This window comes from Ambystoma mexicanum, chromosome 14 (assembly GCF_040938575.1).
Source record: "Ambystoma mexicanum isolate Mex_15411 chromosome 14, UKY_AmexF1_1, whole genome shotgun sequence".
Lineage (NCBI taxonomy): Eukaryota > Metazoa > Chordata > Amphibia > Caudata > Ambystomatidae > Ambystoma > Ambystoma mexicanum.
Window position 1 is genome coordinate 558,030,440 of NC_090940.1, and position 72,089 is coordinate 558,102,528.

Consider the following 72,089-nt stretch of genomic DNA (forward strand, 5'->3'; position numbering starts at 1 on the left):
TTGCGTCCATGCGCAGCAATTTTCTGTACTCGCGTCTTTTTTCGATGAGTTCTTTGTAATATGCGTGTTTTGTATCCTTTTTTGTTGTTTGACCCCTTCTTGTTTGGACGCATGTGTGGGATTAGCAAGGGTTGGTAATCAATGGTATCAACTGTTAACGTCGGTGAAACTTCTTCGTATTTTGCTGTTACTTTGATAATGTCCTTTGCACTTATTTTTATTCGCGTTCTTTGTGCATTGGGCTCAACTCTCAAGTTTTGAGTGATGTTGTTAGTTTCTACGAGCCATGATGTTTCCAGCAGGTTGTGATCACTCATTGCAGTGGGACGCACCTTAAACTCTTGGATGTTATGTAGTAATGACTGAGAAACGAAGATGTAATCGATCGTGGATGCTGATGGGAGTCGCTCCCATGTTGGTATTCTGTTTGCAGCCGGAAGGGCCTCGTCTAAGTTGTGCAGTCCACGCGTGGTGCAAAACTTGAGCTATTCTTTGCCCTGTTGTTCTGTGGCTTTCTGTGCTATGGTCGTACCTGCTTTTTTTGTTGTTTTGCAAATTGCGTTTACGTCTCCACACACGAGTATTGTTGTTGCTTGATGCTCAATCATGGCTATCTCAATTGCGTCCTTGCACGTTGCAATAAATTTTTTTGCACTTATTATTGCCGGATTCCAATATGTGTTAATTATGATGACTTTTTTATTTCCCACTTTTTGTTTGCTTTCATCTTGCCAGATGAGTAGTACGCCAAGATGGATTGATTGGCGGTTAGTGTTTTGCCAATTGATGCTCCACATCCGTTTCGGCATGCTGTCATCAGTATCGATGTTGGATGTCCTTTGCATCCCCTGGCCGCTAGTGCTAACATAGCCTTCCATCGTTGGTGTTTGTTGCAGCCATGTCTCTTGGAGACATATGATGTCAAATTCTCCAGGATTGGGTTCCCCTGATGTGGTCAGATGTAAATGCCCTTGTGTGTTCCATGAGCATAGCTTTACTGTTTTGGCCCACTCGTCATGCTGGTCGCTTGTCGCCGTTTTGGCTTGCCAGGATTGCTATTTGTTACGTTGCAACGACAGTGCCTTTGGTAGCCAAGCCCATAGCCCCGTTTTAGTGTTCTGTGGCACTTCTTTTTTCTGTATGATCGTGCTGCTGTCTACTCTTTGCGTCACTGTTCTTATTATCCCCTTCTCATTTGGGTGACTCTTTTGTTCATTTGTCGTTTGCTTTTTCTCTCCTGTTCTGTCTTGCATTGGACTTTGTTTATTTGTATCACACTCTCTGATCTGGGTTCTTTCATCTACCCTATGTCGATTCTGTGTCACTGCGTGGGCTTGTTTTCTCACATGTTCTTTTTGTGAGTTGACCTTTTTCTGTTTGTTTACTGGCGTCTTGTTGTATAACTTGATTTTCCTTTCATCAAGTTGGATTTCAGATTTTCTTTCAAGCGTTTCTATGTTTAGTTGATGTTTGCTTTCTGTCATTTCTTCTGTGTGATATCCATAGTTGTAGATGTCCTCTTGATGTTTTTGAATCACTTTGTACGCCGTGCTGGAATTAAGGTGTAGCAATGCTACTGCCCCTGTTCGGTGTGCCAGGGTTCCACAATTTGTATGTCTTCTGATTTTAGCCTTTGCAAATTGGTCGTTTGATGTAATATGGCCAAGATGGTTCTTCTGTTTAAGATGACGTGTTCTTTATTGCTGCTCCTTTGTGTCATTTTGATTGTCCACCTGAACTCCTTCTTACTGTTTGCTTTGACTTTCTCAGCACTCTTGTGTGTTCTTCTCACGTAGCTTGTGTTACGATAACTTCTTTTTTGTGCTGTTGATATTCATTGGTACTTGCCTCTCGGGTGGATCTCTTTGTTGCCGTTCTTTATTGTCGTTGAACTGTCGCTGGGGTTTGTCTTGTAGTTGCTTAGATCTCGACTTTCCTTCTATGCTCATGCTCTTTGTTCGAGTCTGATCAGTATGTTTATGTGCTTCACCATTGCTGCTTTTGTATTGGTTGCGAGATTCTGCTTTTATGTTGACATTTCTCACGGGGCTGTTCTTTCCCATATTCCGTTTTTGCTCCTCACCAGATTGTAGGTGGTAAATTAAACAATTTCGTTTCTCTTCGAGGGTTTCAAAATCTTGATCTTTGACTGTTTTGATGTTGTCCCTTTTCATGTCTGGGGAAGACTCATAAACTGATCGTTGACTCTTCTCTATCGGTTTCTTTGGGTGTATTGGCATCATGGATGGATTGTCGACGTCATCTGTGTACACATTGAGATTCATTAGTGTGTCATCAGGATCTGATGTCTCTGCTTGGTTCGTTATCACCTCTGAACTTTCTACCCCGTTTTTGTACCTTTTCCTGTTTTCTTTATTCTCCATCTGCCTTTGGGGATTGCTTTGCACTCCCTTGTCATTTGTTACTGCCGTTGCTGCCTGTAGAGTGCTCATCCTCGCAGCTATGTCCACCAGCTGACTGTCGTGCTTGTTGGTTGGTAAATTTCTATTAGCGGCTGCTGCAGTTCTTTCTGCAATTCTTACACTACCAGTATTGACTTTGTCTTTGGGGTATGTTGTCTCAAAAATGTTGCATGTTGAATCTGCAACATCGTTATTTCATTCGTCGTTCAAAGGTGGTGGTCAGAGGCTATGGCCACATTTAACAATGTAGAGAAAACCACACAAATATATGGAAAAGGCCTTGTTTTCTCTACATTGTTAAATGTGGCCATAGCCTCTGACCACCATCCGGGTGACCCTCTTCAGCCGACTTGAGGTTCAGACAGCTTGGCAACATGAAGTTAATACTGACTGAATTTTCAGTCTGGTTTTATATTGGCACTTTGTTTCACTATGCACTTTATTCTACAACAATATGCTGCTATTTAGAGATGAGCTCGTAACAAAATTTAAAATTTAATATGTATGTTTTAAACAAATGAAATTTAAATAAAATATTCATGTTTTTCAATTATTGTTTGGTTTATATGGCCTGATCTGTGATTCCGAATTTCGGGGGCCCCCTCTCTCCCCAACCCATTGCCGGTCACCACTTTAACTTGAATTTTGTTTCCGCTGACACACTCTCTGTTCACTACATTTGTTATTTCCTCTTTGTCAGCGAAGTAGAGGTTTACCCATCTTTTGTTTTGCTTGCATGGTGTCACTTACAGCCGCAAGCATTTCTGCGTCGGAAAGTTCACTGAATCTTTTGGATTTGGTTAGCAGCTGAATTTCGAAGAAGTCTGTCAGCATTCTTATTGAGCTTAATTTTCTTGCTGCTGGAGTGCATATGTTTTTGTTTGAGCCGTCTTTATTGCTTTGTTGAATGTTCTTGTGGTTTGCAATTGTTTTTGTTCGTAAATGTCCCTTTTTTTTAAATGTGCTGTTTTGTGTTATTTTGAGAGGTTGATTTCCACGTTGTTTTTTCCTTTAGCTCCCAGGGTCTCTTTTTATGATTTTCTTCTGTTGATAAGTGATTCTCCATGGGTTCCTCCCCAGTTGTGGTGTTGTCTATGTTTGTGGATCTTGCTGTATTTTGTGCCTCCACATTGTTGCTGTCTACATGTACCTGTGCCCTGATACTCAGGGCACCTGGTGCTACTGTTGCACACCTTGACTGTGTGTCGACTTGATTTTCCTTGTGCGCGCATGCCTCATAGCCCATGATGGCTTCCGGAGTATCCTGCTTGCGTCCGCGAGCCTGGCCCACCTCCTCTGGGCTTCCTACTCCTGTTCGGTGGACTGCAGCCGGCGTCTTCATCTGCCTTGCTTTGCAGCCACCCTCGGTATCTTAAGCACACGCCGTTGCGCTTTCCTCGTTAGCATCCGCGCTGACACGCCCCGCCTCCCCTCCGGGAGACGGCGGCGAGAGCAGCGTAGCAGTGCTGTATGGGGAAGCGTTTTGCGTCTGGGCTCTTTTGTTAGATCCTTTCGTCGTTGGCACCTGCACTTTCAGTGCCACCACTTCTGTGACATCTGGTGAGTTAAGTACGCTGGGAGTTTTACGTATTTTAGCATTAGGTCCATCGCAATTATGACTGTTGTCAGCTCGCTTGTTGAACATGTTGAAAGTTTGCATATGATGTGCACGTCCCTTTGTTGTTTCTGATGTTTCATGCACGGCAACCCCACCTCCCTTCTTTGAACTGCGCAGACAGCAGCTGTCTTCTCCTTCCATGTGATGACAAATCTGGGGGGTATGGGGTGCGGCAAGGGGTGTGGATAAGGTGGTAAGTTGTTACGACCGAAAAGGCACCGCTGGTGTGTTTGTTTGGTTGTTTTGGTGAAGTTGAGTGTCGTATGCAGATTAGAATCTTACCGTACCTTGTTGCCTTGTTGCCGATTGCTACGAATGGGTCCTGCGGTTTTCCTTGTTCCTTGGCCCGCTGCCAGACCACGCCAGACCACTTCTGCTCCACTTCACTCCGCATTTGCATCACTCCACCACTCACTCACTAGCCATCTCTTTATCACTCTTCCTTCTCTGTCACTAACCCTCACCAACATTTTTAAAAGTGGCATACATTAGTCATGCAAGCATCATGATGACCTCTGGGCACACGCAGCATAAAAATGATTTACAATGGCGTATACTGTTGAGACAAGACTCGTGACAGTCTTGGGGTACACAGTAGCATGCCAATGTTTTACAATGACGTATTGTTGAGACAAAACCAATGATGGTTTTGGACACAAACTGCATGAAAATGTTTTACAGTTGCAGAGCTGGCATATATTATTTGAGCAGACCTAACTAAAGAGAGAGCCTGCGCTGGCATACGGCCCTAGGATGGTCTTTTTTTTGTACAGGCAATATGAAAATGATTACAGTGGCAATTCCTGCATGTTTGATTTGGACAGGGCGTAGAATTTTCTTTCGGTACACCTTACTTAAAAGGGGCAGTGTTATTGTATATTGGTAAGGAAACTTCCACGCCTGGGCAGCTTTCTAGAGCAATGAGACTACTAAAGGATACACAGGTTGTTCTAACATCCAGAAATAAAACACACTGTAAATAAAGAGATTGAGGAACTGCTAGTAGATCCATTCTCTTACAATATTGACTAAATCTGTTTTGAAAATGTTACAAAATGTAATGTTTAAAAACAGTGTCTTAAGCCCCGCCTCCATGGGTTGGATGCCACACACCCAATTTCATGACTCCAGCCTCCTCAATATTGCACCTTTCAAAACTGTTGAGAGCCGCCAGGGTGTGGTAGCTGAGAATCAGCAGACGGACAACGAGGCATGCTCTCTGAATTCTTTAATTCTTTCTTCAACATAAAAGGCCCAACCTTTCCCTGAGCCTAAGACTCTAAACCCTACTCTAAACAAAGATACAAGTAAAAGGGTGCTCGTCAGGATGTCTTACATAAATGAAGTCCTCGTCCAGAATCCTATTCTAACCTAGTTTCTCTCCCTACCGCTAAAAAGGAAAAGAAACACAACCAATACATATTTGGAACATGCCCAGTTAAAGGGATGTCTGATGGATTCTGACCGCCACTCCTTTTGTCGCTTTACTATTGGTCCTTGTCTATGTTCACAGTTCCAGTTTATATAGTTCATGTAGGGCTGGAGTGCCGTCCCAGGACTCCCAGCAGGTCTCTCTATTTCTCCTTCAAATTTATGAGTCGCAAAGTCCTTCTCCATTTGGGGAGACTTTTGGCTTTTGTGTGTCTTTCTTGCCTCACCCCCAGCCTGGAGTTCGCTCAGTCTCTTCCTCGCCACTCTGGGGCTTCCCTTCCTTCTTATTCCCCACTTTGGGGTTCTTTCCTCCTTGCCCTACTCGGGGGCTCTGTCCCTTTTACTGCTCACTCTGGGGCTCCTCTGTTTCATCCTTACTCAGGGGTTCGCCTCTTCCTTGCTCCCTCCTCTGGGGCTTCTCTGTTCTTTCCCTACTTCGGGCCTAGTTTCTTTCTCTCGCCCCACTCTGAGGCTTTTCTGCTCTCTCTCCACTCTGGGGTTTCTTGGTTCTCTCCCCACTCTGGGGTTTGTTGCTGTCTTTCTCCCAGCTCGGGGTTCTTTCGGTCTTGACCCACTCTGGGGTTTCTCTCGCTTTCTTCCCACTCTGGGGTGGCTCTGTTTACTCCCCGATTTGGGGTGCTTTTCTCACTGTCTATTCTTTCCCCACTCTGCGGTTTCTCTCTGCCTTTCCTCCTATTCTGGGACTGCTCTGTTCTCTATCTGCTCCAGGGCTCTTTTGTTTTTTCCCCACTACAGGGTTTCTCTCCTCGCTACCCGCCTCTCATTCCTTTGTAGAAACCTGCTTACATGACTCTTCAATGGGGCTCCGCTTCGGCCAGCGTTGACTCTCCTCTCCCGTTCACTTGGTGCAGGGCTCAGTAAGCAGCTTCTCCTCAGGGCTTTACCTCGGCCTTGCGATGTACTCCGTTTGCATAGCCGCATCGGACTGTGCTTGTTACTCATCCGTAGGGCCTGGTTGCACTCGTGTAGTGCACACCGCTGGCCGGGACGCCGTGTCTGATGTTCACTCTCTGTTACCAGCCACACCCCCTGAATGCACTGCAGCGCCATTGAACTCTGCAGGCTTTGCGGAATCTCGTTCCTAATTGGCTCTTCAAGGGGACACTCCACTTGGAGGCTGGTCTTCTCATCTCTCCGCTGTTTTCCATGAGAACTGGGTAAGGTTTGGGTCAGAAGCTGAGTCAGACTTTGTAAAAAGGGTGATACGGGTCTCATAGGCCTTACCTCCTACCTACCCTATAAAGGTGTTATGTCTGGGAGGAGGGATGGTGACTTAAGTCCCTCTCTGGGGGTTTCCTGTCCACTAATGGGGAGTCACAGCCGAAGGGATACCGCTTACCCTGTCCCCTTAGGGGTATAAACGTAGTAGACTCACCTCTATAACCCCAAAGGGTGTGGCAATCTCCTTGGATTCCTCACAGGTGTTAGTGAAATATCATTGCTTGCAACTGCAGAAGACACAGTCTCTTATGAGTCCGAAAGCATCACTTATGGGCCCGAGCGAAGCAAGGTGCATAAGGACAGCGTCCGGGCTCATAAGAGCCCTTATAGCCCATATAGCCCAGAGCATGGTGCTCAGTGGTCAACACGTGCGAATAAGGGCGGACTGTGGAAAAGTTAAGTCTTGGAAATTGGGTGAGCACGGAGCAGCAGGGTGAATGTTGGAATCCTGACAGTATCCATGGCTACACTGGTGAATACTACCCGGAAGCCCTCGATCCTGACTGCTTGTCAGGATTCCAACATTCCACCCCAGGTGCTAATTTTTAATAGCACTCTGATGAGTGTTGTTTAGTCACGTGTAGTAGAATGTGCGCTGTATTTAATGGTGCAACCGGTGTTAAACATACTTGCCAACATTCTGTGACCAAAAAGATGTAGGATTTTTCAAGTTTCAAAAATAATACGCATAACATTGATATCACAGGAAATTACAAAACATACACTGTTGGCACTATTGAAGCGTTCTAAAATACACAACCCATCAAACGGCACAACATGTGCAACACATATGTATTCCTGCAGTGCAAGTTGAACACCGAATGACATGGAGACTGATACCCCCCTCAGTCTGATAGGCAGATGCTGTGTGATGGTATTACACTCTGCCACTTGCCTTCACTGGTGGTTCTCCTAAGGGTTGTCCCAGCAAGAGTGCAGGACAGAGTCACGTAGCTGACAAGCAAGTGGATTGGTCTGAGCCCAATCTAAGTAATCCCCTACCAGCCCACTGTACAGAGAGACTAATTAATGTGTTGCATGCTTTGTCCTGCAGCCTGCCTTAGAGTCACATAAATTACATGCCACCGTAAAAAGCAGTAGGATCGGTCACCCAAATCTGTAGGCGGTAGGACTGCTTAAAAAGCAGTAGCCTACTGCCTAAATCTGTAGGGTTGGCAAGTATGGTGTTATCGCCCCACTGGTTAAATGAATACTCATGCAGTGCTTTGTCATCAAGCACTCACACCCCGCTAGCCCACATTCAAATAAATATTACCCCTGCGTTTAGCTGTGTAACAAGTCAACCCTCACACTGCTGTCTACTCTCCACTGTCATCCCGTGCTGGTGGCAGGTGAAATAGAAAATAAACTCTTTCAATAGCTCCCGTTTCCATTTTCCTGGTGGCCATTAGGTTTTCAAAAAATGCCGCGTGCAGCCCACACTAAGTTGAACCCCCACAAAAAAAGTGTCCCTTTGCCCCCACACATTACTCTGTGATGGTAACATAATGTAAAGGTGTCTTATATAGCACACTTCTGCCAATAATGTTGGCCCGACTGCACATGACTCTGTAAGAAAGGAGGGTGGGGTGTGTTAGTCGGATAGCAAGAAGGCAGGTGCAGAAACATTTGTGTTAAATGATGCAGGTCAGAAGTACCCGTTACTTGTGTGCAGATATAGAAATCTCTATATTGTATGTATGTGGTTGGTACCGACCGGGCTGGTTAGCTGTATGGGCATCCCCCCGGTTGTGGAGTGCCAAAATTGACAGCATGGTTGTTGATAGATGAGGAATAGGGACTGAATCTGTTAAGTACACACGACCGGGGAGGTCATCTGAAGGAGTGTCGGAGGTGTACAGATCCAAAATATTAGTAGTGAGGAGTTAGTTAATGTATGAGAGGCCGGGGGGGTGAGGGTGTTGTTGCTTCCTGGCTCTTGGTTGTAGATTTCACTGAGATTATGGTGAGGCCAGTGTCACGCAGCAGAGGACTAATTAATCAAAATGATTTCCAACAGATGGTAGTCTTGCGCTGTCTCCTGAAACTCAGGTGGTTCACTTCCAGGCAGAGAGGTTAGGGTTGGGTGTTCCACAGATTTGTGGCAAGAACTGAAAAAGAGGCTCCTCCTTGCCGTTTCTTGTTGAAGTTGGGGACTAGCACTAGTGCAGCATTGGTGCCCCTAAGCGTTCGAGGGAGTATAGGGTTGAAACTTCTGAAGGAGGAAGGGCCCCCTCCATGGTATGAACGATGAGTGATGCACAAGTTGGAAATTACCCCCTATTTTTATGGGTATTTGACGAATCCAGGGTATTCACCCTCTCTGGCCCTGGGGAGGCAGCCTCTACCTGATCCTGACCCTGGGGTGGCACTATGAGGGCAGATTAATTTGGGAGAAGAAGGCTGTCAGGGAGAAGTGGTGACTCCCTTGAGAGGGACGCTGTATTCCTCCTTTTGTGAGGATGAGGATACTATAACCCCCAAATACCTGATGGCATGCTACCACTAAACAAAAGCTACCCATGATCGAGCCCAAAAGATAATATATGCGAAACTACCTAAACAGAATCAGTTTTCCACTTTGGAAATATATGGGTCACATGTGGTACCCCCTGACTGCAATGGTTCTGTCTTGGGAAAAAAATCCGAAACTTAATGTTACCACACATAATGTTCATATGACATCTTCTGTGTTTCGTCTAACCATCAGTTGAAACAGTACAACTTTGGGAAACCTCAAAATATTATGGACTTCAATGCCCAAGATGCATATGTACTCGGAAGAGGAAGAGGAGCGAAGACTTAATGAGGATCAACAGTGATGTCACGCAGACTGTGCGGTCTAGTTTCTCTTCTAATCAGCTGAGCGGGACATTTAAACCGAACATTTTGGAAACAATGCCACCTTGTGCGTCTCCTTATTCTGATCTATCACAGTATCCAGTAGAGTATATGTAACGCTGGAGTGATATGGTCACATCACTCCATTTTGAGAAGTAGTCTTGCTGCTGCATTCTGAACTCTTTAAAGTTTCCAAATTAGGTAATCTGGGGATCCGAGATAGAGGCCGTTTGCATAGTCTTGTTTGGATAGTATTAGATCAAGTATACCCATGGCCCTGTGGATGAATTTTAAGTCAAGTAAGTTAAAGCTTTGAGAAACAGCTTCTGATATGGGTTGTGATCTGTACATCAAGAGTCAGCGTGTTGTCCATTGTTGTTCCAAGAATCCTTATTATGGTTGGTGGGTTTGGGCAGGGGCCCATGTCGTTAAGCCAAGGGATTGTGGTGGAGATAGAACCTGTAGGATTATAGAGCATCAGTTCTGTTTTGAGTTGAGTTTTAGTTGGTTTGCTGTGCAAGGCAGTTTGTAATGTCTGGGCATTTAGTGATGCGTGGTTCACAAATGTGTAGTCTATTTGTGAGTAATCCATGTAGCAGGAGATAGCACCTATATTGAGGATGTCTAGTAGATGTGAGAGTGTGGATCCGTGAGGTACTCAGCAGGTAAGTGGGAGAGGCTGGGAACTGTAGGGGTTTCTGTTCTAGTTGTGAGGAAGGAGGTGATCCAGTGTATCTGTGTTTGGTGGAAAGGGCTTTGCTCGCAGGCTATCCTCGTCATCACTAAGCCCATGCTCAAAGTCTTGTCCTCACTTGGGCCTCTTACCGGCTGGGTCAGCACACCGCGGCAGTCATTAAAGGCTCATTACAACAAAGGACTATCGGAGCAGCCAATTAGTCTACTCAAACGCAAGTTAAATCATATGGAAAAGGCCCAGGTTGAAAGAAAATTGTTGGCTGCTTTGTCAAGCTCCTCCACTGTTTTCATATTCTTCACCTCCCAGAATGTCTCCATGTCCCAACCCGCTCTTTACTATATGAACCAAAAAAACAAATTTGAGTTATCTGCTGCCTCCTCCCTTGTTCACACCCATCCGTGCCATGGAAATGGAAAAGGGGTTCTTCAAAGAGCACCAGTTCCTATCTCAATGACGGGCTTTGTGAATGTCTGAGTTTTTCAAAATCTGTGATAAAAAGCCTCACGCGCACCAATAGAAAAAGCCCTTAGTACCATGCCCTGAGATACACTACGGCAACCGGACCATCCACTGCTTAGCAGCAAGCCCAAAGACTCCTTAAACAAGGATTACCCTATCAAGGCTTTCCTTCCTGAGATATTTAAATTTGTTCTTAAACTCATCAAGTAAACAAGTAAGGACACCACTTGTCAAGCAACAAACAGCTGTGACTGAACCTTACTACTAACAGGTGTATTTCACACATACTAACCTAAGAGGATATCTAAACAGTCAAGCAACATATGGAATCCCAATATAACGAAGGACTTGCACCAAGAGTCAACAAGATTTATGATAAATACCAATGAGTTGTTTCATCGTTATAATAATCCTAGCATTGCTGACGCCATACCTCCTGAGGAACCGCTTCCAACTTAGAGCGGGAAACGTGTCGAGGCCACACGAAACAACTACAGAAATTTAACTAACCTGAACTGACATTTACGAACTTTAATTGACTTTGAGGAGAGGAAAAAAAGCACTGACTTCAGAAATTCAGCGCAATTCAACTGGATAGAAGACCATAGATAATCAGTGAATCCCAAATGATTTATCCAAATCAACAATTATAGACCAGTGCATTACAACTGTATTTTGCAACATTTATAATTTCCTTCCTGGATATGAAATAAATATCTTTGAAGAAAAAAATTAAAAATAAAAAATCATTGTATTTTTCATGAAAAGCGCAACTACAGGCTATGTTCTCATGTGTTAAGGCTCAGGCCAGCTTCGGAGCAAGCCCATTTAGCAGCTTTTCTTTGTTATCTTACACTTTGCTTTATTGGAGTGTGCCAAGTCTAACAAAAGCCTGGTAATAATACCCACAGCTCGTCAGACTTTGTGTAGGAAGGGAACTTGTAAGACAATACTCCTGTGTAGTTCTTGAGCTGGTCTCCTCCGGGTGCTTTGGGAGGGACGCTTCCCTCCTGTGCTGCACACCCGCTGCAGCACCGGTGTTGGAGCCGCTGCCCCGACGAAGGATTGATGCGGGGGACGGTGTGGTTGCTGGGAGCACAGTGCGAAAGAGTGGGCACAAGCTCTTTCCCCGAACTTGAAGGTGGGTCAGCACTCGAGAACACGCAGGAGGAGGAGACCAGGGAGCAGGGGCCAGTGACACAATTAGCATACTGAGTGAGGGGGAGTCCGCCAGAGAGCCCAAAATAGTCGCTTGCAGATAGGCAATCGAGGAAGTGGGGGAATGCAGTAGTGAGGAGCTGGGCTGAGAGACTCTCCACATTTCACCCTCTTCTGTCCCTAACCCGCTGTGGAGGATTCTGGTGGATAGGTGGTGTCCGACTGTCTCATGAAGTTTACCCAGGGTCCAGTTGTGAGACAAGAAGGCAGAGGGACATGGCATCCGGTAAGGGGAAGAAGAAAGGCACAGTGGAAGACACTGACTTTTTTGCTCCCAGCGGTGGGCAGCGTAACCTGGAGAAGTCAGCACTGCAGGGCCCTGTTATGGCGGTGCTGAGGCGCATTGAGCAGTCCAGGTCACGTCTGGAGGGAAAATTAGATAAATTGACAGAGAAAGTGGCTCAATTGGAAACAAGGACCTCCACGTTAGATTTGAAGACCTCTGAGTTGGATCTGCAGTGCGCACACACACTCCCTTTGGTCCAGAAGTGTGGGCGTGAAATGGAGTCAATGGTGAAGGGCAGTAAAGTGACAGATAACAGGCTTGAGTTCCTGGAGAATGCAATGTGGGCTTCACAATTGCATGTTATTAGTCCCCCACAGGGGGCAGAGGGTTTAGGACCCCATAGGCCATGTGTCGACCTGGCTCCCTTAACAACTTGACCTCGATGTGGAAGATGACCCAATTTATGTTGACAAATGCGATTGGCTCAGAACATCAGGGTCGAAAGTGGGTCCTACATTGTTGGTGCACCTGAGTGATTCCCGTGATAGAGACAGGATCCTGAAGGCGTAGACGGCCAAGAAAGTAGTGGAATATCAGGTCCACAGGATCCATCTTTTTCTCGACCTCTCTCCTGCCACCGACAGGAAATGAAAGGGCCTTAATTTCACAAAGAAAGCTTTCCTTGCGCGTGGGGTCAAAGCGGGCCGACTCCATCTGGCCAAGCTCAGGGTGACTCTGAAGGGGAAGGATTACCTCTTTTGCTATGCGGAAGGGGTTCGAGAAACTCTTGAACACCATATCCACTCCATCGCCACTAGATAGGGGTATCCGATGAATGGTTTGGGGGCAGCTGATTGTTTTCCTTGTTTTGTTCTTATTCGTCTTTGATCTCTGCCTGAAAAAATAGGGTTGGTCCGACTCTATATCTCTGGGTTGTAAGTGATCCCCACTTATTGGATGATTGGTCTTTCCGGGACTTTTTGACTTTTTAGCCTCGTTCTCTCCATCATGGGGACTAGTACCGCTCTGTACTAGATGCCACTTGTTAATGACATTTGTTGCAAGACTTAAGATAGCTGATTTTTCCCCCCATATTCAATGTGGACTAGCAAGGTTGCTACCTCAGAAGACTTTGCTTTGATTCGTGTTTGCTGTTCTATGATGTTAGTGCTCCCTACTTTTTGCCTTTTGTATTGATTTTTACAGGGTTTAAATCAGGATTGTCCAACACCCGGCCCGAGGGCCAGATCCAAGTCAGGTTTTCAGGATACCCCTCCTTAATAATCATGAGATAACTTTTCATAGAATGATTCTAAATGTATGCCCATAATAATGAGGGATATCCTGAAAACCCGCCAGGATCGCAGCCCTCAAGGCCTGGAGTTGGATGACCCCGGTTTAAATCAATAAATAAAAATGTTACAAATTAATAATAATAAAAATAAACTGCCCCATGTTTTCAAGGATTCCTAGCCTGACGATGGGGAATATTCACAGCATGTGAATCTATGAAAGATCCAATGCTGGAGAACTGGAATTTACTGGAACTTTTGTTCATGTGTGTTGCCTCTGCATAATACTTCAGGTACCGCTGTGTGCCCGAGTTATGTGGACTACAGATTTATATTTACCTGGTGCTTTGTTCCTGGAATTCCCTGGTTTCCCAACCAACCTCTCCGGCAGATCCAAGAGACCTTTGGTGATATCTTTATTCCTTTCGTTTTGCGCCCTTGTGATACCCAGTTCAGGTCTTTAGGAGCTTTTACTAACATTAACCTGGCGATCCATTGCCGCCAGGATGTCGGCAATTCCCTGATCTATGGCCTACTCTTGACTTCAGGTAGGATTGTGTCTATCATAGGTGTACCATTCAACACAATGCTGACCACAGGTAGGATCAGTTTCTGGGTGGTATTGTAGTGTACAACAGTAGGAATCCTTAGACACTGCTTAACCCATTGTGTTTCTTTGTTTTCACAGCCTGGAGAACCCAGGTGGTATGTATCCCACCTTTTCACCCAAACCGATTGTCATCCATGTTAAATCTTCCACCCAGGAACAATGGTTTTGGGACGAAAGTCACCCTCCATTGAGGAGATCCTGTAAAGAATCAATTCCCAAGATCCTGACACAGTCTTTGAGATCGTGACAGATCCCTGAGATTCTCGGTCAGCTTCCGGTGAGATTACCAGCACTTCGTTTCCACTGGTTCCTTCGCACTTATAATGTATACTGGTTGGCACTTGCCCATCACTCTCTTGCGCGTAATTTCCCTCGTGCCCTCTCCCATATACTAAGCGATTTGAATGCTTTCAAGGTCAGTGAAATATCAGCTGTTTGTACTCGCTTCCTTTGGAGGTGCTCCAAAGTGACAGTGACCGCCTTTGGCAGCCATACAGATTATGATATGATATATATGATATGATATGGCATTTATAACGCGCCTATACACAAGTGTTTCAAGGCGCGAGAAGATACCAAAAGATACATACATAAATAAACATAGAAAAAAATGAAACGCAAAATGACTAATTTCTGGGGTTTAAGCTATTTCTACAAATCGGTTTCTGTTCTCTAAGGTGAAACTAGTAATTATGTCAATTTAAAAATAAATAAAAAGACAGATGATGCCAGGGAGGCCCCTCAAAACACACAAGATTCCCTTTTCCTTTTCTCCAATACTTGAGAAACCCCGTGGGCTCAGGAGAAGTGCAGGGCATTTCTGCTCGATGTCAGACAATCCCCTTTTGGGGGAAAAGAGAGCAGATAATTGCCCAGTCAGAACCCTGTGGCACAGACTGTTTATCTGCCAGCTTGGTGTAACGTCTTAATCCCTTCGCATGGTGTTATCAGGAACGCTTCCCACAAAGAAAGGAGCCATGAGGGAAGAGCGTTTCTGCCACGTTGGGAATATCATTGCTTCCATAAAAGAAAGTCCACCCGCCCTGCTGCTGTTTCCATCACCGGCACAAAGGGCGGAAGTCCTGCACGCTGCAGTCCAGCGTCATATTGCCCTATTGACATTGCATCCTGTGCGTCTGCTGGTTGCATTGTTGGACATTAAGTCTCATTTTGCAGCATGGTGCGCACTCTGCATGCTCTCGCGAATGCAGCCGACCACCACATGCTAAAGACCCTGCAGTGCGTTCCAGGGAGGGCCTAACACTCTTCATTTGGAATGTTTCTCTTTTCACTGTGTGACAATAGGGCCTCATTCCGAGATTGGTGGCAGTCATGGCGCTATTTGCGCCATGACTGCCACCAATAACGGGTCCGGCACCGGTGTTACAATTCTCCTCTACATGGAGCAGTCTCGACCACTCCCGTTGCAAATTGTGCAGTAGAAATGAGCTATAACATAACACTGCCTTTCACAATTATGGCATGCCTAAACAACCCCTGCCCACTTCTGGGGCATTACCATTCCTTTCATAACCTGGGCATTTGTCCATCATTGTACCATCACACTTGTTCATTCTTTTTGCCCTTTCCCTCTCCCACCCAGTCAGATGCAGAATGAGACATGTCTTCTTTTTGGCATAAAATGTCAGCGGATTTATTTTCACAACACAATAAATTAAAAACACTGCAAACAACTTGTGAAAATAGTTCCGAAGGTGCGGCGGCTGCTCGTGTCCAAAACCTGCTTCCCCCTTTTCCGAACAAAGTCCACAGTAGGCCCAACTCCCCCAACCCTTCGTGCCTGAGCCCCGCCTGCCCTTGCAGGTGTTCCTGGGCTGGGGGAGTGCCGTTTATTCAGGGGAAGCTGAGCCCTCATTGCTACCACCAGACGCCCCTGCCGCTTACGCTCCCAAGAGGCGCTGGTCCCGAGAAAAGCGAAGACCCTTCCGGCTTTCCCATGGCTCATTCAGAGTCTGTATCTTGCCACTGATCGCCATAACACTGCCACGCCAAAGGTGGGTTACCGCCCACCGCGGCTCCCCCCTTTCCAACTTTACAATTCCAGGCGCTTCGTGCATACATTCCAGTAAAACAGATCCAACCCAGATGCCGACAAATGCACTCCATCCTTCAAATAATTCTGCGGGTATTTCAAATTAATCAAGCCTTGCCTGATCTGGGGGAAACCTATGCCCCTGCAAAATGTTGCTATTGCCCCATTCAATTTTCTTCTTTATTTCTCCACCGCTGACTGGCTCTCATCACCCCTCTATTCCTGCCTTGGGATGACCTCTGACCACAAAATTTCGGTTTTGCGCAGCTGCGAGGACAACTCCTGAAAGCATCATCTCCCTCATTAAAGCCCCCCTCCCCAGGTTTGTAAAGTCGCTGCCTCATAGGTGTACAATCAGGACATCCGGCCTTTGCTGCTTACCCAGCAATTTCTTGATATGCCCATGCAGCTGAGCCCATCTCGTTCCGGCCCCCCCCGTGCCACCAAACCTGGTACTCGCCGGTGGTTAGTTTTGAAAACAAGTCCTCCGCTGCAGCGGGCTTCCTTCTGCTTGCGGCTGGATACTCCTGCAGCAGGATGCCTGCCGGCTTATTTGCGTTTGGCCCGCACCCTTCCTTTGTCGCCCTTCCCAGGCTTTTCCTTGCATTTGACACGCTTGCCACGACCCTCCCCCTTACCCAGGGGTGGAGGCAGGAGTACCCTGCCCATGTTATCCGGGCGCCTCCTCCATTTTTCTCTGTCGACACCTTCATACTCATCTCCACAGCACACTTCAGGTTTCTGACCTCTTTAGGCTCAACAACCCGTAAAGCGTGAGTATAGGGTATGCCCACTGACAGCAAAGTCCTCTCCAGGAGATTTCATCCACATGCTACAATAGACTGGTTATCCAACTCCAGGACTCGAGGGCCGGATCCATGTTGGATTTTCAAGATAACCCTCATAAAAATTAATGAGCTAAATTTGCATACAATGATTGTAAATGTATGCCCATTTTTCCTAATGAATATTAATGAGGGTTATCTTGAAAACCTGTCAGGTTTCAGGAAATCTGGGCCTGGAGTTGGACAACCCTAGCAGATCCTGAAGTGCACTGAACTAGCATTATGTCAAGTGTCCTGTAGTAGAAGCCACTTCAACTGAGTCACACAGATGGCAGGACCCTGCCATCCATCCTTTGGGCCAGCAGCAGCACTTAAGACTAAGATGGCTGGAAACATAGCCCACACCACTATCATGTGCCCAAGGCTCTGATGAGCAGCATTTGCGCCAAGTGAAAGGGCCTGCTGTTCACAGCACTACAAATGCCCCCTGGCAACCACCACGTTTTACATTCTCTCAAGAGCAGGCGATTCTGAATTAAACACATACCTCCTCTTACAGAATGTAAATCCAGAAGTGGCACCCTGATGCCTCGGGGTTCCCAGTGCGGTATAAATAGATAAATAAATAAAGTTATATACTTGAACAAAAGAATTCAAGCGCTTAACATAGACTGCCCCCTCATTCTGGTCAGAGGAATGTAGTCAAACTTGCTTTCCTGAAGTGTAAAACATCTGCCCAAACTGTGTCAAGCGATGTGTTCCAAATTAGACTTTAGTGGTATATACAAGGATTTCGCACTAGTGCAGGCTCTATCACGACTAGAGTCAACCAAAGTTCTGGGAGAGTTCTGATCAGGTTGAACATTTGACTTCTGCGCTTTGTATACAGAGGGAGATTCCCATAAAGGTCTTATGGACCATATTTATGGACCATATTTAGGACTTGCACAGGTAACCAGTGCAGCGTTCCGAGAGTCTGAGCGCATCGGAAACCGCTCCAGCTGGGGACTCTCACATCTGGGCTTACATTTTCTGTGGCAGCTATTGATAAGCATTTGCAGAAGTGCATTTTTGAGCCCAGAATTGCTCTATAATTTGTTTTGCCTTATTCTTCTCTAACAAAGATAAACTGAGTTTAGAAACTCAGTTTTGGCGTTTAGGGGAAGCCTGTAACATTGCATCAATATTAGGTCCTCATTAGAAGTTTGGGGGTCAGGGAATTACAGTCCCGGTAGCAACGCACTGGCACCCTTTCCGGGCCGCCAAACTAAGAGTCTACCGGTAGGTGCACAGAACTCCCGGTAGGCCTGACCTGCCGGGAGTTCAAGCCCCTACCGGCAGAGTTTTCACGAAAGCATTGGCACTGTTAGCAACGGTGCCAGTGCTTCGAATGGGATTGACCGTTCTGCTGCCGTTCATGATATTCCAGTGGCACCGGGATATCAGGCAGTGGAAACGGTGTTACAGGGTCAACGGTAGCCCCCTGCCTACCGGCGGGTTTTACTGCCGACCTCGTAATGAGTCCCAAAGTCTGGATGTAACTCAAGACACTGTGACTGAATATAAAATCCTGGTCCAAGAAGTTGCTTAGTTTAAAGATAACCTAGATGTCTATCTGTGTACATTTAAAAAAGGGCCCCAAGGTACAACCATCGTAGGTGCAGGGGCTACATGTACATTTTACAATGCCAAAGCTGACAAACAAGAGTCCAGTGGAACTCCACAAGTCACCCATGCTGGATGCTAAAGATGGCCTAAAGAGCACAGCAACTCTCGAAGACAGTGGAGGGTTTTTATTAGAAATATTGAAAATGGGCTCACTAAGCGCCACCCCTCTCTCTCTCGTCTAGATCAGGTGGTTCCCTCGCTAGCCCAGCCATCCCTCAACCCAAAGAGGGACTCTAGAGATCTGTAATACCTACTGTCTAAAATTCTGCCTGTCCGGTGATGATGGCCTAAAACCAAACACCCGTTCTAATTATCTCTCTATTGGGTCACATGGTCCCTAACCTACATTCCCAAACGTGTAAGCATAGGAGCCTTTCAGACACTCAGGCCCACATTGGTCCTTCCCCTTCATGGCCTTGTACTCCTCACCCTGGTGTTCTATCCTTCCTTTCCCTCTACTCCCCTCCCCTTCTTCCACTCTTTTGTCTCTGCCTCTCTATCACTCTTCTTCGCTCCCTCCGATGATCGCTCTTTCTATTCTGGGACTTTCTCTGCCACCACTCTCACCTCTGCATATCACTACCACTCACTCCGTCTCCACACTACTACTACTACTCTGCACTGTCCACCCTCACCTTGTGAGGAATTGCCACCTGGCAATGGTGTAGAACTGTTTAGTTTTTTATTTTTTTATTAATTAATGAAATTATGTGGCTGAGCAGATTCCTTTTTCATAAGATCCATGCCAAAAGCATAGTTGGTACCAGTGCCCTCCTGCATCAGTATTCTGATCTAAAGCACCTCCTCTACCAATGGCACAGAGCAGTATCAGAGGTCACAGGTGCCCATTTGACAGCTGCAGGGACAGCCAAGTCTCTGCAGTGTAGAGGCTGCATTTAAAACATGCACCCCTGTACCAAAACCATGTAATTATGAAGGTATTCTTCTGGTGACAGATACATCTTTAAATATAAGCCCTACCTGAGTTATCGTATGGTGGGTGGTATTCTCATAATTATTACAACCACAACAATTGGATATCACACATGTGTCAGACCTGTGAGTCCAGTTCAGCTGTGGAGGGTTTATGTGTATTCTCCCCAGACAAGCTGGACCTTGCCACTACTGGCAGGACAGTAGCCTTGGGGTATTTCCTCTATAAGGAACACCTTTCCCAGACAACAAGCACTCCACAGGCAGCCGGCCTGCCTGGGAATAGGAACCAAAGGGCACACCCATTCAAAAAAGCCTAGCCATCACACTAGGGTGTTGGATATCTAAACACCTTTGAGTAGAAAATAAGAATGGAAACAGTGGATTCAGTGTAGACAGAGGAAGCTCTTTACAGCTGGAGGAAGGTTCCGGACTGCAGTGAGAATGTCATTTTTTTTTCCAAAATAAAAAAAGACCTCTTAGAGCAGTCTTTCGAAATCGAGGTGTCATAACCCTGCTGTGCACAAGCGCAGCTGGCACAGACAAGGGAAGACGAAAAGTCATGGGAGTGAGAGATAAGTGTTTGTCTGTACGTCTGTGAATATGTTGAGGGGGATTGCTTGTAGTGTTAAGGAGAGGGTGCGGAGGAGAAGGTAGTTGTAAGTGTTTGTATGGGCCGAGGAGGAGTGTTTGTTGAATGGAAGGGAGGGGCGGGTAGGCGAGTAAGTGAGTGTTTTTCTATTTGTGTCTATGAGGGAAGGATGGGTTTGTGAATGAGGGAGGGGCAGTGGAGCAAAGGTGGGTTCAAGGGTGAACCCCCCAATTTAAAGGCTGAGGGTGGGTTGGGGATCACTTTCAAGAGTGCTATTTTTGAATACTGAAGGCCTCACAAAATCATCTGAAAGAAATCTGCCCTTTTTGTGTACGACCTTCAATATTCGAACATATTACATAAAACCAAGGTTCCACCACCATGTTTCTCGCTGCCTCTATCTTTTCTTCCTGTCCCCTCCACCTTCTATAGCACAAAACACTCTGGGTGTGATGTCAGAAATCAAAGTTCACTCATTTCAAGAGCGGGGATTGGACCCCCAAAGCAGGCTAGCTTTGGTCTAATCACCTCAGGGCTTTTGCCTTTAAAAGAGGGAGTTTCTTCTTTGATTGATCTCTGGATTGGATTTGACCGCTGTTGGGAGAGTTAATCTTTCCAAAGTCCTCCGTCATTGAGGTGAAGACTAAGTATCCATGGCAGAGGGAAGCTCTGTCCCCTAACCAGCCCCAGGGACCAATGGGGGTGAATCTGCTGCTAGAACAAGACTTGCCCCTCTGCCAGCCACAGTGGTACCCAGGACCCCATTCTGTTGTAGAACCCCTGCAGTTTTGTGTCAGCCTCCCCCGTGTTTGGGAGGCAGAGAACAAGGATCCATCTTGTCTCTGAGTCCCTGGAGTGGGACTCAGAGCAACCTGAGGAGTGAACTGCGTCTCGAGCAAGACCTGCCTTCCTGCCAGTCACAGCGGTACCCAGGACCACACTGTGTTGACGGACCCCTGCACTTGTGTGCCAGCCTCCCCAGTGTGGGGGAGCACACAAAACGGACTCATCTTTTCCCAAAGTCCCTAGATTGGGACGCAAAGCAACCTGGGAGCCAAGACAACCAGGAACCTAGCGTTTTCTGTTTCTGCTGTTGAACTACTTAATGCTGTGTTTCAAAAACATTTAGATGAATTTGAACCACCAGGATCCTCCAGTGCTGTCTTTTGCACTCTCCCGATCTTCAAATTGCTCACACAGCGCAAAGAAGTCTGGTACAGCGCTGCCAGACCACCAAGAACTGAGAAAAGTGCTATTGACTGCTAACTGCCCCTGTGGTCCATGTTGTGGCCACAGAGAGTGGCTAGGTCACTTTCATCCCTTTGCACGCAGGAACATAACCTTTTAAAGAACATTGTGGTTTTACTTGCCTTGCACCCATGGATTCATACTCAGAGTGCTGCATTGCTCTATCTTTGCTTATTATGTGTTCTTTCCTCAAGGGGTGGATTTTGTGTAGTGTTTTTCTAGTTAGTTATTATACTAGATGGTGTACCTAATGAAAGCATATTTTCTTGATTGGACACTTGGACTGTTAAACTTCGCTGCTTGGGTTGCTACTGAACCATTTTCACACCCCTCTTGAGAGTAGAGCCTTCCCTCGGCCCACATAACCACAACATGCAAAGAAGGCGTCTCTCTTAAATGTGCCTGTTTTACCCTTATTATTATGTTGGTTCTTGGTTTGTAAAAGTGCATGGGCTGAGTAGGTACTTTAGCCTCTACTAATCCTTGTACTGCTGCAGGGCAGAAATCAATTAGTCACACACATTCTCCCACAGACACCCTCCTTTCAGTTTGTCACCTTTTCATTCACTCCCAACTCTACTATTCTCACTCTTACTCCTTGCATGCAGTCACATTCAAGTAGTACTTTATCAACACAAACCAATACCTCCTCTTGCAAACTCTTTCAGCAGTCCTTCACCACACCACTGTACCTTCCTTTCTTCGCATAGTCCTCCTCACATGGCCTCACCCGAATTACCCCACCACACCGTCCTGTATCCTGTGCCCCTTTTTAGCCTCTGCTTCTCCCTCAATTGTCTCTCTCCCTCACTTGGTTCCTATGGCCAACCACTGTCTTTCCTTTCCCCAGTGGAGATGTTACAGGTAAGCAAACCCAAAGGGGAGGCTTAAGCCACCCCCCTTCTTGTATGTGGGTCTGCCTGCATTTGAAAATGTCAGCTAGCTACCATAACTGTCAATGTCCTAGTTTGTGTTAAGGCTTGCAAGTGCATCTAAGGCCCCGTTGCAGGTAAGGTATTGGCATTTTTAGCTTTGGCTAAAGACGTTTATTTATATCAGAATAAAGAAAAATAGGTTTGGCAAAGGCATATCTGTCCCTAACTACTATGACGCTTGCCCTGCCTTAACAAAAGAACCTGGTATGGATGTCCGGCAAAAGAAATGTCCACCGTCCTGTGTCTAAGCCTATTTCTGTACCGCACACTTGCAATCTAACTAAACAGAAAAAGAGGGTGTCTTCCTTTCTGGATGCTGACATCCAAAGCGCAGTTCTTCTGCAAAGAAATGTAGATAGTTCAATGTCCACCGTTATGAGTTCAGCCAAACTTAAAAATAACAGAGTTCCCCACTTGCCGGGGAGAACCTCTTCCTGGGTTCTTGGTTCCACTTGTCGATAAAACAAAGTTCCTCAAAATCTTCTGGGAAATTCCTCTTCCCCAGTCCGTAGCACAAAAACGATCCTTTGCAGTCTCTTGTCAGGTCTGGTTTACTGACCTGCCAAACCTCACCGTAAACTTTTCCAATAGTGTAGCAGGTCTAGTTTACTCGCCTGCCAGACTTGATTTCATCAATGCTTGCTTTCAAAGATATTCGTATTTTGGGTCCAGCCCACTGGTTATACTTCTTCTTGAATTAAGGTGGGTCCTCAACCCTTATGCATTCCTCTGGTGGGTTATACCCACTTTTCTCTGGGTTCCAGACCCTGTTCCTTTCGCAGGATCCCTGTCCCTTTGTTACCTGATGGCCACTTGGACAGACCTGGTATACTCCCCTGCAAGGTACTGTCCCTCCTAGGTGCACTTTCAATGTTTGTATCTAATTGTTTGCTTCCTCTCCTTTTCCCTTGTGTCGCTTCAGAGGTGTTTATCTGCTTCACACAGTTTGCATTATTTTGTAGATTCTCTTTCTCACACCCTTGTTCTCTTTGGGATACTGTTAGTGGGTTTATAACGTTTGTATCATTTGTATGCCTCCTTTTTCCACCCCCTTGTAATCTTCGTGGTGTTGTTCTAAAGTTTGCAAAGTTTGCATTATATTGCACATGATCCCTTTGACCGTCTTGGGCTTTTCAGAACATTTTCATGAGCTCCCTCAATACCCCCCTGACCGGTCAAGCCCTTTCCCTACCTTTCGGAACTCTATGGGCAAAGCTTTGCCGCTCCTGCCACTGTCGGCATTCTCCTTCTCGCAGCTCCGCAGCTCCAGCATCTCTCGCTCTCGCCTTCCACTGCCAGCGGCTCTGTTCCTGGTCGCTTTTCACTGGTCTGGCTTCCTGTATCTCTGCCACCGATCACGTCCACCTCACTAAACCTCTCAGTAACCTGTGGCAGTCCGCATCCCAGCCTCCAGCCTTCGGGTTCCTCGGTACGGGACCAGCAACTCCTTCCCTGCTCATCCAGGGCTAGATGTTCGACCTCAGAGTAAGTCCTTCTTCCCTTTTTAACATTAGGTTTGCCTTTGGGCAGCTGTACCGTGTGTGTTGTTTCCACAGTGGGATTTTGCCTCCTTGCTTCATCTTCCTCGTCACAGTGATATTTTGGCTCAGGTTTGGGTGAGTCTCTCTCTTCCTCATCCCAGTCTTTTAAAGGATGTCCTCTACTAAACCCTAACAAACAGAGGTGTGGGAACCAAAGGACTTGAGTCGGGGTGAAGGAATGTGGGGGACACCAAAGAGTAGGATGAATACTGCGTTCTCCCAAGGCCATTGTCACCAATCACAGGAAGGTTTTTCCCTGCCATGAGATCCACCCACTGAGTACCACCCCCAGGGGGACCATCAGATAGCAGCCTCACCTCTATGGCCTCATGGAAAAGGCCCTCACCCATAGAAGATGTGACAATACGCTGAGATTCGTCACAGCAGGTTCCATGACTCTGCAGAGTCTAAACCCAAACTGTATGTAACCTAAGATACGGTTTCATTCAAGAAATGTCTTTAGTTGGACAGTAGCTGTTGTGAGGATCTTGGAGTAAGAGGAGGACACAAGGGTGGCATGTTGATTGGCAACGAATTTTATTATACAGTAAAATGGGGGAGTTGGCAGAAACATAACTAGCCCTATCTATAAGAGGGAATACCCTGCCTCAAATAAAACAAACTAATGAAGTTGTCTGCATCAGAATGTCCAAAGTGAAGTTCACCACCCTGTGTCCAAATCCTGCTCTGTGCCTGACGAGCTACACTAAGTATAATGTGCAGGGGGAAAATGTCTCTTGACTGCCAACCTGCAGCCTGATCTTGTCAGCCAAACACAAAAGTTCCAAAAGGTGTAGAAAATCAAGCAAAAGTTCCACAGCACTCATGGATTGTCTCCCTTTCCCCAGCATATGAAAACAACTAACAGTTCCACAAAGACCAAATGGTTTGGCTCCCTTTCTCCACGGTCTTCCCACTGCATCTGGGCCTGGTGAAATTTCCTTGTGAGGAGGGGACTCCTGTCCCTTCCTTAGCACACCTTCCTTGGTTTACTCTCCTTCCAAGGAGGGTACAAGCTTTTCTCTTTCACCCACTCTTAGAATGGATTTACCCTACCAAAACTTCCGTTCCAAGATGATGTCTTGGCTGAAGACAGCCGCTATCTAAACATACTGAGCCAGGATCCGCCTCTTCCTCTTGTCATTCGGACACACAATTGTTAACTGTATATATGTATATACTGCTTGCTTTCCTTCATTATTACTGTGTATATGCCATGTATATATTTTACTGTCTGCAACTAAGTTTTGCAAATTCTTGTATCTGCTGCGCCGTTACCCTAGGGTATTCCGGCGCATTACAAATAATAAACTAAACTAAACTAAACTTGCTTGCTTTACTTTCATGCCATGGCCTTAGGATGTCCCTTGAATATGCAAGCTTTGTATTTAGGCTTTGCGGTATCCAAGACCCTCTTCACTTGATTATGTTTCCAGTTCTCTTCTTCACAACCTTGGTTCTCTCTTCTGCCAAGGTATGATATACTTTCATGTGCCCACAATGCTTCTGTTCCCTTTTGTAATGCCCAAGGTTTGTTCCCCCAGTAAAGGTCCCAGACCCCCTTCAACTGTATGTTTTCACAGTTCTCTTTCTCTGTCCCCCACAGCCTTGGCTTACTCTCCTACCAAGGTCTGTGGATGTTGGGGCTTAAATAGGCAAATGTCATATTTTCTGTAATTCACTGTTTACTTTTCATAAATGCATCCCAGACCCCCTTCACGTGGTTCTCAGAACCCTTGCCCCTCGGCTTTTGCTCCCTTTCGGTCTCCCCAACCTTGTAATCAGCCACACTGTTACCTGTAGAGTCTGGGCAATCTGTCTCTGGGTACTTGCGGGTCTCCCAGGGCTTCCTGGGCTTTTCGGCATATTCACCGGCCCTCTCAGTGCTTCTTCCACTGCTCTGGCATCCTTCTCCCTGCACTCTCGCGGCTCCGCTCCACAGCAGGCGGCTTGCCTCTGCTTCAGTCTGAATTCCGGTTGGCCAACGATTCTTAGTGGGGCACGCTGTTCTCCTCTCTCTGGCCGACCTTTGTATACCTACAGCCGCTACTGGTCCACACAATACCAAGAACGAAGATGCCATTCTCCCACTGCCTCTCTGCCTTTGAATGAGGCTGTGCCAATCGGGTCTCAGCTAAAGCTAGAACTTGCTGTCACTCATGTTGGTGATCATCATTCCTTGCCTCCTTTTCTTCGTCCCAGTAGTTGTTAACTGGGATGTGTTGCAGTAACACATGGGAGTCTCAGGTAATGTAGTGAAGGATGGGTTTAGAGGGAAGGTGAGAGGAGTAAAAGGGCACTGTGCTTTCCCAAGCTGATCACTACTCTCAATGGGGTTGTCCCTCCCCATGAGATCCTCCCATTGAGCACCACCCCCAGTGGGAGTATCGGGTAGCGGCCTCACCTCCCTGGCCTCATGGGAAAATGCTGCCCCATCTAAAGTAGTGGCAATCTCTTGGGATTTGTCACACTGTGTACACCAGTATTTGCCAAACAAAGTGTATATTAGTAATTGGATGAAAATTGCTGTGGACAGTCAATGTCCTGGAGTATTCATTTTTTTTTTTTATTTATTTGATTTGATCAAAATCTGATCTTACAAATGTTATCACAGATAATATTCATAATTCATTTTACACATTAATAAAATACAAAGTAAGCATTAAAACCAAACAAAAAAAGAATATTGCTTATACATAATACGAATACTGCAAATATATAATTTCACAAAATTACTTAGTAAAACCGAAATCCGAGGATTCCTGAGCATATTAATAGGCATTACACATGTGAGTAATTAAGAAGGGTCACAGAACAGTTCTTAGACTTTATTTTCGATGCCAGTCAGGAGGTCTAGCATTTCAAGCATTCTTATTATTTCGGTTGTTAGGGATACTTCTTGCCCTGAAATCATTCTACATCAAATATCTTCAGGGTCGACATATAAATTTACATTAAAAAAATGGCCCAGATATTTGTTGTGGATCTCCGTCAATTCCATGCATTCAACCAATATATGTCTCAGCATCTGAACAAAGCCCTCAGAACTACAGTAATGACATACACCCAATTTAGGGTCCGCCGTAGCGGCACAAACTCTGAGGACTTCTCTGTCTTTAATAAAGTCAGGTGAAGCCTTAAAAAGTGGTTATGATGTTGAGGGTTAGGAAACATTTCAAGATAGCCTGGTAAGGAATTATGATGTTTATCTATCTGCAAAAAGGTGGAATGTGAGTGATACTTTCTAGTTTAGTCAATAGTATCTATCCAATCCATCTCTTTGACAGACTTCTTAATTTTCGGAGGATTAGTATTGAAGACCTGTATGGTACTGCCGCACCTAGTTAGAATGATTTTGGTGCTTTGTTTCAAGTATTTTATAAGGTTTTGCGGTTCACCCATTAATTCCTGATGCAGGACTGCATAAAGTGTGTCATGGGAAGGATAGACCATTTTCCACACAAAAAGTACCCGCCAATTAAACCATGTTTGAAGAGATTGCAAACCTAATTCAAAGCGTAAGGAGGGCATTGGAGTTTCTAGAAGAAGATTTAGTATTCGCTTCCAGATCCTTCATTCGAGTTTCTCCCAACTCAAATCATAGCACACTGGTATAACTTCACTTACATATAATATTGCTAGAACCACTTTACCAATGTAAAATTTAATAAGCGGTTTTATTGAGAATGTACTATATGATCCCAGAATCTTCCTCATCTGATGGATCATAGAGTCCGCTTTGTCCTCTCGGCCCTCAATGATTCTCTGCTTTCTAGAATTGGCCAGCACAGGAAACCCCAAATACTTTGTTTCCTTCACCAGGTTTATATTGGAATTATCAATTGACCATTTAAATCTGTGTTTCATAGTAGCCTATTTCGTTAGATGAAGGAGATTTGACTTATTCTGATTTATTATCAGGTCATTTTGTATGGCATACACCCCCAATTAGGTGAGTAATCTTTGGAGGCCCACAAGAGTTTGATAGAATAAAATAACATCATCTGCGTAGGCTCTCCAAAATAGCTTTAAATTACCCAATTTGGGACTGACAAATACGGATTTTGCTAGTGCAATGCCTAAATCTGCCATATAAAGATTATAGAGGCATGGCGCCAAAATGCACCCTTGTCTCAGTCCCCTGATGACTCTTATATGTCAAATGTTCTTCCTCATCCAAGGTATACTTGAATACTATTGTCATCGTGGATAAGTTACAATATAGATAATAGGGTAGGTGGAATACCTCATGATCTTAATTTAGCCCATAATCTTAGCACGATTTACAGTATCGAACGCCCTAGAAAAATCAATCATGACTACATATAGCGAATCATTTTTTGTTTTCCAAACCTTGGCTCTTAATGTCATCAAGACAATACCATTTAAAGTAGTGCTCGTGCCTTTTCTAAACCCAATTTGAGCCTGGTCTAATATATGATTTTCCTCTCTATCCATCTCTCCAGTTGTTGCAGGATCAGGGCACAAATGATTATGCTATCTGCATCAAGGTGGGGCGATCAGCGGTAATTTGCAGGGACCGACCGATCTCCCTTCTTGAAGATGGCGATGATTATCGACTGCTTCCATGTCTCTGGCAGTGTCTTATTGATGAGTATGTGTCTGAATAGCATACATAATAACAGGGACCATGTGTCTCTATTTGATTTTAAGATCTTATTTGAAAGACCGTTTGGTCCAGCTGTGCCGGAATTAGATGCTAAGGTAATCGATATCCTCCCTTTCAAAGTTTTTAATACAGGGTTTAACGTTAGCTCCTGGTACTACTGCATTGTTGATAAGTTTCATCGCCTTCCAATGCAGACACCATTTATCTTCAGTAACTGCATTCAACTGTTGTTGAATCTGAGGATGATTAAGGGCATTAATCGTTGACAGACATTTCCCTGATTTTTGGTTATTAGTGTGTTTGAACATTTTTCTCCATCAGCCTGTAAAAGAGAGTACCGATGTGAGTGAGAACAGTTTTTATAGGACCTCATTGGACGATTTGTATTTATTTTATACGTCTCATCATCTGTTTTGTCCAATTGCAAATTGCGGAGATGCTTTCTGTGAAGCCTTTTTTTTAAAAGAACTTCAAGGTCAAATTTATGACAAGTGCCAGATCGAATAGCCCCCATGGGTTAAGGGCTTCTTTGCTCCAAATAAAGTCTTTAAAACATTTACTTGTGCATTACTTTCCAAGGACCTGTGTGTCATTCTCTTGGATCGTTCCAGACGGAGCCCATGTAAGTTGTTCACCGCCTTTTTTAAATGGTCTAATTCAATTTCCTTTGTTGTTTACTGAGAGGTCCGAATGTAAACTTGTTTGCTTAACTATTTGCTTTGAAGAAAATGTGGTTACCATTTTATTATGGTCACTTGCCATAGTTTCCTGAATGTTCATGGTCATACAGTATTGATTGTGAGAGATACATATAGTCTATTGTTGCTAATTTAGAGCCGCATTTCCATGTAGATTTCGGCGCCAGGTCTCCACATACACTATCATTCACCCTCAACAGATCCCACTGTTTTGCCATTTTCTGGACTCAATCCCTTTTTTTTAATTATCAGGAGACAAATCACTGGCAATAATCAGATTAGGGTTGTGGTTGTTTAACCTTTCCTTTAATAGTGTGGTACCTCTGACTGGTGTCTTACAAACAATCTAAATCAAATTTGAAGGGCAAGGGTCACTCACAGATTATATTTAGATTCATGGCTTGGATGGAGGAGCTGACCTCGTGAGCATTCATCATTGCAAGCTCAAAGACCTGGTTGCCAACCACCTATGTATTGACCTAGCACCCAAGGATACCCATAGGAGGCGACTGGGAGAGAGAGCTGCTCCAACAGGTGGTTATACCGTGCAAGGCCATTCAAAAACAGGTGTTGTAATGAACACTGTAAGCAAAGTGACTGAGCTGATCCGGAAAACAGACACAATCATGTATATTGTTTCCATTTCCCTAGTATGGTGACCACACCTGTGGCACCTTGGGAGTCTTAAGAGGGCTTAGAGGCAAATAGGAAGGGCTTGTCAGTGGGAAAAGGTGGAGTCCAAAATAAAGCCACAGTGCTGTGTGAGCAATAAGGTAAACAAGAAGACAGCATGGTTTGAGATGAGACAGAGAACCTGAATGCTCGCCTATTACTGAGACTGAAGCAGTGGGCAGCACCAAAGAGGCAGAGACACCTTCATCCAGTGGATTGAGAGAGAGAGAGAGAGAGAGAGAGAGAGAGAGAGAGAGAGAGAGAGAGAGAGAGAGAGAGAGAGAAAGAGAGAGAGAGAGAGAGAGTACCCTACCTTCTCATCCTTTGAAAGAGGACGGAGGTTGACCAAGGAGGAGGATTGGTGAAGAGTACATAAAGCAACAGGGTAAGAGACAGAGCTGTTATGCATGGAGTAGCAGAACTCATGGGCATGCACCTCGACCCAACCCCCATTGGCCATGGAGGGGTTGGGGGTGAGAGTGATGACTCCCATCAAGTGGGGGAGCGGCAGAAGGGCAGCAATCCTGACAACCAGATCAAGGGGGGGTTCAAGCCTTCAAGTGCCACATTGTTGTATTGTGGACTTTGAAGTCTGCATTATAAATACCTCTGAGGAAGCAGTTGTTTTCAGCTTCAATTGAAGTGCAGTGTGGGAATCAATGCCTCTTTTCCCAAATAACATCTGTGGAAGACACTGTCTGAAGAACTATCGAAGCAGTGAAGCACTGCACTGTGCAATGAAATGTATTTATTCCCAATAGGGGCAGAGAAAGAGAATGGTGTGACAAATCTAGCGATGTTGTCTCTACTTTCCAAGGGGAAATCTCTCCTCATGTGGCTAGGGAAAGGCAGAAGCTACCCAACTCTGGCCCTGGCGATTTGAGGGAGGACCACATGGTCGGAGACAACCCAAAAGGGATTGCGGTAGACTCGCTAGAGGGAAAATGGTATCCCGGTTCTCCCTTATAGCCTCATCGGTCATTCTGGACTCCCCATTCCTCCATGGTATGTTATCAAATCAAACAGGAAAATCCATTCAGGTATCATAGTCACCTGTCATTGCCTTCCCAGCTATGTATGGCATATTGTGATATGGAACTTCCTGCTAAAAACCATAGGCAAACATATACTTGCTCCTATGGGCCTACTGGGATAAGGAAGAGGGCAGAGTAATGAAGATCATGCCCACTGAGAACCACAAAGTGCAGTCATAGTTGTTCTGAACAGCTGACCAATGCCGGGAAGATGGAGTCGCACATACCCAAGGCCGGTTGGGAATCATGGCAGTGTTGGAAGAGGAGGCTTTAAGACCAGAGGTGCGCTGCGCGGATGTAAGGGGCAAGAGACGCTCTACTGGGGGACCCTACACAATGCTGGCCAGAAGACGAAGCTTACCGCTGGACAATGTGCAGAATGCAGAAGCAGTCAGGAGAGACCGGTGAGCCCACACAGGGAGATTGTGGCAACAGAGTGCTTCGAGGTGTACATAGCACGCCAATTGAAAGTAATTGGAAAGCCTGGGAGAATCGGAGCAGGAGAGCTGGGGGAACCTTGCAAGCACATGAAGTCATGAATGAAAGGCAGGCATAGACCCCATACTCGAATGAAAAAGAATATGAACATATGAGAGTGTTACAACATTGGTAAGGTCCTGGCATGAGAGTATACCAGGAACCCTGAGTGTGAGTTTGGGACCCGCACCCAAATAAAGAAAATAAAGAAGTCTGATGAAGTCCTGGCAGGAGAGTACACAAGGCCAATTTTGTTTATGAGTCAGTAGACCCGTCCCTGAACTGTTAGGATACAAACAAGGAAAGAAACAAGTCCTGTGAAGGATTGAAAAAACCAAGCCGGGAAGGAGCAAGTTCATGGTCTCTTTTTCTTTTGTTGTGAACCTGAAGAGAAAGTCACCCTTTCTACCAAAAGAAGAGAATACTCTATCCACAAGGCAAACCATTTCCAATTAGTTCAAAGTAGTTGAAAGAACAAGAGGACGCAAATACTTTCTTGGCGTTTTTGGGTTAAACTTGTAAACAACTGTGCTGAAAGCAAGCCAGAGGAGAAAGTAAAGGAACCTTGTGAATGTGTGAAACCTAGGGGAAGGGAAGGAAGTACCTTGGAAGGAAGAGATTGTAAGAAATTACAATTGTAAGAGATTGGAGAAAAAAGGACAATCTCTTGATACAAAATCTTTACAATATATTTGAAAGTGGAGGAAAGGCTGAGAGGAGGCAAACACCCTCTTGGCGACTGTGAACTGTGAAAGAACTAAGAAACCTACGGGAAGGGAAACCCCTTCCAATGACACTGGAACTTTTGGTTGTTTATTCCTTTGACACCCTTTTGGAACTTTGAATTTAACTTGTGAACTACAGCTGCAAGTGGCAGCTAGAAACATTAAGCCCTTCTGCACTTTATGATAGGTTTAGCATATGCGGGTCAGCCTAGGGTTTCGGACTTAGGACCTAAGACTTTTTTCTTTGGACATCTTGACAGAGACCGTAGTTAGTTTTGTTGAGGCAGGCAAACCCCCCCAGGAGTTAGGGAAAGACAGGTTTTCCCCAACACATTTCTTTTAATAAACGTTTATAGCAATCAACACTATGCCTCTGTGTCAGAGTCTTAGTGACAATACCTCACATTGGATACACGACATTTGCATACAGTAAACTATCATCAATGTTCCTGGGGATCTCTGACACTGAGAAGAAGTGTCAGAAGGGTTCCTGGTCCTTATGGAGATGTTGGCATCTGTCTCGCTGTATTGCTCCATTATGGCGCAGACGTTTGATGCAGTAACAGTCTAGTCTTTCTTCCAAGATGGCGCCCTACGTTATGTGGAATATAGGGTAAAAGGAATTGGACTGATGGAAGCCTCACATCTCAATACAGGTAATCCTGCATAAAGGTGCTTCTGAAGTCATCCTGTCCTTGTGCCGCTACCTGTTTTATGCTGTGCTGTCTACAGTCCCTTGTTCGCTGCTTGTCCTGATCTGCCTCCGGACTCCCTTACTCGCTTCCTGCTTCTGTAGATCCTGCCTCCCTCTCAAACCTTACTTACCATTGTCAAACGGGCTCCTTCTGCTGCTTCCTATTCTTATAACTGTTCCGCCTGACTACTCCCCTTTTTCAAACTGTTCCCAGGGTTACTCCTGTCCTGTCCTGGAACCTACTAGGTGACTGCTGCATCTTACTCCAACCAGGTGTTTACTTGCCGCCTTTGGAGACTTCCTTGCAATCTTCCCTGGAATCTACAGACTATCAACTAACTCAAGAGTTTTTCTGGTGTTTACCTTTTCCCTCGTGGGTCTTGCACCAAGTCGCTCTCTCCTTGTTTTTCTGTATTAAATCAAGGAAACTGGTGAAAGAACTGATACACCTGACATTCAGGCATCACCTGTCCAGTTCAGCTCACGCTGCACCAAAAGAAAAGAAGACTAGGCAGTAAGTGGGCTATAAATCTGACACAAAGTGCCTGCTGGGAACTGAAGTCCATGTTCGGAAACCACACGGAAATGAAGAAAGAAAGGGACTGAAAAAAACATATCTACTGGAAACCGGAGTCCAAGTTCCCAGACTAATGTCTTAAGGAGAACATCAAACAGATCATCATCTACTCAGATTGAAAGTACAAATTGTGAGTTATCTGGTGGAAAAGAACGGTGAGGCCAACTACCAACTAATGGTAACTAACACCAAAGTCCCAAAACAAACTTGTAACACAAAGTAGAAGTAAGGTCATTGTTGTCCTTCTAAGCAGGTCTATGAGATTAGAGAAAGTAGATCCTTTTTCTCTCTGAGTCTCAGTCAGTGGATGTTAAGAAATTGCTGTAAGAATTAAAGACGAAGAGTTGCAGGAGGATAAAATGTGCTCTAGCTGATATCCCTCGATGTCCGTATCCAGCTAATCATGGGCATAGCCAGGCCAAATGCTTCTTTAAAGCACCTGTGGCTCACCTTGAAGTAGCACTGGCCAAGCACAAGACCAACATTTTTCAGAGGTGCTGAGGGTGCTGTAAGGAAGGCATGGTATCAAACAATAAGACAGACACAAGTGATCACAGTTCAAGGGTGTTTATTGAACTTTAACTGGGTTTGAAAAATGCCTCTCTAATCCTAAATCTAAAGATGGGAGCGAGCTACGACCATCAAATAATAATAACTCAGTCCTAGTGGTGTCTTGTAAAAATAAAAGGGCCTATACTAATAAACTTATTGCCAATCCTTACTTCTAAATACAAATAGTGTGGGAAACAATGTTATGCAAAAGAAAAGTGTTCAAGAAATGATAGGTCAGGATATTCAAGCCGCTGGCTTCCCTTCCCCATGTTTTCATCACGAGATAAGGAGGCACACTCGAACTTAGCACAGTCTCTGGCTTCTCTAGCACGAGGACGCAGTCAAAACTTCAACATCAGGGCCTTGTGTGCCAAAGTCTCTTTGCCATTCAAAGTCTCTTATTTCAGAGGGCCTGTTGCAACACGACAAACATCAAAGTTCCTTTCTCCTAAGGATTTCACATGTACACATTCTCAGGAGTTTTCGGTTCACCCCGGCTCCCCCTCCACCGGCCTCAGACCCACTTCAACACAAAACCTTCAATTGGTCTCCCTCTGCCGGTCTCGGACCAAATTCACGTACTTTTCCAAACTTCCTCTATTTCATCAAAATCTAAGACTTTTGACTGGGTGTCGGATGGGCTTGACCCGTCGCAGGTCCACTTAGATTCACATTTATTCGTTTGCTTTCAATTGGTCTCCCTCAGCCGGGCCCGGACCAAATTTATCTACTGTTAATACTTCTCAGCTGGATACCTTACAGAGACCTTCAATTGAGCACCCATGTGGCACCGGACCACTCCGTCAAAGGTATTGTAGCTTGCTTTGAAGTCCAATCACTCATCTGAATGTAGCAAACATATCTGAAGTGAAAACTGCAAATAAAACATTAAAAGCTCTAAACATTTTTGGTGGGGCGCTGTTGCGTGGCTGCTCGAGATGGCCGTCGCTTGAGAGGCTCCCGACAAGGCCTTCATATCCTGCCCGACATCCTTCATCTTTGGGACCCGTTCTCGCTTGGCGGCGCTCCGGATGACTCATGAACTTGTGCAGCACCCGCCGGTCATAGTTTCGCGGCCGCGGGTCGGTCGTGTGCCCCAAGCGGGAGGGGGTGCTGGCTGCGGCCTTGTTGGCGGTGTTTGAATTGCGGGGGGAGGACGGGTGGCCTCCCCGTGCTTTGCCTTGGCTGCTTCTCGCTGCCCCTTATTCCTCCTGCAGCTGCAAGCCAGAGGAGAAAGTAAAGGAACCTTGTGAATGTGTGAAACCTAGGGGAAGGGAAGGAAGTACCTTGGAAGGAAGAGATTGTAAGGAGAAAAAAGGACAATCTCTTGATACAAAATCTTTACCATATATTTGAAAGTGGAGGAAAGGCTGAGAGGAGGCAAACACCCTCTTGGCGACTGTGAACTGTGAAAGAACTAAGAAACCTACGGGAAGGGAAACCCCTTCCAATGACACTGGAACTTTTGGTTGTTTATTCCTTTGACACCCTTTTGGAACTTTGAATTTAACTTGTGAACTACAGCTGCAAGTGGCAGCTAGAAACATTAAGCCCTTCTGCACTTTATGATAGGTTTAGCATATGCGGGTCAGCCTAGGGTTTTGGACTTAGGACCGGAGACTTTTTTCTTTGGACATCTTGACAGAGACCGTAGTTAGTTTTGTTGAGGCATGCAAACCCCCCCAGGAGTTAGGGAAAGACAGGATTTTCCCCAACACATTTCTTTTAATAAACATTTATAGCAATCAACACAATGCCTCTGTGTCAGAGTCTTAGTGACAATACCTCACATTGGATACACTACATTTGCATACAGTAAACTATCATCAATGTTCCTGGGGATCTCTGACACTGAGAAGACGTGTCAGAAGGGTTCCTGGTCCTTATGGAGATGTTGGCATCTGTCTCGCTGTATTGCTCCATTATGGCGCAGACGTTTGATACAGTAACAGTCTAGTCTTTCTTCCAAGATGGCGCCCTACGTTATGTGGAATGTAGGGTAAAAGGAATTGGACTGATGGAAGCCTCACATCTCAATACAGGTAATCCTGCATAAAGGTGCTTCTGAAGTCATCCTGTCCTTGTGCCGCTACCTGTTTTATGTTGTGCTGTCTACAGTCCCTTGTTCGCTGCTTGTCCTGATCTTCCTCCGTACTCCCTTACTCGCTTCCTGCTTCTGTAGATCCTGCCTCCCTCTCAAACCTTACTTACCATTGTCAAACGGGCCCCTTCTGCTGCTTCCTATTCTTATAACTGTTCCGCCTGACTACTCCCCTTTTTCAAACTGTTCCCAGGGTTACTCCTGTCCTGTCCTGGAACCTACTAGGTGACTGCTGCATCTTACTCCAACCAGGTGTTTACTTGCCGCCTTTGGAGACTTCCTTGCAATCTTCCCTGGAATCTACAGACTATCAACTAACTCAAGAGTTTTTCTGGTGTTTACCTTTTCCCTCGTGGGTCTTGCACCAAGTCGCTCTCTCCTTGTTTTTCTGTATTAAATCAAGGAAACTGGTGAAAGAACTGATACACCTGACATTCAGGCATCACCTGTCCAGTTCAGCTCACGCTGCACCAAAAGAAAAGAAGACTAGGCAGTAAGTGGGCTATAAATCTGACACAAAGTGCCTGCTGGGAACTGAAGTCCATGTTCGGAAACCACACGGAAATGAAGAAAGAAAGGGACTGAAAAAAACATATCTACTAGAAACCGGAGTCCAAGTTCCCAGACTAATGTCTTAAGGAGAACATCAAACAGATCATCATCTACTCAGATTGAAAGTACAAATTGTGAGTTATCTGGTGGAAAAGAACGGTGAGGCCAACTACCAACTAATGGCAACTAACACCAAAGTCCCAAAACAAACTTGTAACACAAAGTAGAAGTAAGGTCATTGTTGTCCTTCTATGCAGGTCTATGAGATTAGAGAAAGTAGATCCTTTTTCTCTCTGAGTCTCAGTCAGTGGATGTTAAGAAATTGCTGTAAGAATTAAAGACGAAGAGTTGCAGGAGGATAAAATGTGCTCTAGCTGATATCCCTCGATGTCCGTATCCAGCTAATCATGGGCATAGCCAGGCCAAATGCTTCTTTAAAGCACCTGTGGCTCACCTTGAAGTAGCACTGGCCAAGCACAAGACCAACATTTTTCAGAGGTGCTGAGGGTGCTGTAAGGAAGGCATGGTATCAAACAATAAGACAGACACAAGTGATCACAGTTCAAGGGTGTTTATTGAACTTTAACTGGGTTTGAAAAATGCCTCTCTAATCCTAAATCTAAAGATGGGAGCGAGCTACGACCATCAAATAATAATAACTCAGTCCTAGTGGTGTCTTGTAAAAATAAAAGGGCCTATACTAATAAACTTATTGCCAACCCTTACTTCTAAATACAAATAGTGTGGGAAACAATGTTATGCAAAAGAAAAGTGTTCAAGAAATGATAGGTCAGGATATTCAAGCCGCTGGCTTCCCTTCCCCATGTTTTCATCACGAGATAAGGAGGCACACTCGAACTTAGCACAGTCTCTGGCTTCTCTAGCACGAGGACGCAGTCAAAACTTCAACATCAGGGCCTTGTGTGCCAAAGTCTCTTTGCCATTCAAAGTCTCTTATTTCAGAGGGCCTGTTGCAACACGACAAACATCAAAGTTCCTTTCTCCTTAGGATTTCACATGTACACATTCTCAGGAGTTTTCGGTTCACCCCGGCTCCCCCTCCACCGGCCTCAGACCCACTTCAACACAAAACCTTCAATTGGTCTCCCTCTGCCGGTCTCGGACCAAATTCACGTACTTTTCCAAACTTCCTCTATTTCATCAAAATCTAAGACTTTTGACTGGGTGTCGGATGGGCTTGACCCGTCGCAGGTCCACTTAGATTCACATTTATTCGTTTGCTTTCAATTGGTCTCCCTCAGCCGGGCCCGGACCAAATTTATCTACTGTTAATACTTCTCAGCTGGATACCTTACAGAGACCTTCAATTGAGCACCCATGTGGCACCGGACCACTCTGTCAAAGGTATTGTAGCTTGCTTTGAAGTCCAATCACTCATCTGAATGTAGCAAACATATCTGAAGTGAAAACTGCAAATAAAACATTAAAAGCTCTAAACATTTTTGGTGGGGCGCTGTTGCGTGGCTGCTCGAGATGGCCGTCGCTTGAGAGGCTCCCGACAAGGCCTTCATATCCTGCCCGACATCCTTCATCTTTGGGACCCGTTCTCGCTTGGCGGCGCTCCGGATGACTCATGAACTTGTGCAGCACCCGCCGGTCATAGTTTCGCGGCCGCGGGTCGGTCGTGTGCCCCAAGCGGGAGGGGGTGCTGGCTGCGGCCTTGTTGGCGGTGTTTGAATTGCGGGGGGAGGAGGGGTGGCCTCCCCGTGCTTTGCCTTGGCTGCTTCTCGCTGCCCCTTATTCCTCCTGCAGCTGTGGAGTCCGGGGCCACCTCGGCCTGCTACTATCGCCGACGGACCTGGTTGGATCGCCCCCTGGGAACCCTGCATTGCTCCTGTGGCTGTTTTGAGCTCTGCTGATCTGTGTTTGGTCTCGGCCCCTTGAATTCTCGGTCGGCCAGCTCTCCTTGCGTTGTCTGGCCCCTGCTGCCTGCGGGGGCTCGTCGCCTGCTCGGCGCTGTGCCCTGTGACAGACCACTGCGACACTGGACTCTGATACTGGCTGGGGCTGCCTGGACACCGGAGAACAAGGTGAGGCACGCCTCGTTGTGTCCTCCTGGCTTGCAGGGGGACCCATTCCACGCAGAATTCCCCACCTTTCTCCAGCTGGGGCGCGCTCCAGATCACTCCCCCACTGCCTGATCCCATCCCGGGAGGGGGCCTGCGCTCTTCTGCTCTGCTAAGTGATTATTTATCTATACATCGATCCGCACGCCACCAGGGGTTGGGTCCACCTTGGGGAAGCATCCTCCTGTGAATATTGCCCCGGCTTACTGTGCCCCCCCGGGCCCTGGCTGATTTATGTCAACGTGGGATCAAAGCGCTGCTCCTTGGACTGCGAGGCGTGGCTTCCTCCACGCTAGCGCCTGACACCATTGTTGGGGATCCCTGTCAGTATGCATGCTCCGATGCTGGAGGTGCACGCCTACCCCCTGACTCCTGCTGACTGCTGATCAATCCTGAGGGGGAGCTGGGGGGAAGGGATACCCCCAGTCGTCCACATTCCATAACAATAATAGCAAGTTATTTAATTGGTGTTGGGCCCGTGAGCCCCAGGAGTCATCTCTGTCTGGTGGATTAGTGCTTCATTCATTGGCTTGCTGCTGGCTTACTTGGGGGGAGCATGCAGGGGGGTGCAGTGTACAGGGCGCTAACCGCCTAGGCCGCGCGGGGCAGTAACACAGACTCCTGCTTTGTGGAATTCTGTGGGGCTCATTCTGCACTGGACAGTTACATAGGCTGTGGGGGATTAAACCCCACCTGCGCCCCTTACCCTGCTGCTGGATCTGTGCCCCCCGGCTCCCATCTACCTCGCTATGGGAAATCACAAGAAACAGGCTAAAATGGATTAGTTTGCCAGCGCTGACCAGCCATCCAGGCCGCCATCTCCCTCCTTGAGCCAACCTCCATCCCAAATAGATGTTGCTACCCTGAATCAGACTTTGCTTGCATTAAAGAGCAGCACTGACAGCCTGGGTGCAAAAATAGACTCCTTAACCTATAAGGTGGACACCTCGGCCATACAGATTGACAAATTGTGTGGGCGTATGACAGAGGCGGAGCAGCGCATAGGGGAGGGTGAAGACAAAGTTTCTACTCTGCAGCGCGAGGTGGCGGTCCTGTAGCAGGCTATTAAAAAAATCAAAGCTAAGAACGAGGACTTGGAGAGGTGCTCCAGACGGAATAACATACGCATACTTGGGGTGCCAGAGTCCACGGCAATTGATAATATGGAAAAGTTCACGGAAACGCTCCTTACTGAAATTCTGGACCAACCCCCACTTACGTCGATGTTTATGGTGGAGCGAGGACATCGCTCCCTTGCAGCGAAGCCCCCTCCTGGCGCTCCGGAACATCCAATCATAGCTAGAATTTTCAACTATCGAGATTGTGACATCAAACTGCACTCTGCCAGGGATAAGGGGGAATTGCGATGTGGCTCTTCCGTGATCCGACTGTTCCCAGACTTCAGCCCTGCAGTCCAAGATCAGGTTAAAGGTTTCAAGCTGTCAAAACCGTCCTCAGACGCAAGGGGATTAAGTATGCGATGCTTTACCCGGCCCGGCTTCGTGTTCAACATAATGGATCCGCGGTCTTCTTCACCTCCCCGGAGGCCGCCAAGCGCTTTGCCTCGAGCCTCCAAGATGCTGCGGGTCATCCGGGCCACTCTCCTTCTCATTCCAGCGGTGCTGATTAGCCTAGGAGCAATGGGTGATCGCCGATCTCTGAGGTCGGGTCCTAGAGACATCTCCTGATGACTGAGGCCTTTTGGAGCATGCTGGCCGCCTACAGCGCTCCACCACTACCTGCAGACACTGCTGTTTGATTGTTAATTATGGGGTTTGTTGGGGATGGGGGCGGGATGGGGCTGCCAGTAGGTTCTTGTTTCTGGCGTGGGAGGGTCTGGGGGTGGAAGAGCCATGGCTTTGGCTGGGTTGTTCTCTGTTCTTAATTGCCTCAATACCCAACAGGTCTTTTGAACACCCGCACAGACAAAATAGGTCAGTAATTGTTGCGTGTATGATGCCCACATCACAATGTTCCCTTTGCCGATATGTTCGCATGTATGATGGGTGGGGGTAGGCAAAGGACTCTTTCGGTTCTATCCTGGAATATAAGGGGATTTACAAATCCCAAGAAGTCCCGCTTGATTGCGAATTTCTGCCGGAACCATGGGGTCAACGTACTTTGCATTCAGGACACCCACCTACCTAAGGGGGCTCCCCTTCCTAGGCTTGTTGGGTGGGGTATCCGTAGGTACGAATCATCCTACACGTCCCACTCCAGGGGGAGGTGGCCATTTACATCCACGGCTCCTCACAATTCAGGCTACATGAGCGATTTATGGACGAAGAGGGTAGATTTTTGATTCTGGCGGGTGAGCTGTATGGTATCAAGTTGCTGCTCATAAATGTGTATGCGCCGAACACAGACTCCCCGGAGTTCTTCCATCGGTGTGCGGCGCACATTCATAAATTCCCGGGTTATAAGATTGTGTGGGCTGTTGATTTTCATTTTACCCTCACGCTGGAACTGGATAGATCTGCGTCCAGCCAAACTTCCCTCCCCTTGGCGGCTAGAGCTTGGACTGCCATCTCCCAGTATCACAGTCTGTCTGATACATAGCGATCCTTACATCCGAATACTAGAGAGTTTACATTCTACTCGGTAGCTGCTCTAGAATCGATTACGTTATGGTCACTCCCTGGCTCCTTAGGAATGCTGTTGCTTCTATTCCTCCCCATACCCTTTCTGATCACTCTCCTGTTCTAGTATCCATTACTGTTCCTGCGAATCCCCCAAGTCATCTCAGGTGGAGATTTCGGGCGCGCGCCTTGGTGGACGTGGCCTTCTTGTCTGAGATAAGGCAGGATATCCAAACGTTCTTCCAATTCAATACAGATTCAGTCCCGGATCAGAGAACAGTTTGGGAAGCTTTTAAAGTTTACCTGCAAGGTTGTTGCATTTCTAGGGAGGGTGGGGTGCTTAAAGCCGTCAGGAGGTCTATGCAGGTTCTTGAAGACAAGATTAGGGAAAAGGAGAATCGGCAGGGCAAAGCTGAAACTCCTGAGCTCCGTCGTGAATTGCTAGCCCTCAGGGAGGACTTACTCCAATTGGCCACCAGCGAGGAGAGGTTCATGTGAGATCCTATCCTAGCGAAAAGATATGGTGAAGGAGATTGCCCGAGCAAAACTTTGGCATGGGCAATTCGGAAGGAACGCCAATCTACCATGGTGCCCGAGGTTGTGGGGCGGGATGGTTCCACGATTAAAGATTTACAGGGGATCAATACGGAATTCTGTGAATATTACAGTCAATTATACTTGTCGCGCCCGCTCCTGGGGCACGAGGTGTTGACCCAATATCTTGATGAGGTTGCACTGGGCTGGTTGGAGCCGGAGCAGGGTGCTTTGTTCACGGAAGAGGAAATACGCAAGGCTATAAAATCTCTTCCTAACAGTAAGGCTCCTGGGCCGGACGGCCTGACAGCAGAATTTTATAAACACTTACTCAGCATGACAGTGCTTTCTCGAGTGGCTCTCTTCCTGAATCCACAAGATCTGCTCTGGTAACCGTGCTCCTAAAGCCCGGTCGCGACCCCCGACAACTGTCTTCATATCGTCCTTTGTCTCTTATCAACACGAACAATAAAATCCTCGCAAAAATACTCACCGACCATATCCTACCTCGCATGCCAGCTTTGGTTCTCTCGGACCATGCTAGTTTTATCCTGGGCCGCTCCACTCAGTATAATCTGAGGCCTTTATTCACCTTAATGCATAATGCATAATGTCAACCCTGAGGTCCCGATAGTCGTGGCAGCGCTCGACACAGAGAAGGCCTTCGATTCTATCGAGTGGCCTTTCCTTTTCAAAGTGCTTTGCCAATCTGGGTTTGGATTGACATTTATAGAGTGGGTTAAAATATTATATACCGCTCCTAGAGCAGCGATATGCACTAATGGTATAACCTCGCAGCACATCTACCCTACGCGGGGTATCCGCCAGGGATGCCCCTTCTCGCCTGTCCTATTTGCTTTAGCAATGGAGCCATTGGCATGCCACATCCAGGAGCAACACGCGCACAGGGGCGTGGTGGTGCGCTCGCACCGAGCTGTGATATCCTTATACCCTGATGACATCCTCCTGTTTGTTAAACATCCTCAGCAAAATCTAAATCCCCTGACTCAAGAGGTGGTCAGGTTTGGCGAGCTATCTGGCCTCCGACTTAATTGGACCAAATCTGAGGTCCTCCCCTTGGCCCCCTCCGTGCGACAAGTGGATGCAGGGGAAGGTTTTCGTTGGTGTCCACAGGGGATACGTTACCTAGGGGTGAGGGTCTCCACCACGCCAGACGTCCTATATAGGGAAAACTACTTACAAACCCTAGAGGAACTGGAACAGAAGGTTGAGGCTTGGATACTCCTCCCTGTGTCTCAAGCGGCCCGTATTGCATTGTCCAAGATGGTCATCCTTCCTAAACTATTATATATTTTTAATAACGTCCCCCTATGGCCTCCTCTATGTTTCTGGGCTTCTGTCGAGAAAATGATGACAAGACTAGTCTGGGCTGGTAAGCAACCTAGGGTCGCGTATGAAACTCTCGCCCGGCGGTATGACCAGGGTGGCTTGGAATGCCCAGATATGTTACTATACTACCTTGCGGCACAGGCGCAATACATTGCCGACTGGAGTTCTCCGATTTCCGAGGTCCCACATGGCCATCTTGTGTCAGTAATCACCTCGCCTAATGCACCCATGGGGTTGTTATGGGGCAACAGGGATCCTATTCCGAAGGGGGATATCCAGCCACTAGCGGTGACACGTAAAGCCTGGGATAAGATCTGTCAGCGGTTTGAATCCACTTCCCGGTACCAGCCCTCTTTCCCAATTTACAACATAGTTGGGGTCCCACTCACACATGAAAAATCCTTTAAAGAACATTTTCTGAGACTTGGGGTGCAGACCCTTGGCGAGTTAGTTTTTAATGACCAGATGGTGACTTGGGAGGAACTTAAATCCAGAGGAGTGCATACTTCAGTGTCTTTACTCTACTACTATAGGCTTCAGGGTATACTTAAGGGTATTTGGCCGGAATTCCCCCTAGCTCCCTCCCCTCATCCAGCCCTGAGTCTTATCACACAACCACTGTCATCGGGTAAGCTTGTGTCTACTATCTATAAATTGATCAGGGCTGGGAGGAAATGTGGTAACAGCAGGCACACGCGCATATGGCAATCAGCCCTTGGAGAGCCTTTAAGTGAGAATCAATGGAGGGCAATTGGCATGCAAACCCGATATATATCCTTGAATTGCCGATATAGGCTGATCCATTTCAAATGTATCAATCAGGCTTACTATTCCCCCGCTGCTCTAGGCAGGTTCTTCCCTGGGAGATCTTCTGCATGCAAGAGGTGCGGGACGGCAGATGCAGACCTTTTTCATGTCTTGCCCTTGCATTAGGCGCTTCTGGTCCAGTATAGAGATGGAAATGAATGCGATTCTTCCCTCGCCACAATCTTACTCCCCGGAATTCTGGTTGTTGTCCCTGATAGAGAGTGGCACTCGTTCAGAGAAGCAACTATTAGGTCTGGCCTCTGTGCTGGCTAGGCACCTTATAGCCAGATATTGGGGGAGGTCTAACCCGCCCACTGTCACTAAATGGCTGAAAATCATCAACACATCAGAGCGAAGAGAGACTAGGTACACTTCCACTCTGCCGGCCTCCAACCGTCCTCTTGACTATTGGTATCCTCTGAGACAGTACATGGCGGGCATGTCCTCAACGATAAGATCACCTTCCCCCTCCCCGAATCACGCTTAATAGTGCAGGCCTGTGGCCAGTTGGCCTGACATCCCGGAATCCGGGGAGGGACTAGAGTGAACTTTTCCTTCTCCTGTTGTAACCTGGAACTGTATGATTATATTAGGTGTTCATATTTTTGTGATGGGGACGGGGAGGGTGGGCGGCAGAACCTGTGTGCTAGAGGTAATTTGTTGTTTTGTTTGCACGGTTTTTGAAATTCAATAAAGAAAGTTTTAAAAAATAAATAAAATAAAAGCTCTAAACATTTTCAAATGAAAGTCTATCAGGAACCATGCTATATGCTCCCATGCTGGATATAGCCTTAATGCATTCCTTTTGACATACAAACAAAATGTGGTCTCGCCAATTCTATATGGCCTGGGAACTCCTTGAGAATAAATGGCTTAATCAGATAGAAGGTGCATTATTAAGGAGAATCATTGGTATTGCTGGTTGCAAAAGTGTCCTTCTAAGCATGCTTAGATTAGAGCTGGGCTTAACTTCTCTAACTAATAACTATCTTACTTCAGATCTATAGATTAAATATGTGGCTTAAAATAAAGAATCAACAAAACGCCGCTTTTTACAATGCTGAGAGAAGAATTAAATGACGAAAGAAATAAAAAATTTAAATGGCTTACCAAAGCCTGTGTTGATTGGAGTGTCCAATGGAAGGCATAGCAGATATACAAGCAATCACCACTCAAATGTGGATGGAATTTCTTAGGTGGGATTTCATGACCAACCTAGAACAGGTTGTGAAATATGTTTCTTTACAGGAAGGGATAGCGCAACCGTACATATTTGCTAAACCGTAACCGTACATATTAAAGTGCCTATGCCCCTCATTAAGGAGGTTTTTCATATGGGCCAGATTGAATCAACTCCCTTGTCGAGCTGTATTGAGTTCGCACATAAAAATACAGCGGCGAGACAAACGAGCGTGTCGATTTTGTCTTGAACCTAATGCGCATGAAAGTCTGAGACATATACTTCCCCAATGCCCCAGGATAAGGGAGGAAAAATAAGAATTACTGGGGAAGATGGTATATCATTTAAACAGTATGGAAACAATGTGGTTTTGGGGCAGGTGCATGCAGGCAAATACCATTGCAAAAATTAAAAAAATAAAAATAATTATATCTTTCATGGAATTATGGAATGTAGCAAAATGGATAATTGATAAAAGTTCTACATGAAATGTTACCAGATTAAGGATTGGAGAGATCCAGCGCCTTGACAAAATTAGTTGAATACAAATTAATGCATGTTATACATGATCATGAACGAATGTAAATCAGCATCATCTTTACTGATCCATGTATAATTATATTTTTAAGGATTTATTGTAATATCAAGATTTTATTGGTGTAATGATTTGTATTATATGACATGGTACAAAAAGTAATGAATGATGTACTATAACATCCCTAATAAACTAATATTAATTACGATCAGGAACCAACATAAAATGTGGTCAGTGGAGGCCTTCCAAGGTTACACGAAGATGGGAGAGAAAAAGTTGGGGAATTGTTCCAAACGTCCCCAACATCCATTAGAGAGGACGGCAACTGCGTGACAGGCTGGGAAATGAGTGAGCTAGGCCAGCCTAAAGGTGCTTAGGCTCGTGTGTAGTGTTTACCTTGGCAGAAATCATGGGGTCCAATCATTTCAGACAGGGATGATTATGGATATCAACCAGAGCAGGCGCTGCAGCCTCAGATGAACTTGAGTAAAGCTCAAAGTCAAAGACCAGTATTGATAAAAGAAAAGGACGCAAGCACGACAAAGCATTTCTAGAGCCCAAGAAAAGTTACAAAACTGCTTGATCAACTTGATGAACCTTTGAAGAGTCTACACAGAGTAGAAAAAAATCTGTATTATGTTCATTCCACCTCTACAGTTTTTTTAGTAGTAATTTCTTTCAAATAAATTACTTGAAACTTATTGAAATATTTGAGGGATGGGGTAAAGGGTTACAAGGGGTGAGGAGGAGGTTGGGATTAGGGTTTATAATATAGGGAAGGAAGGGGTTTGCTGGGTCCCCCAGATCTAAAAAAAAAAAACATTTTTTGATGAGTCTCTTTGAAATCATTTTGGCGAGAAAAATTATTTTTAAAAACGTCACGTGGATGTAGGGTCATAGAACCAAAATATCCAAGCAGGCACCACCCGTGTAGTTTAATAGTTTGTCAGATTCTGCCACTAGATGACGGGTCGATGTGGCTGTTGCCAATATTCAGCTCCTGCTCTGTACTGGCACACTTCTAAGAGGACGCAGCTTTCAGCTGTAAGGTATTCATCTGCTGTTCGCTTTACAGGAGGCCTTTTGAATGGTATGATGAATCCTTCTACCCCCTCTTGTTGTGAAGGACGAGGCAAAATTTAAGGTTGGTGGCTGAAAGGTTATGAATTAATCTTAACCACTGGCAATCGCTTTGGGCAACCCTCCAGACCATTGTTTTTCAGCCATGCCATTGCATTACGGGGAAGATCATCTTCAAATCAGGCTTCACCCCCCACCCCAGGAGTAGCAGTGCAGCTCTAACTGCTTGGTCACATCAATTCTGCACAAAGCCAGGCACAGCCACAGACATGTTTTGGGCTCATTGGGCCTCATCTGTGTGTTGTAGCTGGGGTCTCTGAGCCCAGTAGGCTTGGGACCCATGTCTGGGCATATGTCCCACTCAGGCTGACTTTAGCAAAACTCAAGCGTGATTTCACAGTGACGTGGTGTGCAATAGCAGCAAGTGGTTCGGCCACAGTGCACTGAAGTCTTGCTTGTACTCGGTCCCCAAAATACTGTTTATGTGGATTGTGATCTCTTTCTAGGGGTTACCCTGCTTATAGTTTGATATACCGAGCCCGCTGCCCCCTCACGAGCACCACCCAAAACACATTTTTGGGCATTGAGATGTCAAAACACTGCTGCGGGTGTGTATTTCCTGGTGCACTGATCCCTGTAAGTATATAGTTGAATGTGCACTAGATTGTCTGCCTACCTTTTTCTTGGCAGCCTTCTCTTTTAAGTCTTCTAGCACTTCTCAGAAGGGATAGAAAGATTCTTCATACTGTGCCTAGAGAACCAACTGCACCTCACTAAAGATAGCCAATAAGGCTGAAACATGTCTGATTTTGCTCGTTGTCTTGAGCAGAAGGGATAGGACCTAGCAGTTCAGGCAGGACTGCCTCTTTTGATCTTGGATCAAGGCTGATTTCCGTATGGTCTTTCTCCTTCTGTAGTAGCATGGCAGGTTGAAAAAATGGTCTGTGGGGTATTACAGAGCAATCCAAGTGTTTAATAGTGCAACAGTTACTCAAGTGCGACAGATGTGCCCAGAGGAGGTTCCCAAGTGTGCAGTGCCCAGATATCCACAGTCTAAATGATTAAAAACCCACCAAGGGTACAAGAAATGGCATTCACACAAATGTATTTCATAACACAAGTAAACCATGGTTTAGTAAAGACTGGAGAGGGAAGTGGAGTTTGAATAGAAACTAAAAAGGAGCAATTCCAGCTTGCTTTGGAGCCACAGTCCATTCGTCAATTCAATAGGGCTGCACCTCCTTGTAGCCAAACAAAAGGTGTTAAATCCATCCCTGTTGTCAGGATTTAAACTCTCTTTAGCTGGTCCTCCACACCCTCCAGACATGTGGGGTATGGGCTTCTTTCATGTCTCGCCTGGCCTGGGTCATCTTTCGTTTTCAGATCCCACTGGGTCCAGTGGCTTTGTGTTGCGACCTTTCGGTTGCGCCCCAGAATACTGTTCAGCAGCTCTGCCATAGCTGTTGTCAGCAAAGCCTGACGAGCATCTCCGTCTGCAGGAGCGCTCTACTCTTCTTCTCAACTTCTTGCATAGCTTCTCTTTTCCTTTCATCTTCCAGCCCCACTTGCCCTCGATGTTCCTCAATGATCTTACCCACTTCCCTTCTACTCGATTGTCATTTTCGGTTCTGGTGAGTTCGGCTTTGCACTCCTCTGGAAGCGCTCGTTCTCTATGCTCATGTTCTCTTTATAGTCTGTTAGTCCCCAACGCTTTTCATCCTCTTCTGTACCCCGCTCAGGGAGTGACGCCTCCTTCGACTGCTACCCACCCACTCCTCCAGGATATTTCTCCCTTTAATTCCTCCTCTTCTTAAATCCCAAAACGTCTCACCTCAATTTCTCACTCTTGCCCTCTCCAGTGCCACTCTGGTCGATTCCATGTATTGATCCGCAACCAGAGTCAACATTAAGATAAACATTCTTTAAATAAAACAGCATACATCGAAAACCAAACATAAAATCTGCCAACATATAATAAAAAATGTTTTGAGACACTGGGCCACATGACGAGGTTGCCGGTAACCCGCCGGTGCTGCCTGCGGGTTGTCGCCAACACCGTAACACTGATTCTGCCAACTGATATCCCGGTGCCACCGAGATATCACGAGAGGTGGCGGAAAGTTAAATCTGCATTCCCATGGAGTCCAGTAGGACTCCAAGGGAATGGGGTCACTGAGGCATTGGCGAAAACAATGCTGGTAGGGGCCTGATTTCCCGGCAGCTCAGGCCTGCCGGGGGTTCTATGTACCCAGCGTCATTCTCATGGTATGGTGGTCCGGAAAAAGTGCTGGTACGTTGCTACCGGCACCCTTATTTCCAGACCACCATACGTAGAATGAGGCCCACTAACAGAAAATAACACTTCTCATACTTCAATTCACCGGGGGAAAGAAATCACACAGTTATAGAAAACCTTTGCAGTCCAGTTAGTCGTAAATGGGGATCAGGACAAACAACCACTGAAGTAGCTGTTGAATATGCACAGGAAGGAGCCTCCTGTAGTTGCCCGATATTGGCCCTCCCCAAGAAAGGCGTCAACCAACCAGATCAGATGTAGATGTGCAGAGTTTTCTGCTTAATAATAACAAAGATTGACTACTGTTTCCTGCTCCATCCCACACAAGCCGAGGCAATCCATAGGCTACATGCAGCCTACCGCAGTTGCATAATATTGATCTCATTATTCCCACAATGGCACTGCCAGAAGAGTAATCTCATTGATGGGATCCCCATTTCCTCTATCACTGACCATCATGACTTTCCCGCTCATCGTCGAGCGCCTGCCTAGTGTTCGCCCCGTGACGCATCACCTAGAACTATGGTAACCATGTCTTAGTGTGTTGATTTAAGGATTATTTTAAGGTCAGGCTGTGTGCTGAAGTTAAGTGAATCCCAATAGTGGATAAAATGTAAACTGCCTAACAGACTCTTTACATACGACAGCCACTGCAAGGAAAAAGCACCATTCAAAGACATTAGACTTCTAGAGATGGACTTTATAGCCGGTGTCTGCCTCTGCGGTCCACACCTTGGCCCACAATAGGACTGGTTTTAAAGCTGCCTCAGTACTCATTTGCTTCTGCTGAGGTGGAAAATGCCAATAGCGCTTTCCTGAGTATGTTCCCCATTGTCTGCAAATTCTTGGTATTAGTGTATCCCAAAGCAAAATGGCAGACAAAGCGCTAGATAGAGCCAGAGTCTTGAATGCTTGGAGTATAGCTGGTACAGAGTGCTGCCCTCATTGAATGCTTGGAGACTGGCTGGTACAGAGTGCTGCCCTCATTGAATGCTGGGAGCATGGCTGGTACAGAGTGCTGCCGTCATTGAATGCTGGGAGCATGGCTGGTACAGAGTGCTGCCCTCACTGAATGCTTGGAGTATGCCTGGTACAGAGTACCACCCTAATTGAGTGCTTGGAGTATGGACGGTACAGAGTGCCGCCCTAATTGAATGCTCGGAGTATAGCTGGTACAGAGTGCCACCCTAATTGAATGCTTGGAGTATGGCTGTTACAGAGTGCGGCCCTAATGGAATTCTTGGAGTATGGTTGGTACGGAGTGCCGCCCTAATGGAATGCTTGGAGTATGGCTGGTACAGAGTGCCGCCCTCACTGCATGCTTGGAGTATGGCTGGTACGGAGTGCCGCCCTAATGGAATGCTTGGAGTATGGCTGGTACAGAGTGCCACCCTCATTGAATGCTTGGAGTATGGATGGTACAGCGTGCCGCCCTAATTGAATGCTTGGAGTATGGACAGTACAGAGTGCCACCCTAATTGAATGCTTGGAGTATGGCTGGTACAAAGTGCCACCCTAATTGAATGCTTGGAGTATGGACGGTACGGAGGGCCGCCCTAATTGAATGCTTGGAGTACAGCTGGTACAGAGTGCCACCCTAATTGAATGCTTGGAGTATGGATGGTACAGAGTGCCGCCCTAATTGAATGCTTGGATTCTGGCTGCTACAGAGTACCACCCTAATTTAATGCTTGGAGTATGGCTTTTAGAGTACCGCCCTAATTGAATGCTTGGAGTATGGCTGGTACAGAGTGGAGCCCTAATTGAATGCTTGGAGTATGGCTGGTACAGAGAGAGTGGCACCCTATCTTATGATTAAATCGTTCGAAGCCTCCTTCCACACTCTTTAGGTCCAACTCACTGTTTAATTGTGCCTTCCAAGTACCAGAATACGTCACACTGATTCCAAAATAGTATTAGCACTACACCCTGACTATTACTCTTATGCCCAAGTGGGCGACGAGATCCCAAAACCATAACTCCACTCGGGTCGTTCTTTCTTTCTGTGCACTTGCCTCATTTCCAGTACTCATTCAGGATCAGTCTGCTTTCCTGCTTGGCCCGCATCCGGTGCTATTTCCTGTTCACTCTGCTAGCCCCGCCTTCACTATTCCCCTCTGTCCTTCTTTCCTGCTCGCACTTCATATCTCGCTTTCCACGCCTCTCCCTTCCCATGCTGTCAGTCTGCCAGCACTTGCAACACTGCAATGACATCCCAAGCACCATTTATTGGGCCGATTACCCACTTTCTGGAAACAACCATCAGCAGTGGTCCCCATCCCGAAACATGCTTCGAAAAGTTGCCCACAATCAGATCTGATTTCTCAGGTGCATCTTGTCAGGCTCTCATTAGGAAAGTGGCACAGAGGGGCGAACCCTTAAGATGGGGGTTCATCATTTTACCAACCCTCCTCCAACTGTGACAGGGCACAGTCTTGCCTCTGCCTCACCGCTCACTTGCAAGGTTGTGACAGGACCAGAAATTCGTCCTTGTGAAGGAGCAGACAGGCGGGGACTGCCTGACGTCCTGCCAACACACACACACACACACACACACACACCCCTGGGTGTCACCTCCGGGGACATTAAGGACATAGCAGGTGGAGTGGCTTGGTTCAAAGTCTTCTTTATTCTTCTTACAAAACGGAACTGCCCCTTCACCCTGCCGCCCGCCTCCCTAGCCCCAAAGTCACTTCCCCTGGGATACAGCCCCAAAGTGGGCCATCCCCACACAGCGATGTGGCATGGTTTGTCAGTCGCGCTCATGACAAGACATCTCCCCTCTTATTAAGATAACAGGTCACTCACAGTTTCTCAATCCATTTCCTCAATCAGTCCCAGAGGCTTCATGCAGCATCTCTGAGGCCTCATAGTAAGGCGAGTCACCGAGGTTGAGGCCTCTCTCCCACCGCCGTTATCTTCTTCCGACTGCTCCCCATCCCCAAGGTAGGATTCATCAGAATGGGCCTCATTACGACCCTGGCGGAAAGTGACTGACCGGACCGCAACAGCGTAAATAGCGTTTCCGCCATTGCACGAAGGAGCAAAGTGCGGCCAATCACGACCCATCGGGCACGAGCATTACGCCATGGCGGAATCCGAAAGGCTGCGATGGCGGAAATGACCCCAAAACGGCCCTTACCGCCGCCGTACGCTGCACCAGGTGCAATACCGCCACCCATCTTAGCGGTCACCGTAATGAGCGGTCACCGTAACGAGCGTGCACCGCAAATTACGGCCACCGTAAATATACGGAAACGGAAGTAAAAGCATGTGGCCGGAACGGGAAACAGCACGCCGCACAACTATAAAATCCGAATCCCAACACAACCATAAAAAATCCGACCCTGACACACATCCCAACCCGTTAGCAACCCCAGTTAAAAAAATAAATATGGGAAAGGTAGCCAAGAAAGCGTGTGACCGCAAGCGGCAGGTACACTTCTCCCGAGAGGAACTGACCGTGCTCACCGAGACCCTCCAGGAAAATTCCGCCGTCGTCTTCTCCAGTCAAATGACCAGGACGGCCCTTGCCAACAAGAAGGCCATATGGGCCCTGGTGGCACAGCGCGTAAGTGCGGTGGGGACAACACCCCGCACGCCACAGCAATGTCGCAAGCGGTGGGACGACCTGCGGATCCGCGTACGCAGCATACTTTCTGCGAACAGGAACATCGCCACAGCTACCGGGGGGGGTTCAGAGTCGCCCATCAAGTTGACCCCCTGGGAGGAAATCTGCGCCTCCACCATAGGAATGGAGAGCATAGAGGGAGTCGGAGGGATGGAGAAAGGAGTGCCGACATCCGGAGAATCAGGTAGGTTGGCCAAGAGAAACAATGCGAAATCCACAAACCACGAACATGTGCAGTACCATGTGACCCCATAGTGCAATACATACTTTGCCCTGACAGCGCCCTCTAAAAGTCAGAATGAACAAACAAATCAATCAAGAAGCCATAAACAACCCCTACATGTGCAGCATGCACCCCCTAACTGCAGGCAGCCAAATGAATGCATCTTCAATCCACACGAAAATGAGACCACCTCCAAGGCCCAGTCCCAAATCAGCCTCATGTACCACCCCAATGCATTTGATACGTTGCCATTCCAAATCCGACAGACCCATAACTAACGCTCGCCCCTCTTTACTCCACCACAGGGTCCGATACCAACGACGAGCTGCAGGACACCCCTACCAGCACGCCTGCAAAGAGGGCCAGGACCAACGTCCCAAGAGCCTCCACCTCAGGTGCAAGGATCAAGACACGGCAGCAGCAGGAATCAAGTGGCAGCACACTGGAGGGGACTGCAACAGGCACCCCAGCAGCCAGCAAGTCCACAACCCCAGCACCACAGGTCCCCCCAAAGAACGTATCTGATGGCACTGCCTCTGGTGGTAGCAGCACCATAGGTGACACAGCTGTCATGCCAGCATGCTCCGACACGGAAAACAGTGCTGGCGACGTAGGTACCATCCATGACCTTTCCCAATCCCCCTGCATGTTCCATCCCCTACACCATGACGAAACCACGCAGGGGCACCCTGAAGACGACGACTGGCCAACCCCCACAAGTCCTGTGCCAAGGCAACATGTGTTGAGCAGCCCCCCTGTCACACCACCGCAAATGTCCATGGCCCAGCAGAGGCAACAGTCCCTCGACCTGCTGATCGAGCAACAGCAGGAAGCGTCCACGCTACTCAAGGACCATGCAAATGAATGCGGGGGTTCCAGGGCAGCCATGGAAACATCCACCGAGACACTCAGGGCACAAATAGAGAAAAGTAGTGAGAGCCTCAGGGGAGAAATGGAGAGAAGCACCGAGAGCCTGAGAGCACAAATGGAGAAAAGCACCGAGAGCCTGAGGGGGGAACTGCATGCGACGTCCAAAGACGTTTGTGCTGAACTTGCTGCTGTGCGCCGTGTGCTCTCGGAGCTCTCACAAACCCTCAGAGACATGCATGGACGCGAGCAGGCAGAGACATCATCCGTGGCAAGTTCCGTCCAGGGCAGCCCCCAACGCAGATCTGGCAGGAACCTGCGCTCCACGGGCAGGGGTGCCCCTGATACCCGTAGAGGGGGCTTGCAATAGCGTCTACCCACGGACAGCATGCATATTTGGACACTGGTGTTGGGGGGGGAGGTAGTAGGGTGGAGGGGGTGTGTTGGGCTTCACTGGGTGGCGGGTCCATAGGGTGTATAAATCAAATCACATTAACAATACAGCACCTCATTATCATCCAATGACATGTGTGGACATTGATATTTGCGTACGAGGCCTTCATAGGCGTACAGTCCACAATGTGCCTGTACTACACACACACAGTGCCACAGGTCCCCTTTCCGTGTAATAGGCACCATGCGTGGTTGCTAGAAGCATGCATCTATGATGCTCTGTCGGATTGCACGTACATCCTGTGCCTCATGGACTCCTTGAGGTGCCTCCACATCCCCACCCTCATCACCATCATCATCTTCAGGTGCATGCAGTACAGCGTCAGGGGGCATGGGCACATTCCTACGTATGCACATGTTGTGCAGCATGACACATGCCATGACCATCTTAGAAACCTTCTCATGGCTGTACATGAGTGCCCCGCCAGACCTGCTGAGGCTGCGGAAACGAGCCTTCAGTAGGCCGAATGCCTGTTCAATGACCACACGGGTACGTGAGTGGGCATGGTTGTAGTCCTCCTCATGCTCGTTCTGTGGGTTCCGGATTGGTGTAAGGAGCCATCTCTTCAGTGGATACCCGGCATCACCTGTATGAGACGAATTAAGGGTGTCAGTGGAATGATAGTGCTAAGTAGCCCCCCCCCCCCTGCAAGGTCATTGACGCATCAAATGGGCCACGATGTCATGCATGGAATGAGACTCACCGAGTAGCCAGGATCTGTGCCCTGCGTGTCGCTCCATGTAGCGTGGTATTCTTGTGTTCCTCAGGACCATAGAATCATGGGTAGATCCTGGAAATCTGGCACAACAATGCGTAAAGATCTTGTTGGAGTCACACACCATTTGCACATTGATTGAATGAAATTGTTTCCGGTTGCGGTACTGGACCTCCATGGCATGTGGGACAACCAATTCAACATGGGTGCAGTCGATGGCACCAATGCAACCCGGGATGCCGCCAAGTGCATGGAATCCCACTTTAGCGTTGGTAATCTCCTGGTACGTGCGTGGTAGTGTGATGTGGTCGTCGGCGTGCTTCAGGAGGGCATCGTGCACTTGGAAGAGTGTCCGTGAGAACAGTGGCTGTGAAATGCCATGCAACTGTCCCACTGTGTGCTGGTAGGTGCCTGTGGCCAGGAAGTGGAGTGCAGACACCACCTTCAGTAGGGGTGGGATGGCGGTTGGGCTATCTATCATGCTCACGAGGTCAGCATGTGTCATGTCCACAATGGCGATTATGGTGTCCCGGTCCAAACGGTAGAGGGTGTGGATCTGCTCAGCAGTGAGGTTGAACGGATCGGCTCGGAGGCGTGGGATTGCGGGCCGCCTGCGTGGTGGTAGTGGCAGTGCTTGTGGGCCTTGCTGACCCTGCCTTGCCCTCCTCCTCCTCCTTCTCCTCCGTCTCCCCTGTGCGCCCGGTTGTTGTACCTGTTGTTGTTCGTCGTCTTCTTGTAGTTGTAGCACTTGCAGTGCTATCTGGTACCCCAGGCCCAACATCGCTAGTCCTGCCGGTAGCATTTTGGAGTGGGAGTGGTTGTGGGAGGGGTTTGGGTCTGCAATATATGTGCTGTCGGCCTGTATGGCCTCCACCTGTGCTGATTGAATGAATCTGTGGCAGATGCAATCCCTTCTGGCCGAGCACGTCCCGCACGTAAGGCTGAATTTGGCCGCATGGCATCTTGGGATTTGAATCATGTATCAAATCCCGATGCCAGTGTGATGTACTTTGACTGATTTTCATGCTATGCTCCCATTGTTACACATGCTATGATTGCAGCCGCTTCCATACCTGTGAAGAGTCAGTGGTATGTAGGGCTCGATCGATGGCCGACCCTCATGCAGCACAGTAACGTACTTCACCGACGGGCGTGGCGTGCCATTTGTGATTGCAGCCAGTTAGCATCATGACACACAGCCGCACTACATTGATGTAATTGTGAATGCAAGCGTTCACAGAAGCCTTTTCGACGTAATGTTGCAAGTGAGGAATTCGAAGGCCAGCATTTTGGGTTTTGAAGTAGCGGCGAGGATACGCCCACAGGTCTGGCTGGAAATGTAACGTTCTATTGTAGTATGTCCTTGGGACATGGCCCATAACGAGCAGGCAATGAATGATATGAATTGAATGGGATGCGCAACAGCGTAGTGGACGATAAGGCAGGACGTTCCCAAATCCATCTTGCTTCACAACACTACAGATCCGGCCAGGGGCACAGTGGTTTTTGCGGACTGCATTACGCACAGACGCGATGGAAGTTTCACATATTATGTGAGTGAATATTCATGCGTTTTCATTGCGGGATGAGGGAATGATGTGTGGATGCATGGACTGATGATTCCGTTTAGGGTCTGCCATGTACATGGGTTTTTTGATTCACTCCCCTTCCCCTGCGTTATGTGATGCAAGGCTGCCATAGTGGGACATACGTCTATCTGCCCTTGTCGGATCCTCCCTGTCTCGACGCGCCTTCATACACTTGTGTCTAGGCACGTTACTAATCCCATGTCATGGGTTCTATCTTGACGGACGCATGCACAGTAACCGACGTTGACAATGGTGTATTTAGCTCGATTGGTTTCGTTATGATTCGATACTGATTTAGGGGTGTGTATATTCCTTTGGAGTGGGCTAGCATGCATATGGGTGTGGATTTGGTGTGTTGAATGAAGATTGTAATGCATCATGAGTCCCGTAATGCAATCGGTTGATTTGTGTTTCTTTTGGGTGACAGGTATCTCCTGCCCTATTGCAGATGCCATCTCTACGCCACTCCTCCAGATGGTTTTTACTCTCGACTCCTGCAGCTTCGGGTGAATCAGTGGAGCACCATTTCGATCATATGGGACGATCGCCAATGGGCCACATGCCCTTACGCTGTACTGGTGGCTAGGTGCAACATTTCGGCCTTTCAGCTCGACTAGTGCCTGCCTCATGGGACGGACCTGCGGTTCTTGCCGCTTCCATGGTGCCTTTTGGAACGTTGATGTAGGCCCTGTGTGCCATGATGGTACAGGGCGTCACACAAGTGGAAGCCGGTCAATTATTGCAGATGCAGCCCTCGGTGATGATGGTTGTTTTGGTGGTATTTTGCAAATTGCTGTGGGGCCTTTGTCATTTGGATGTGCATTTAAATTGTATTCCGATATTTGTCGTGTTGCGTTGTTCTTTGCAGGTGATGTGGCGAATTTCGCTTTGTGGCGGTATGTATTGCGTGATGATCTGCATTGTGTTCCGCCTTCTGAGTTGAGTTGTGTGGTACAGTACTGGCCGCGTTTGCCTACGTAGCACAGTATGGTCACGGATAGGGGCTGCCATTGTGACTGTTTACATGATGTGCTGTTCAGGGGCGGGGGATTGGCTTTTGGCCGACTGGTGCCTGTCAGCCAGGTCGATTGGTGGAATGATGGGTTGTTCAGAATGTGGCTGGTCACAGGTGACTGTGTTTGCGTGCGTTTGTTGGAGGGGGACTGGGGTCATGTCCATTGGAATAGCTTCTGTATTGATGCCATCTGTGCCCTGCAGCTCCCATCGGCCCCTCTTGGGATGAGCCTGGCTGCTCAGTCACTCTGCCGACTTGTGTGGTACATGCTTCTGCTGATGGTTGGTTTGTTTACTGGCATGAGTACAGGGCTGGTGCAATCCCCCTCAGGATGCTGTTTTGGATGTTGCCTTGCGCTGGTGGCAAGCGATGGGGGACTACTGTTGTTTTGTGTCATGTGTTCTTGATTTTCATTTTGATGTATTGTACCTTCACATGCCTGTGCTGCGTCAGTACGGCTATGGTGACATGCCGTACATGGATGCCCACTCACGGGGCGCTTTGAGCCCCTGCATGCTTTTCTACGTTGGCATGCATGGGTGAATTGTGGATTTCACTGGTTGCATAGTGTGAGTACATTGCGCCTGCCAGGAGTTGTGCAATGAGGCCAGGGAGTGGAGTACAGGCACTCAGTGGGCCATTTACGGTTGGTTCGCGTTGCCGTATTTCTCGCCATGGCGGAATGGTACTTTACGACGTGCTTGATGGCGTTCAGTACATGTCCGCTAGGGTCAGAATTCGCGTACCGTTGCGCCATGGCGGTGATTCCGGTTTTGCAAGGCGCGCGTGCGCGTACTTGGTGCAGTTAGCGTTGCCGTTCACTGCGGTGTCGCTAATGGCATCGTACTTTACGGTGACGGGTCATGATCGCAACGAGCGGTGTTCGATGGCGGTATTGCATTTCCGCCATCATTTTTCCATTTCCGCAAGGGTCGTAATGAGGCCCAATGTCTTTCATCAGTGAAGTCATAAGTCTGTTCCCACCTGAGTGCTGGGGAGGCTCCGACCTTCTTGAAATGGGATGAGTTTCTCGTCACGGGCAATTGTCTATCCCCACTGGCGTTGATCATGGTGCCTTTCTTGTGAGTCACTATCAGATGGTCGGGAGCAAAGGTGGCGTCTTCCTTTCAACCCTTTGGTTGGTGCACCAGTACTTGGTCTTCTATTTCAATGATGCAGTCCTAAGCCTGCCTGCGGGTATCAGCTCGGTCCTTCATCTTGCTCTTCTCTTCCTGATCCTTGTCCCTCGCTTGCTATTCAAGCGGCGTCGGCGAGGCTGGGTGGGTCCTTCCGGTAGCCTTGTTTTGATGTGGCGCTGAAACATTAAGTCTGCGGGGCACCCTCCTGTGGTGCTGTGGGGGGTGTGGCAGTATTCCTGGAGCAACTGATAAAGAGCTTGCTTGAAGGGTTTGTTGAGGATGGAGGCTATCTGCAGAGTCCTCTTGATGCTTACCATAAATCTCTCAACAATGCTGTTGGCTTGAGGCCATCACATGGTCACTTTCCTGTGCTGAAACCCCATGTACTTCGCTAGGTTTTGAAAGTGTTGGCTAGTGAATGGCGGGCAATTATCTGATTTTATAACTCGGATTCCGTATGTTGACAGCATGCAGTCCAGTACCGGGATCACGCACGTGGCCGACGTGCTCTTGAACAGCTAGGCTTCTGGAAAACGAGTGTTCATCTATCAGCACGAGAACATACGTGCCATTGCGAAGAGGGCCAAAGAAGTCCATCCCCAACTCATCCCAGACATTTTTGGGCAGTGGGGACAATTGTAATGGATTTGGGTGTGGAGCCACTTGCGCACAAGTGGGACATCCACCTACTATATCCTCTACCATGGTGTCCTGTTTGTGAAACCACACCTTTTGTCGAAGAGGGCGCTTCGTTGACACCATCCCCCAGTGACCTTCATGTGCCAGCCTGATCATCTTCTCTCATAGTGCCTCTGGAATGACCACTTTGCAGCATTTGAGGGCGATGTGGTCATGGGCGATGGACAACTCATCATTTACCAGGTATAGGCACTGGATGTCATCTCATACGGTCTAGTTCTCATTCTTGGCTTGATGTTTGAAGTGTGAAGATCTTTCCGATTTGATGCAATGAGTCACAATGCTGAGGGGTTTGTCCTGCTTGGATGCGGCTGAGAGGTCAGCCCAGTGCACTGGGAGTGGCTGGAGGGGAAAGGATGGTGAAGGTGTGCCGATGAGGAGGATCTCCGTCTTGCTGGCATTCAGACAAAGATCATTGGCGGCACACCAATCTTGAATGGCAGTTAGGCAATCAGAGATGAGAGAGGGAGAGGAGGTGGCAGCGGGCAGCCTGAAAATGAGTTGAGTGTCGTCTGCGTAGCACTGGAAATTTGAGCAGACAGTGGCAATGCAGTGGGCGAGAGATGCCAGGTATTGGTTGAAAAGCCAGGGTGAGAGGTTAGACCCCTGGGGAACACCACAGGTAGAAAGGAAGATAGATGAAAGGAAGGACCCAAGTTGGACCTGGGAGGGTCGATCTGAGAGGAAAGAGGTCAGCCAGGCTAGAGCCTGATCAGTGATACCCAGGTTTTCACGGAGACGGTTGAGCAGGATGGTATGGTTGACCGTGTCGAAGGCAGAAGAGAGATCTAGGAGGATGAGGACAGAGGGAATGTTAGAGTCAAGGTTGGAGAGCAGATCTTCACGGATGTTGAGGAGAGCAGTTTCTGTGCTTCTGGCAGCTCTGAAGCCAGACTGGTGGTCATGGAGACAGCCAACAAAATTGGAATGAAGGTTAAGCTGAGAGATGGCCAACTTTTCCAGGAGTTTGACAAGAAAGGGAGTAATGGAAATTGGGCGATAGTTAGCTGGACAAGAAGGATCAGCTGTGGGTTTCTTGAGAAGAGGATGCACAAAGGAGTGCTTCAGAGGGGAGGGGAAGGATCCTGAGGCAAAGCAGTGGTTGCAAAAATCAGCGAGGGCCAGAGTGAGGGTGTCAATGTGGTCCTTGATGGTTTTAGAGGAACAGGGATGAACCTGTTTTGACAAGGCTTTCATAGATCGGAATTGTCTAGCGACCTCGTCAGGGGTGAAAAGAGGAAAGGAGAAGGATGGTGGGAGGGTGGCTAAAGGAGGATCAGCAAGCACAGATGGAGAGGGGAGAGGAGGGGTGTGGGTGGAGAGGGTGGACAGGATGTCCTGGCTTTGTTTAATGAAGTGAGAGGCAATGGCATTGCAAAGAGCCTGGGAGGCAACAGGAGGAGTAGAGACTGCAGCAGGGTTGGCCAGCTACTTGCAGATTTTAAAGAGTTCGGCTAAGTTGTTAGATGCCGCAGAGACACAAGCTTGAATGTGGACTCTCTTCTTGGTGAGGACAGAGAGTCGGTGTTGCCTTTGTAGCAGGCGACAGGTCAGTTTGTCAGAGGATGAACAGGAAGTCCTCCATGTCCTCTCAGCTGCCCTACACTTACGTTTAAGTGTAGCTAGGTCAGAGTTATACCAGGAATTTCACTTGGCTTTGGACTTGAAACAGATCCTCATGACAGGGGCAAGAGCATCAAGTGTATCAGAAATTGAAGGGTAAAGCACAGAGAGGGCTGTGTCAGGATGTGAGACAGCCAAAGGTGAGGTGGGGGAGTGAAAGCGGCGGCAAAAGCCTCAACTGTCACACACTTCATGGGCCGGATGTCCGGGAAGGTAGGTGGCAGTGTTGGGGTAGGCTTGGCTTGGGGGGAAGAGAGGGAGAGATGAGAGGAGGGAGTGATCATTCCAGGAGAGAGGAGTGGTCAGAGGGATGGAGAGGGGGAGGTCAGAGGAGATCAAGACATCGAGTGTGTGCCCTGCAGAGTGAGTCGGGCCAGAGGGGAGGATGGACAGGGAGAGGGAGTCGCAGAGGACACGGAAGAGTACAGAGGAGGAGCAAGGAGAGTCTAAATGTATATTAAGGTCACAGAGGAGAAGTTGAGTGGTAGAGGCCAGGAGGGAGGAGGAGCGGTCTGCCCACTCAGAGAGAAATTAGGTGATTTGACCAGGAGGCCGGTAGATGGTAACCAAAGTAAGAGAATGGGTAGGCGAGAGAGCCTACAGACAAGGCATTCACAAGAGGAGTAGGTCTGAGTGGGAATTGTAGAGACAGGAATCCACTCAGGAAAGATCAGGGCTACTCCCCCCCACCCCCACTGGACCAGGAGGATCTGGGTGCTGAGGGGATCTTGCAGCCATCAGGGAGGAGAGTGTCAAAGCTTGTGACAGAGCTGGCCGTGAACCATGTCTCAGTAAGACCAAGGACATCAAGGTCTAGTTCTTCAAGGAGGTGGCAGATGTCAGAGGAGTGTTTGACGGCAGAGCGAGAGTTGAGAGTGGCAATATGAAGAAGGTTGCCAGCCTTAAAGACCTTCCGGGGAGGGGTACAGATCAGAGGTACGCCCTGCGGAGGAGAAAGAGCCCTAGGAGGGGCAGAGGAGGGGGGGAGAGAGAGGGCAAAGTAGCCAAGGGGGGAGAAGAGGGGACAGCAGGAGATGAGAGGAAATTGATGAGGCGAGGGAAGCGCCTACCAAAGAGGAGGAGATTGGCCTGAGGGCCTTGGACCATGACAGTACCATTTAGGTAGACATTAATGATGACTTTAGAGGAGTCGAAGGAAGCCATGAGAACTTCCCAGCGAGTGCCACCATTAATGGGAGAAGAGGAGATAGGGCAGAGCACAGTGACCATATGAGGAGTCCATAGATATGGCAAAGGAACGACAAAGAGGATGTCGGTAAGGGTCTGTCTGGCGGAAGCATTGGAGTAGGTGTCAGCAATAGGAAGACCAGGGTTAGAGGCCAAGATATCCTTTTTGAACTTCTTCCTACCAGACTTAGGGAGAAGGGAAGGATAGTCAATGGAGAAGCAGTTGGAAAAGATAGGAGAAACAGAAAGCGCCATTGGGGTGGAAGTGAGGAAAGGATGGAGATACTGGGGGGGCTAAAGCAGGTAGGTGTGGGACAAAAGAGAGTGGTGAGGTCACTGGGCTGGCAAGTTACAGAGAAGAAACAGTATACAAGCAAAATACAGAGAATTCCCCAGTGGGCAGCAAGATTTGAATTTTTAGCACAAAGCAAAAACAGCAAGATTTGACTTTTTAGGGCAAAGCAAACACAGCAAGATTTGACTTTTTAGGGCAAAGCAAAAACAGCAAGATTTGACTTTTAAGCACAAAGCAAAGAGCACAAAGCAAAAACAGCAAGATTTGACTTTTAAGCACAAGGCAAAACAGCAAGATTTGTCTTTTTAGGGCAAAGCAAAAACAGCAAGATGTGACTTTTAAGCACAAAGCAAAAACAGCAAGATTTGACTTTTTAGGGCAAAGCAAAAACAGCAAGATTTGACTTTTAAGCACAAAGCAAAAACAGCAAGATTTGACTTTTTAGGGCAAAAGCAAAAACAGCAAGATTTGACTTTTAAGCACAAAGCAAAAACAGCAAGATTTGATTTTTTCAATCTTGGAATCGGATGTTAGCAAAGGGTTTTAGGAAGCACTGGGGGGGCTAAGGCAGGTAGGTGTGGGACTAAAGAAAGTGGTGAGGTCACTGGGCTGGCAAGTTACAGAGAAGAAACAGTATACAAGCAAAATACAGAGAATTTCGCAGTGGGCAGCAAGATTTGACTTTTTAGCACAAAGCAAAAACAGCAAGATTTGACTTTTAAGCACAAAGCAAAAACAGCAAGATTTGACTTGACTTTTAAGCACAAAGCAAAAACAGCAAGATTTGACTTTTATGCACAAAGCAAAAACAGCTAGATTTGACTTTTTAGGGCAAAGCAAAAACAGCAAGATTTGATTTTTAGAGCAAAGCAAAAACAGCAGGATTTGACTTTTTAGAGCAAAGCAAAAACAGCAAAATTTGTCTTTTTAGCAAAAAGCAAAAACAGCAAGATTTGACTTTTTAGTGCAAAGCAAAAACAGCAAGATTTGACTTTTAAGCACAAAGCAAAAACAGCAGGATTTGACTTTTTAGGGCAAAAGCAAAAATAGCAAGATTTGACTTTTAAGCACAAAGCAAAAACAGCAAGATTTGACTTTTAAGCACAAAGCATAAACAGCAAGATTTGACTTTTAAGCACAAAGCAAAAACAGCAAGATTTGATTTTTTCAATCTTGGAATCGGATGTTAGCAAAGGGTTTTAGGAAGCACTGCGCAGCAGGATGACAACATGGGAGTAACAAACAGAAAGAATAGTGATAGTCAAAGGCAGTAGGAGAGAGTCCATAAGGAGGGAACTAACCCATAGTTCTGGAGGTGGCAAAGTCAAGGCAGTCCGGATTTCTTAGAGGAGTGAGATGGCAGCATTGTTGTGGTTAAGGTGCAGGGAGAACCCCAATTAGCATTCCGGAAGCAGACAGGGGCCTTGGAAGTGGACCTTGGAAGTGGGCCTTTGCTGAGAGGGCCTTTGCTGAAGCCTGCCAGTCCCTGATTGGATAGAAGAAAACTCTCAGCAACCAATACAAGGGCAGCACAGGGAGAGGTAGTTCAGCACAGCCTGCCTACACAACAAAGAAACCCACGGTGGCCATCTTGTAAGGGCAAAAAAACAGTCAAATAAGCAGCAATAGTAGGAAAAAACCTGTGCTTTCAAAATAGCAAGGCAGCTCCAGGTATTAAAAAGCTAAAAAAAATGGCTGCATGATGAAAATGCAGAATAAAACAGTCCTTTCCAACAATTTTATGCAAATTTCATGTTTTTTTCTTTCTTTTTCTTTTTGTTTCCAATTTCGATTTTTCAGGTTCAATAATTCCCCTGGAGGTGCAGTAATGCACAGAAAGTGCACCTACCTAATGGAATGGTCAGCAGCCAGGCACAAACTCCACATGTGCAGTAGAACAACAGATGGCCAGGAGGGTGGAAACAGGACCTCACTCCCAGTGAGAAGCAGATGAAAGAAACCAGTTCCAGCCAGTGGGCCTTGCTGAGAGGGCCGGCTGAAGCCTGCCGGTCCCTGATTGGCTGGAAGAAAACACTCAGCAACCAATGGGAGTGCAGCACAGGGAGCGGTGGGTCAGCACAGCCTGCCTCCACAACAAAGAAAACCACAGCGGCCATCTTGGAAGGGCCAAAAAACAGTCAAATAAGCAGCAATAGTAGGAAAAAACTTGTGCTTTCAAAATAGCAAGGCTTTCAACTCAAAAAATGGCTGCACAATGAAAATGCTGAATAAAACAGTCCTTTCCAACAATTTTATGCAAATTTTGTGTTTTTTTTTCTTTTTCTTCTTTTTTTTGACAATGAGCTTTATCTCAAATTCGCCCTTTTTAACACACGTTCTTTAGTTAAGCATGCAACTCAAATTGCTGACTTAATCTCTATACAGGACTTAGACACAATATGTCTCACTGATACATGGTTAACAGATACTACCAACCATGCAGCCTTGCTGGCCATCCCTTGGGGATTTAAGATTATCAGGATTGATCACACCGATACCAGAGGTGGTGGCGTTGCCTTTATTGTAAGAGACTCCCCAAATGTGCATGACATTAAAGCTAGCCAGATGGATAATTGTGAGCATTGCGTGGTTAAATTAAAGGTTGGTGATAATGTTGCTGTCTGCCTTTTGGCTATATATAAACCTCCTTGGGGAGCCCCCTTCTTTGATAAACAATTCTTGACTTTGCTGGGGGATTTTCTCTAGTCGACCACTTACAATATCTCTCTAGGTGATTTTAACCTCTGGGTGCCTAACAATACCGACCAGGATGCCATGACACTTGTCTCCTCTCTTCAGGCAATGGAATTTATCCAGCATTTTAATCGTGCCACCCACAGAGAGGGTAACGTTCTTGATTGGGTGTTAACTCATATCTCCTCTCTTGTTATTACCCAGCGTACGTTGATGGATCATTATTTGATCTCTTTTGTCCTTCTTCTCCCTGCAATCTACAGTAAAGCTAATAACTATCCAAGATTGGAACTAAGGGTGAGATCCCGGAGGCCTTTGCCAACCTCGCTGTGCCCATGCTTCTTAATAGGGATTCATACAGTGACACAAATGTCTTAGTCCATCAATTTAATGACATTACTTCGATGGTCATAAATACCTTACAGGGCCCTCCCACCACCCTCTCTTTACAAGATGGTAGTGTCTTGACTACAAATCACTCCTTATCGTCCAAATTCCAGTTCTAACAAGTCACCGAAGACAAGATCACTAACATTGTGCTAGGACTCAAACCGTCTTCCTGTGATGGTGATATTTGTCCTGCTAGTATTATTAGGGGCTCGATAGGATTCCTTGTGCCACTTATCACCAATATCGTCATTTCTTCCTTCTTGTCCTCCTCTGTTCAATCATGTCTACAGGATGCCTGGATAACTCCATTACTTAAGAAGGAGACACTTGATCCTGAAGTTGTGGGCAACTTTCGTCCTATCACGAATGTCCCTTTTCGTCTAAAATTTCTTGATAGGACTGCATACCTGCAACTTCAGAAATATATTGACAACCACCGCCTGCTCAGTACTCCACAATCGCGGTTCCGAGCACTGTATGGAACCGAGACTGCCATGTTAGACCTAAGAGCTAATCTAGTTGACATTGTTGATGGCGGCTTATGCTTCACAACCTCCCTGCAGCATTTAAACTAGTCGATCAATCTATGCTGCTCGAGAGGCTAAACGGGATTGCTACTTGTGCTGAGTCTGCCATGACTTGGATGGGCTCCTTTCTTGGCCTGCGAACTGCAAGGGTGTCGGTTGGCGGTTTCAAAGCACCACCCAAGTTACTGTCTTGTGGTGTACCTCAGGGTGCCTGCCTCTCCCCACACTCTTTATATATCCACCCACTTTTTCACTTGTTGGATAGTGTCGGAGTTAAATACACCAACTATGCTGAGGACACACAGCTAGTTTTTTTAGTTGAAGGGGAATTACGATCTGGCCACCTGCAATGTCAACCATACAAGTAGGAGTATCTAGGTTTGGATGGCCACCAATTCCCTTGCTCTCAATAACAACAAAACCGAGCGGACAATGGGCTCTGCTCAACAACTGAAAAATACAGATGTTAATTTACGGTCAGTTCAAAATTGCTGCCTGGCTTATCCCAGTTGTTTCATCTGTGAAAACCTTGGCCGTCCACCTTAATTCGTCCCTTACAATAAAAAACATGTTGCACACGCGAAATCTTTTTGTGCTTACACGACCAAATTGCTTAGACAAATTAAGCCTTATTTTTCAAAAGCAAATCTGTCATCCGTGGCATGTGCTCTGATCAATTCTAAAATTGATTAATGGAACAGTGTATTGGTTGGCACTTCAAAAGCCAACCTGAAAAATCCTAGAGGTTGCTCAAAATGGAGCCGTGAGAGCTGTGTGTGGTCTGGGCAGGACTGACCATGTTCCTAGGCCAGAATATCTCTTCACTGGCTACCTGTCCATCATCAAATACCATACAAAATGATTTCCCTCACCCACAAATGCCTGATAGGTAAAGCAGCAGGCTACCTGTTGAATTGGTTGCAAAAGCCTCTGGATACGAGAACTCTAAGATCCAACGGAAACAATAAACTCCTCCTCCCTCGATTCAAACTGAAAAGCTTTGGAGGTACAAGTTTTGATGCTTGTGCCTCTGATTCAGTGTGGAAATGGAAAAGAATTGGTGGGTGATTCCATAAGAGCCGGGGTAGGGGCGGTGCCTGAGGAGGCAGGGTTTAGGGAGTGCGGAGCAGGCAGTTGACCTCCGATCAAGGGAAATGTCCAAAATAAGTTTTAAACGGCGCTATTTCTTTCATGCTGCTTCTTTTCCAAACTATATATCAATTCCACTTAAAACCACTTCCATGGCACTGGTGATGAGTTACTTCACTATGCGGATAATTGTTTTGACCAATGTTGATGAGTAAATATTCTTTAAAATGCAAAATTTGCATCCTATTTTATTTAAAAACAACTCCCTCTTGGGTACTATTCAAGCAGGGTGATTTCTGTTCGCCATAAACAATGTTTTCTTTACTTGAACCTGCTGCTCCCCTCTGAAAGCAGTTGAGTGGTTGCATCGTGTGTGATAGTTTCGATGTTATTAGGGGTATTTATTTATTCATGCAATGTTTGTCGGAAACAAGTATCCGACAAACAATGCATAAATAAATAAATAATCCGGATCCATGTATCCGACAAACATTGCATAAATAAATAAACCCGGTTGTGACAGAGGACGGGTCGCGGCTGAGGGCTGTAACTTCCTCTGGTGACCCCTTAGATGGGGTCACCAGAGGAAGTTACAGTTTGCTCGTAGGCGGTTCCTGTTTTTTTTTCCCCCAGCGCTGACTCTAGCGAGATCCCGAGATCCGGCTACACATCTGGTGCCGGATCTCGGATCCGGCTAGAACCGGCCCAATCACCAGCGCTGCTCTCAGTTGTGGAATTCTCTCCCATTCAACATATGCACCATTTCATGCTCCTTTAGCTTCAAGGCTATAAAAAAGCACTTTTTTAAAATCTCCAATAATTAATGGGTTTCCCTCTGCCGTATGATTTCCTTGGACTCTGACTTTTGTATTTCTCTCCTACTGCTTTGTCTTCTGTGTGCCGCACTGAGGCCTATGGGTGTGCTGCGCATTAAAAGCAATAAATAATAAAAATAATAATAATAATAGGGAGTCAGGAAGCACTGTTTAAAAATGTAATATTTTAACTCTTTGATTGCTATGAGCAAGCGCACTGGTGAATATGTGACAGGGCGCTTTGCACACCAAATTACCTCTAAGCACTGAATGATGGGCTTCTGTAGGGTACAATCTTCTTTATTTCCTACGCAAAGCGAGGCCAGCTGCAGCTCTCAGAAGTCATAAAGCACAGGAGGCCCGGCCTGCCTTGCGCCAGCGCCGCGGTGAGATAACCCGGCCCTTCCTGCAGAATAAACATTAGGGTTCTCCCTGGCGATCAGTCATCTCCCGAGGACACCGTGGAGGGAGCCAAGACGCGAGAGCTCGCGGGCTGGAGCGGTGTCAAGCGAGGAGTGAGAGGCAGCCTTTTGCTGGCATCTCTCCCGAGGAAGAACATTATGATCCTGGCTGCCATCCCAGAGGGTCCTGAAGGAAAGGTGAAGGCAGGACGTTATGAAATCCCGGCTCCAGAACTAAGATGGCGGCCAGGCGAGCACAGGCTGCAAGGCCGGCAGAGCAGTCTCTAAGAGCTTCACTGAAATACTAGAGTTCTATAGGATGGCGGCCAAATTGGTGTGGCGTTTTAGCCCAGGGATGCGCCGAACGCAAGGAGGGCTAAAAGCAGACGCGAGCTGAGGCCCCCACCAGCCAACCCTGGGTCCAAGGATCCCATTCCCTACAACTATAGGGCAGGCGGGGGGTAGGGGAGACCCCTTCCAGAATAGCCAGACACAGGCCCAGGAAGAAGGGAGGGACAGGACAACAAGGCACGAAAAAAGGGGCGCCGGGCGAGAGGGCAAGATAGACCATCCCTGTTGGTTGGGCTTATAAGCAGGGAAAAGGGGGGAAAGCAGCCTCTTGTTCCCTCTCTCAGAAGGAAGAAACAACCACCCGCCCACCCGAACAAAGTAAATGAATAAAAAACACAAATTGTTAGAAATTGTTGAATGTATTAATCTGTGTTTACATTTTACAGCTGGATTGTCACAGTGGAGGTACATGGTGCTCCAGGCTGGTAGGCCTGCCAGAATCCACAAGGGACTGGCAGTGTCCGAATTTGACGGCAGCAGAGTACTTAACTCAGCAAGCCACGGAGAACGGGGGAGGGCATATGTGTGGGAGGCGGGAATGAATGGGAAGTGGATAGGTGCAAGGATCAAGGCTGGCGGTGAGCTAAGCAACTGGCGGTAGGGGGTGGCAGGCACAAGGTAACCGGGCGCTTTGGGAATCCAGTTAATCAGGGAAGGGGACAAATGTACGGAAAGCGGCGCAGCTACTTGGAAAGTTGGTAAAGAACTAGTGGTTGGGTTCCAGAGGGGAGTAAAAGGGGAGGAGAGTGGGGGGAACAACCCCCAGGGGAATGAGGAGCAGGCCACAGGGGTAAGGGAAGGGGGCAAGTGCAACGGGGAATGAAGGAGAACAGAAACCTAAGGGGGGAACAACAATGGGTGAGTCACACAAGCAACAGAGAGCGAGTAGTAGGCCTGGAGACTGGGTGGAAGGGGCAGGGGTCAGGTACCTAGGGAGGGTGGGGTGAGGAGGCGAGATAGTGGCAGGACCCCCGGGCGAGGAATAAGATGGGGACCTGGAAGCTGGGGGCCGGGGTTAGGAACGGGTTGGGTGAATGGAAACTTAGAGCATGTACACCTGGCCAACGGGGAGCAAGGGTGGGGGGCAGGCGGCAGGGGGTGAAAAGGTTAACGATCCTGCACCTGGGAAAGTAGTAAAAGTGGAACCGTCTGAAAATAAAGCCGGTGCCGAAATGGGGAGTGTTCGAAGAACAAGTTAACAAGTTAATAAAGTGGAAAAGTTGACAGGGTCAGCTGCGCACAACGGAGGCTGCCCGCCATGAAGTTCGAGTTCATGCTAAGGTAAAGCGGAAAAGTAACAGCGTCAGTTCTGCTTAACGGATGCTGCTCGCCATCATGTTTGAGTTCATACTAAGTTAAACTGGAAAAGTAAAGGCGTCAGTTCCGCTCAACGGATGCTGCTCGCCAACAAGTGGGGAATGTAAGGGTGTGCTACTCAGAGTAGAATATCCTAAAGCAGTACTAGCAAATTCGAGTAACGGAGCACCTGTAACCTGCCTCCTGCTTAATAAAGCAACTGCGGCCTATACATCCACAAACGAGTCAGTGTGTTATTTCAGGTGGGGGGGTTGGTGGAGGGCAGCGGAGAGGGGAATGTGTGGAGGACTGCAGAATAAACAAAGTTGCTTCATGAATCAGGTAACATAATGTAGGACCCAGGAAGGCGGTGTGGGGTGTGGCGGCTAAGCATTACATAAAAACAAATTGTTATAGAAGTTATATAAAAATATGTTATGTGTTTGCCAAAGCTACCCCAACCAACACATACCTGCCTGGTCACCAGCAGCCCCCAGCCTGTGTCTCGATCTTCCCTGCAAAAGCATTATGGCACAATTACAACATTATCCACCTAACTTGAAATATTTCTCCACTTGTGTAAAACACTACATTGCAAAGGGGGTGGTCTCGCTGCTCCGTATTCAATCTAGAAATGCATTACCAGTAGTCCATGGGGTGGCAATGCATGCTCTATGACCCTCATTGACACGTCCGGGCCTTTCAACCTTTTCAATTGAAAGGGGCCCTGTCAGAGACTATAACAACGTTTTTATCATCTCCTGGCCTTCTTGCTCATGATTCCCCATCATTAGCATCATGCTCTCAAACAGTGATCAGTAGCTTTTCAGCAGACGCGCGGTGTGTCAGATCCCTGTAAACAGCCTGTCCCACGATAATCTGCTGCGATTAGCCACCTCACTGCTTTCGTTTGATGGGACTGTGGCTGCTATAAGGAAAGGGGGGTGGACCCCACCAGCCCTGACAGACCCTTCAGTCGGTTTGGATAGTTGAGGCAGAGGTGTGCATGTACACTCCCGTGACCGCTAAGGTGGATGCTATGTATCGGATTGTCCATGTGGTTTGATTGGTGCATAAACCGGCGAGTAGTTACATGCATTAGAAGGGGTCTGCAACTTGTCCCCAGATTTCAGGTTACTACGACTCCCTGGATCAGTCACCATTCATTATGCTGGCAAGGACTTAAGGGAGCTGTAGCCCAAAGCATCTGGGGAGCTAAAGTTTGCAGAGACCCCTGCATTAAAGAGAGCCTTCGGAAGAATGGCATTTGCTGAGTGAGCCGAGGTCATGGCCCATCCATGAGACTGGCTTTTGGCATTGTGACTAGAGATTTAGAAAACTCTATGGAGTTACCACAGCACCAGGGCGGGATATAGGGTTTTCGAGGCCCTGTGCAGAAAAAAGTGTGTGGGAGTGTGAGGTGGCGGCCTAATTTGCATTTTTGGAATCGCCAGGAGGGACAATAATGAAAATAACATCACAGGGAGTGGCATTAGTCTTTGATAGTCTTGTGCATAATGGGAAGTTACATTACAAGGATGTAATACAAAGCGACAAATAGCTGATTTATTTATGAACACTGTGGCTTATTAAAACTATGAGTTGCGATTTTTCGAAAAGTGTACACTATAGGCTGAGTAACTTCTACAGACGCATGTTTTGCAGATAAGGCACAGTAAGAGAAAATTATAAATACCGAAGGTCACACATCTTTTTTGGAATTTGAAGCAGCTGGGTTTTGAGACCGGGCTGCAATTTAGATCACTGAATGACCACCTAATCTGTTCAGCTTTCGTTGTTAAAAATATATAATAAACCAATATGTCAAAAACATGAATCCTTATAAAAAAAAATACACTAAGCCAAACTTCATATTCCACGTTTAGAATTCAAGTATTCAAAAAATAATATTCAACGGAGAAAACATAGTTTAAAGAAGGGGAACGAGGTTATTTTATAACTGTTTAATTGTCCTGAGAATAGATGCAGACTGGGGCAGCAAACTGCAGCAGAGTGGGAGCTTTCAGGAGTAAAAGCCCCACCAGCTCTTATCCCTGTACATTAACGCTAATTTAGGCAGACGAGCTGCCACTCACAAATGACAGCTATCCTTTCA